General features: G+C 39.1%; 2 protein-coding genes across 2 annotated transcripts; one reads left to right on the plus strand and one right to left on the minus strand.

The window, feature by feature from the left end:
• The first annotated feature begins 14429 nt into the window (after positions 1-14429).
• On the plus strand, positions 14430-45246 carry LOC115220820 (solute carrier family 25 member 40). The gene is made up of 9 exons (XM_029790986.2): positions 14430-15093; positions 29584-29759; positions 32591-32658; positions 37166-37293; positions 37485-37658; positions 38334-38443; positions 39889-39967; positions 41822-41905; positions 43129-45246. Exons 1-9 carry the CDS (start codon positions 14988-14990, stop codon positions 43251-43253), a joined length of 1050 nt encoding a protein of 349 aa, XP_029646846.1. The 5' UTR covers positions 14430-14987; the 3' UTR covers positions 43254-45246.
• Positions 45247-49548: 4302 nt separating this feature from the next.
• LOC115220917 (GATA zinc finger domain-containing protein 1) lies at positions 49549-56783 on the minus strand. The gene is made up of 4 exons (XM_029791117.2): positions 56336-56783; positions 55405-55467; positions 50931-51114; positions 49549-49866 (listed from the first exon to the last, which is right to left on the minus strand). The coding sequence occupies exons 1-4, from the start codon at positions 56639-56641 to the stop codon at positions 49598-49600; spliced, it is 822 nt and encodes a 273-aa protein (XP_029646977.1). The 5' UTR covers positions 56642-56783; the 3' UTR covers positions 49549-49597.
• Between the last annotated feature and the right edge of the window lie 12008 nt (positions 56784-68791).

Below are 68791 nucleotides of genomic sequence, written 5' to 3' on the forward strand. Positions count from 1 at the left end.
TCAGACGATGCAAGCTTATCGTTTGGGATGAATGCACGATGGCCCACAGACGTGCTCTTGAGGCACTAGATAGATCTCTCAGAGACATCAAACACTCTTCAGCTCCCATGGGAGGCATAGCACTTCTTTCAGGGGACTTCCGACAAACACTTCCTGTTTCTCCCAAAGGGACTACAGCTGATGCAGTAAGTGCGTGTCTTAAGTCATCCAGATTGTGGCCACTGGTGAAGACTCTCAAACTTCACACCAATATGCGTTCTCATATGCAACGTGATATCACATTAGCAGCATTTTCTCACACCCTCCTTGCACTTGGCGAAGGCAAAATACTAGGGGATGGAAATGGTAATATTGCCATTGATTCCATTTGTACCATTGTTAAAACGCCTTCTGATCTCAGAGATGCAGTGTTCCCAGATCTACAAGCTAATTATCAGAATATGGATTGGATTGGCCAAAGGGCTATTCTGGCCCCGAGGAATAAAAGTGTTCACCATATTAATGATGAAATGCTAAAACTCATTCCTGGGGATGTCTATGTATATATGTCTATCGATACAACTCCTGACCCAGAGGATGTCATCAACTATCCAATAGAGGTACTCAATTCCTTTGAGCCCCCCGGACTACCACCACACATTCTCAAACTTAAAGTTGGTGCCCCTATAATGCTCATTAGAAATTTGGTTCCCCCAAAACAATGCAATGGCACACGTTTCATCGTTAAGTCCTTATCTCCCAATCTGATTGAGGCCACCATTATCACAGGGTGCGGTCGAGGCAACGTTGTGCTCATACCTAGGATGCATCTTTTCCCATCAGGAGCAGACCTACCTTTCATATTTCGGAGGTCCCAGTTCCCAGTAAGGCCATGTTTCGCAATGTCAATTAACAAAGCGCAGAGTCAAACACTGTCTGTGGCGGGAATACATTTGGGAGAGCCATGTTTCTCTCATGGTCAGCTTTATGTTGCCTGCTCGCGTGTTGGCAGCAACAGTGATGCTTTCGCATTCGTTCCACAACGTAAAACAAAAATCATTGTGTACAAGGAGGTTTTATAGGATTACGTTTCATCATTTTCGAACACGTTAGTATTTCACTTACATATGACTCTCTTTTATGATGGCATTTACATTTTTAGGCATTTCATGACATTAATTCACACTTAACCAACACCTGTCCCTCGCTCACCTCTATTTCTATCCATTCATCATCAAACCACCAGCCTCATCTTCTATATCCAACGTACATGACATATCTACACTCTCACTGTTAAAGTTTACATAAGCGACAACACGATCGCAACACACACTTTGGAAACTAAGCAACAGATCATTTTGTACAACAACAAATTTAATCATAACACCCATCAATGAAAACATCTCCACCACTGTGTTGTGATTCATCTATTCAGCACCACTACAGTCTTGCCGGTCTGACATATGGTGAGTAGATGCTATTGTTCTATATTTTATAAATTACCCATATTTACTTACCCATGCTTCATTCCCCTCTTGCCTACATAGGGCATCCATTCTCTTTTAACACAGCATGAAGTTTTGTAACAGCACATCCACTGCCGTTCGTGGAAAACGAAGAGACCCTATTCACCTGCAAACGTTTTACACCGCCTTCCACGACTATCAAATTCTTACAATTATGAGAACAATAACATGGCTCTTTTCAAGGCAACCTTGCATTCAATTCTTACACCATTCTACGAGGGGTTAGGAACCCCTTTACACGGCTTTCTATACACTTACAAATACATTCATTTGCCATAAACTTATATCAATATTTGCCTGAAAAATCATCATAATTCAGTGCAATCATTAACAGTACTTTCAAGCAAGTCAACCCCGAGCATCGCCGGGCAATTCTGCTAGTATATACATATATAAGTTAGAGATAAACCACTGTTATGTAATTCAAACAATGATAGACGTAACTTATATCATATAGAAAAAGTAAAATATATGATAAAACATTTATCTAGATCACAAAAAGTACATGATAATAAATAAACAGTATACTTATTATATACTGTTTATTTATTAGTATGTACTTTTTGTGACCTAGATAAATGTTTTATCATATATTTTACTTTTTCTATATGATATAAGTTACGTCTATCATTGTTTGAATTACATAACAGTGGTTTTTCTCTAATTCATATATATTACATATTTATATTGTGAAATTTGATTTAATACTAAATTGAATTTTTACCTGTAGGTTTGGAGTTATACTTCCTATTATTATTATTATTATTATTATTATTATTATTATTATTATTATTATATATACCATCTGCAGTAAACAAATCCAAAAGAAAAAGCACACTCTAAGATGTAGAACAGTATGTATTAAAAATGAGGAAGGCCGTTTTATGGGGTTACCTTAGGTTTCCCATCCATAAAGGGTTTAGCTTTATAGTGCATCATCAGATCCCAAAATCCTTCTATTTTGAAGTCATGGGCCAACAGGTTTTTGGGATCTGACAATACACCATAAAGCTATGGACGGGAAACCTAAGGTAATCCCATAAACCAGCCTTCCCCATTTTTAATATATATTTAGGAATTTGATTATTATGGTCAGTCAGAGATTGACCATTGATTTTTCACCTATAAAGTGCTTAGCTGTATAGGTGACTTGTCAGTCAAATTGCCGCGAGCACATAGCTTCTCTAGCCTATAAGGCTGAATGCTCTGATTGGCCATAACAATCAGCTTCCTAATTACTGCTCTAATGTCTTAGAATATGCTTCTTTTTCAGTTATATGAACTACTGATGATATATAGGGGTAACAACACTTTGGATCTGCTACTTAGCGCTTCTCCTGAAACAATCATTAGTGTCACTACCGAAGAACCTTTAGGTGACTCTGATCATTCCATGATCATAGCCAACTTGTCTCTGATTGGTTGTAACAAAAAACACAACCATCTTCAGACTGCCCGCTTTGACTGGAATAAAGCAAACTGGAGCTCTTATTGTACTGAGCTGCAACGCCCAAACTGGCGCGAATTTTATGCCTCTGGAGATGTGGACACTATACTCCAGAACATTCTGAATTCAATATGGGCAGCATGTGCAGCATCAGTACCACGCAAGCACAAAAAACCACCCAATAGTGCAAGTTGGGAGACTGCAGCAGTCCGACTTGCCAGGAAAGAACGCTGTAATGCTGAACAGGAATACAAATTGCACAAATCAGAGAGCAACAGGAAAAAGCGCAATAGGTCAGCCAACCACCTCAAGCAGGTGACAAAAAAGGCAGTGCTTGAATTTGAACAACGCATTGCAGCTAACCCTGACAGCAAAGTGTTCTGGAAGTATGTGCACTCAAAGCAGAGACCCCACTCTCCAGTTGGTCCCCTTCGCAATTCCCACACAGGACAGATTACTGGCAATCCCGAAGAATGTGCAGAAATCATTGCTGGATGCTATGCCGGCATCTTTACTGTCGAAGACCAAAATGTTCCATCTTCATCACCACTGACATCGAACTCTATATCTACTATGCAATTTACACCAGCAATGCTGCAACGTCACCTTAAGAATAAACGCAATTATGCCTCTCCTGGTCTCGATGGTGTTACATACCTACTTCTCAAACGCGGTGGGTACTTTCTTCTAAGCCAACTTTCTCTATTCTTCCAATTCTGTCTTGACAATGGTGTTACTCCAGAACAGTGGAAAACTGCCAGCGTCATCCCTCTGTTCAAAAAAGGCGACCGCACAGCGCCTGTCAACTATCGCCCCGTCAGTCTTACTAGCTGCATCGCCAAACTGATGGAATCCTGTATCAGAGAAACCCTCTGGAACTTCTGGAAGTCTCACAGCCTCATCCAGCCATCACAATTCGGATTTATTCCTAACTCCAGCTGCTGTAATCAACTCATCGAGTTTCTTGAGGATGTTACCCAAATCACTGATCGCGGATCCTGGGTGGATGTTGTTTACCTGGACTTTGCTAAGGCTTTTAACTCTGTGCCACACAAAAGACTTATGGTGAAGCTTTCTGCGTTGGGTGTAAGAGACGAACTCTATAACTGGTTGAAGTCCTTTATTTTCAGCCGAAAAGAGGTTGTCACAGTTCTAGGAGAGCACTCTTCGCCCTATGAGATGACATCTAGTGTACCACAGGGATCTGTTCTTGGTCCCCTTTTATTTGTTGCATATGTTAATGACATAGATGCCAACTTAAAGAATGCCACAGTGCTAAAATATGCAGATGGCATCAAGCTGTACCTCGAAATAAAGAGGTCAAATCCTGTACTCTATAGATCTCTATTGCAAGCAGACCTGGACACAATGCAGCAGTGGATCATGGACTGGCAACTCAAGGTGGCTGTGGACAAATGTACCACCATGCATTTTGGGAGGAGAAACCCAGCGTCCACCTACTCCCTCCACAACACTAGTCTCAAAAAGTCTTCATGTGAACGTGACCTGGGTGTCATTGTCGACAGTGATTTGCGTTGGACAAAACACATCGCTGAAATTGTCAAAAAGGCTGAGGGTGTCTTGGCATCACTCACCAAATCCTTTGTGAGCCGCTCTCCGGCTGTCTATCTGCGGCTTTATATAGCTATGGTAAGACCTCACCTGGAATTTGCATCACCGGTCTGGAACCCCTATCTTGCCCAGGATATCAATCGTCTGGAAGCTGTTCAGCGATGTGCTACCAAAAGAATACCCTCCATCAGGCATTTGCCATATCCTGAACGCCTTACTTCCCTGGGCATGGACACATTGAAACTCCGACGTCTGGCAGCTGACTTGGCAGACACCCATAAAATTATCAACCATCGTACAAACAATAACTCTGAGCACCTTTTCAAACTCCACCCATCTAACACCCGTGGACATATTTACAAAGTCAGAAAACAGCACAGCTCCCATGACTTCAGGAAACATTTTTTCATGCTGAGAGTTGCTGAAGCATGGAACAAACTGCCGGCATCAGTTGTTAGTTGTCGGAGCACTGCATCCTTCAAAACTTCCATGCTTTCTGAGATTCGCCAACACTACACCTGATTTTCTCCCCTCCATACACACACAGGCATGTATCTGACTCATACATTGTTCGCTTTCCAGACATTTTTACATTACTACATATGCTTTATACACACTTTTGACAAGTTGTGGTACACCTGAGCACTGTATACAATAATTTCATTATTATTATTATTATTATACATATACATAGATATCATCATCATCATCATCATTGTTTTCCATGCTAGCATGGGTTGGACGTTTCAACTGGGGTCTGGGAAGCCAGGAGGCTGCACCAGGCTCCAGTCTGATCTGGCAGTGTTTCTACAGCAGGGTGCCCTTCCTAACGCCAACCACTCTGTGAGTGCAGTGGGTGCTTTTTACGTGCCACCGGCACAAGTATCACAACTACAATTTCCATTTGATTTTTGATGTTGATGTACTTGACTCAATAGGTCTCCTCAAGTACAGCAGGTCGCCCCACGATCCGAGGTAAGCACAGCAGGCCTTACTGTGATCTGAGGTACTTTGAATGGGCTAGGGCTGGTTGTATGTAGCTGGTGTAGGATACAGCCATGAACTCACTTTATTTGTCGGGTCTTCACAGTCACGGCATATCTCCTTTCACTCTGATCATCATCATCATCATCATCATCATTATCATCATCATCATCATCATCTTCACCATCATCATCTTCACCATCATCATCACCATCATCATCATCACCATCATCATCATCATCATCATCATCATCATCATCATCATCATCATCATCATCATCATCTTCACCATCATCATCATCATCATCATCATCATCATCATCATCATCATCATCACCATCATCACCATCATCATCATCATCATCATCATCATCATTATCATCACCATCATCATCATCATCATCATCATCATCATCATCATCACCACCATCATCATCATCATCATCATCATCATCATCATCATCACACCATCATCATCATCATCATCATCACCATCATCATCATCATCACCATCATCATCATCATCACCATCATCATCACCATCATCATCATCTTCACCATCATCATCACCATCATCATCATCATCATCATCATCATCATCATCATCCGTCCTTTTTCCATGTTGGTATGTGTTTGATGGTTCGACAGGAGCTGCTAAGGCCAGGAATTACACCAGGCTCCATTGTTTGTTCTGGCAGGATTTCTTTGGTTGGATGCCCTTCATAACACCAACCACTTTACAGAGTGTTCTGGGTGCCCTTTACGCAGCATCAGTACCAGTGCTTTTTACATTGTACCATCACCTGTGCATTTTACATGTCACTATTGCCACTGCTTTTTACATGGAGCCAGCACAGGTATCGATTCTGCTGTGGTGGGCGAGTCTTCTTGAGTACAGCAAGGCATCAGAACTCTCAGTCCTTTGTCATTATACTAATGTGTGTGTGTGTGTGTCTGTGCATGTGTGTCTGTGTGTGTGTTTGTGTGTGTGTGTGTGTGATTGTGTGTGTGTGTGATTGTGTGTGCGTGTGTGTGTTTGTGTATGTGTACAAGTGTTTGTTTGTTTGTGTGTGTGTATGTGTGTGTGTTTGTGTGTGTGCCCAAATGAAAAGGAACAGTACTCAATGCATAAAATAAATGCGACATTTTAAAGCCTAGCCAGGCTCATGGGCCCGGTTTCCATGGTGTATGTGTTCCCCAGCTGGACGGGATGCCAGTCTATCGCAGCGTTACTTGTTTTTGCCAGCTGAGTGGACTGGAGCAACGTAAAGTGAAATGTTTTGCTCAAGAACACAACGCGTCGCCTGGTCCAGGAATCGAAACTCCAATCTTGCGATCATGATGCTGACACCCTAACCACTAAGTCACGCGCCTCCTCACTCAATGCATAAAGTAGAGTTAATATATCAGTAACGACAGTGAAAGAATTGGATGTTTCCATAGTTATTTATTCTGAGTTTCATATTGCAACTTCTTCAAAACAAATTTACTTCCTTATTTGAAAGCTGCTGTTGATATAGATATTTGATGAAAGCAAGGCTGACAAAAAAAAAAAAAATTAATATTCCAATACTTGAATAGATAAATCAATGTATGTGATGGTTGAATAAGTTTCTGAGTGTAGATAAAAGACAGAATGAAAGTAGAGGGGAAAACTTCAAAGAGAAATTAGAATTGTATGTAGAGATAGAATTTTACAATATAAATAAAGCCCCAAGAGCATGCATTACAGAGAATGGAGCGGATGGGGGGGGGGAGAAGGAGTGAGAAAAGTGAGGAAGAGTGAGGTAGTGAAGTAGAAAAAGAAAGGAAGAAAAGAAAGACAAAACAGAAAGTGAAAGAAAAAAGAAGGAAGAGAGAGAAAGAAAGAGGGTAAAAAGCGATATAATAGGAAATGCGACAATTTAGTTGTATCATAGAGCATCAACAACACTGGAACACACACACACATCTATATATATATATATATATAATTGAAGAGGCGGTGAGCTGGCAGAAACGTTAGCACGCCGGGCAAAATGTGTAGCCATATTTTGTCTGCTGTTACGTTACTGTTACTCAGTTCAAATTCCGCCGAGGTCGACTTTACCTTTCATCCTTTCGGGGTCGATAAATTAAGTACCAGTTACACACTAGGGTCGATATAGTCGACTTAATCCGTTTGTCTGTCCTTGTTTGTCCTCTCTGTGTTTAGCCCCTTGTGGGTAGTAAAGAAATATATATATATATATATATAATTGAACGTACTGAATGTATGTGATTTGCTTGTTCACCAGTAGGCTGCGAAAGTAGCGTGGTGGAGACGACTCTCTTAAAGTACTTGAACTGAATTGGAGGGGAACTGAATCACCAGACCATGACTACATACAAATGGTGTAAAAACCATTTGCTGGTATGCCCTGACAATACAGGTGTAAGAATAAATTCTAGCATGAATTCAAATATGAATTGGAGGCAAGTTCACCTCCAATTCAGTCCTTGAGTGGGATTTGGGGTGAGTTGTGTCACCTGTCTATGACTTTCAGGCATTTTAATACCCAGTGCTTTGAGAGAGTTATCTCACAGTCTACCAGCAAACAAGTGGATGTGTGTGTGTGTGTGATAATGTTTACAACACTAGCACTGGTTCTAATTCATATTTGAACATACATACATACATACATACACACACACACACATACATCAATCAATCAATAAATCAATCAATCAGAGGGTGTTACCACTAGAATAAGAATAACCTGGGCAAAGTTTAGAAACCTTCTACCCCTACTGGTGACAAAGGGTCTCTTGCTCAGAGTGAAAAGTAGATTGTACGATGCATGTGTGCGAACTGCCATGCTTCACAGCAGTGAAACATGGGCCGTGACTGTGGAGGACATGCATAGACTTGAAAGAAATGAAGCTAGCATGATCCGCTGGATGTGTAATGTCAGTGTGCACACACGACAGAGTGTGAGCACCCTGAGAGAAATTTTGGACATAAGAAGCATTGCATGTGGTGTGCAAGAGAGACATTTGCACTGGTATGGTCATGTACTGCGGATGGTTGAGGAGAGATGTGTGAAGAAGTGCCACTCCCAAACAGTTGAAGGTATCCGGGGTAGAGGTAGACCCAGGAAGACATGGGATGAGGTGGTAAAGTATGACCTTCAAACGGGCCTCTCAGAGGCAATGGTGAAAGACCAAGACCTCTGGAGATATGCTGTGACCCGACAAATAAAGTGAGTCCATGACGTATCCTACACCAGCTTCACATAACCAGCTCCAGCCCATTCAAAGTACCTTGGATCGTAGGATGACTTGCTGTGCTTACCTTGGATTGTAGGGTGACCTGCTGTGCTTGAGGAGACCTATTGAGTCAAGTACATCAAGTCAAGCACCCACTACACTACTCAAGTACATTGAGTCAAGCACCCACTACACTAACAGAGTGGTTGGCGTTAGGAAGGGCATCCAGCTGTAGAAACACTACCAGATCAGACTGGAGCCTGGTGCAGCCTCCTGGCTTCCAACCCATCCTAGCATAGAAAACAGACTTTAAATGATGATGATGATATATACATATATTTATTATTAAACATTCTATGTATACATATCTACGTATGTGTGTATGTATGTGTATATATATATATATATAAAATATTTTATGTATACATATATATGTACGTACACACAAATATATACATATTAATTGATGGATTCAAACAAGACCTAACTTGACTACACAACAAGGAAAAGAAAACAGGTATGCTAACGCAGTTACTTTCTCTTTTTGCATTTCTCCCTTGCCATATCCTGATATGATTTTTTGCTAACAGGACCTGGTCTTAACTGAAGAAAGTCCACAGAGCATTCTGCTGGTAGATGTTTCCTTCATCAATAATTATATAATACAGTTCTTTTTATTTATGCTCCATAACAAGTAAGGTTTTGGCTTATTACTGTCTTTTTAAGTACAATATAATGTTTCTGTTTCCAATGGTAGTGTGTCATATATATGGATGGAAGCACTCTGTCGGTTGCGACGACGAGGGTTCCGGTTGATCCGAATCAACGGAACAGCCTGCTCGTGAAATTAACGTGTAAGTGGCTGAGCACTCCACAGACATGTGTACCCTTAACGTAGTTCTCGGGAATATTCAGCATGACACAGAGAGTGACAAGGCCGGCCCTTTGAAATACAGGTACAACAGAAACAGGAAGTAAGAGTGAGAAAAAGTTGTGGTGAAAGAGTACAGCAGGGATCACCACCATCCCCTGCCGGAGCCTCGTGGAGCTTTTAGGTGTTTTTGCTCAATAAACACTCACAACGCCCGGTCTGGGAATCGAAACCGCGATCCTATGACCGCGAGTCCACTGCCCTAACCACTGGGCCATTGCACCTCCACTGTCATATATATTTACATGTATACACTGTGTAACACGATTTTTGTCCTTGGGTAGCAACTCTTATTTCCTATTTGCTTACCCGCTCACCCCTAGAAAGTGTGAAAAATGGCTAATATTTCATTCAAATTTTACTTTTCTTACATTTATTCAAACCCTAAAGAATCAGTCTCAACACATGGCTATGATGCTCCCCCACTACTCCTGCTCATGATCAGAGATACACATATTGTCAGCCACCAAGCGACATGGTCAAGTGGCTATGGTCAAGTAATTGACAAGCAAATCTGTGGTAATGAGCAGGATATTTGCTATAATGATATTTCTGCTTCAGCAATTCAGCACTGGATCTGTCTGAAATGTGATAGAAAATAAGTTAGTTTCAAAACATTGATGTCCAGATCACAAAAGCAAAGTATAAAGGGAATAATAGCGATTCCCTTTGATTTTTAGATAGAAGCAAATAAAAAATAGGAGGTGCAATGGCATGGTGTTTAGGGCAGTGGACTCGTGGTCAGAGGATCACGGTTTCAATTCCCAGACTGGGTGTTGTGTGTTTATTGAGCGAAAACACCTAAAAGCCCCACGAGGCTCCGGCAGGAGCTGGTGGCCACTCCTGTTGTATTCTTTCGCCCCAACTTTCTCTCACTCTCTCTTCCTGTTTCTTGAGTAACGCTGCGATGGACTGGCATCCCGTCCAGCTGGGGGGAACACATATGCCATAGAAACTGGGAAACCAGGCCTATGAGCCTGGCTAGGCTTGAAAAGGGTGCATAAATAAATAAATAAATAGATAAGAAATAACACTTACTGATCAGACAAAAAAAAAGAAAAAAATTGTTACACAGTGTTTCTGCTTGCTAGAAATGGCAGCCAAAGTTCCAGTGTTATTCTTAATTGAAAGTTTCCAAATTTCAACACTACATAAAAATAAGTTTGTATAATATTTTGATTAATAATCAGCATGTGCCTTGTATCTATTAGTATTTATATAATATTTTATAATTTATATGTGTATTATATTTATTCTATTCTAATTAGATTTTAAATAGTAATTTTAAACTGTCTTGGAGTCTGATTTATTTCAAATCTAATTACATTAGCTAGATAAATTTCAAAACCAACAATATCAATTAAGCTCCATCTTTACAATACTACTTGTTTTCTGTTTCCAAAATGAATTATATCTCCTTTATATACAGTATTTTAACATGTATAAGGAACCTGCATGTATAAGGAATCCCCTAATTTTGGGGGCTTAAAATTTGGAAAAAAGTTTTTGTAAAGGATTATAATACTATCCATGTATAAGAAACTCCCATATTTTTTAAAGCTAATTTTTGACAAAAAAGGGTTCCTTATACATGTTAAAATATGGTAATTCCAACCCCATCTACTTTTATTTTATATTTGTAAATCTCTTCACGATACCAAATACAATAGTTTTCCATATTACAACAGTATTATGTCATCACTATGACATTTTAGATTCTTTAAAGAGATCTAAGGTTACATAAGTCTAAAGGTAACCTTAGTCTTATATAATTTACATACTTAATGTGTTACATTATACAACACTTTGGACTCATTCCAACCTATATTTAGCTGTGTAGAGGCACATGGCCTAGTGGTTAGAGCAGTGGACTCGCGGTCAAGGGATCGTGGGTTCAAATCTCAGACTGGGCAATGTGTGTGTTTATGAGCAAAACACCTAAGCTCCACACGGCTCCGGCAGAAGGTAACTTCTTCTGACTCTTTCGCCACAACTTTCTCTCACTCTTTCCTCCTGCATCTTGCAGCTCACTTGTGACGGACCGGCATCCCGTCCAGGTGGGGAACCTACACGCCAAGAAACCGGGAAAACCGGCCCTTATGAGCCAGGCATAGCTCGAGAAGGAACAAACATATTTAGCTGTGGAAGACTTATAATTGTTATTCAAATTTTAAGAAAAGCTTGGATTTACAAATCATGTTCATGGTAATGATTGGCCAAACAGTGTTTCTTCTGCTCTTTATATTCTGTGTTCAAATCCCAGTGGGGTCAGCTTAGCCTTTCATCCTTTCAGGGTCGATATAATAAGTACCAGTGAAGTACTTGGGTCAATGTGATCAACTATTTTACCACCCCCAAAATTTCAGGCCTTGTGTCTATAGTAGAAAGGGTTATTATTATTGTTGTTGTTAGGGTGCCCAGCTGGCAGAATCGTTAGCATACTGGACGAAATGCTTATCGGTATTTCACCCGTTGCTATGTTCAGAGTTCAAATTCCACTGAGGTCAACTTTGCCTTTCATCCTTTCTGGGTCAGTAAAATCAGTACCAGTGAAAGACTGGGGTAGATGTAATCAACTAGTCCCCTCCCCAAAATTTCAGGCCTTGTGTCTATAGTAGAAAGGGTTATTATTATTGTTGTTGTTAGGGTGCCCAGCTGGCAGAATCGTTAGCATACTGGACGAAATGCTTATCGGTATTTCACCCGTTGCTATGTTCAGAGTTCAAATTCCACTGAGGTCAACTTTGCCTTTCATCCTTTCTGGGTCAGTAAAATCAGTACCAGTGAAAGACTGGGGTAGATGTAATCAACTAGTCCCCTCCCCAAAATTTCAGGCCTTGTACCTATACTCTTTTACTTGTTTCAGTCATGTGACTGTGGCCATGCTGGAGCACCGCCTTTAGTTGAGCAAATCGACCCCAGGACTTATTCTTTGTAAGCCTTGTACTTACTCTATCGGTCTCTTTTGCCGAACTGCTAAGTTACGGGGATGTAAACACACCAGCATCGGAGGACAAACACAGACACACTTACATATTTACGACGGGCTTCTTTCAGTTTCCGTCTACCAAATCCACTCACAAGGTTTTGGTCGGCCCGAGGCTATAGTAGAAGACACTTGCCCAAGGTGCCACGCAGTGGGACTGAACCCGGAACCATGTGGTTAGTAAGCAAGCTACTTACCACACAGCCGCTCCTTTGCCTATAGTCTATTTTGTTTGTTCCCTTCATGCTAACAGCTGAACTAGACTATAGAAATCGTATTATATGCATTATATCTTACATCACAATAGATTGGTTAAAGGTTTTTCTAACAAGTCAAACACTGGTTTACTGCATTTCTGACAACGAGAATAATTAGAGAGTCTGTAACTGGTTGCAGAACAAACATCTCAAGGGACTTCGAGTTTTGTCTGTATTTTTCGCCGATGTTTATGATCTTTGTAGATATTCATCGCTGAAAAAACACACTACACTATTTATATGGCAAGACTTCCTTTTGTACCCCACCAAAAGCACCCCTTTTTATAATTCATTTTTTTTTTCTACACAAACCCCCATTCTCGGCTATGGAGAATACGAATCTGCAAAAAACTGGCATTTTAAAATTCCCCCCCCCCTCCCGCCAATTTCTTTATTTTAAACTTTTTTCAGAATTTTTTTTTTCAAAATATGCAGAAAAATACAGAGATTATGATTCTGAAAAAAATTCCAAAAATTTTTCTACTTCGGGTTAGGGTTGGGGTTTTAGGGTTAGGGTTACGGAAAAAAGTGAAAAAATGAAGAATTTGGGGTGGGGGTAGGGGCAGAAATGACAAAATTCCGATTTTTGGCAATTTTCCGGAATCTCCGTATCCGAAAACGTGGGTTTTTGGAAAAAAAAATTTGCGAGAAAATGGGGGAGGGGGAGGAAGTCTTCCCCATATATATATATCTTTATATATAAAATAGAAGTTGTGTGTCTGTCTCCTACGATTTAAATTCCTAACTACTCCCATATTTTGCAGTGCAGTTTAACCAAAAGCGGGTATCTTATAATCATGATTCATATCGAGCCCTTCTGGGTATTAGCGCGCGTCTACGATGAGTCTACGATTTTAAAAATAATTTACCCCCATTTTTTTCCATTTTAATGCATTTTTTCGCTATTATATAAGGGAAGTAACTCTCTAAAAATGTCTACGATGAGTCAACGATTTAAAAAAAAATTTACCATAATTTTTTTTCCATTTTTAATGCATTTTTTTTGCTATAACTCTCTAAAAATGCTTATATAGTTATTTCCCTTACAAACCCGAACAACGCCGGGCGATACTGCTAGTATATATATATATATATATGGCTAAACTGGCAAAATGACCATTCCTAAATACAACAATATATATACTATTATAAAATTACTGTAACTTTTATAATACCACTACAGCTGTTATCAAACCAACAAGCCTCTGTGTGGTCGCTCGACCTGTTGGAATGAACAATTAAATCTCTCTCAAACCTTACTTTGTCATCTTCGTAAAAGAAGGTTACACTAGATGATGCAATGAGAAGAATATCTTTGCATGTGCCTACGTGACAGGGCCAGCCTAGCATTAAGCAAAAATAGACAAAAGAAGAAACGGAAAAAGAAACAACGAAAAGAAAAAAGACAACAAAACTCGGTGAAAACAAAATTAGTTTCGTATTCCGTTTCTTCTACAAATATAATTTTTTTTTAAACCCTTTCTTTTCTTTCCCCAAAACACTTCAAAAATTTTTTTTTCCACTTTAGAAATAAGCATAAGCGATAAGAATATTTCTATTAACCTACACAGAAAAAAAAAAAAAGGAAAAAGAAAGCTGATAACACTTGGCTTGGTCTATGTTACACATGTGCGATGTGCTTTTGCGAGGCCAGGCGAAGTCTGCTGAGGTTGTTCGCATGGCTTCCCGGGTGAAATCATACATCCGGCGTTAATTCACCTTGTCGCAAACATGTAGAACCACACATTAGACACCACGACAAGTATACAAGCACACTTTATGCATATTTATCCGGTACTCCCCACAAATTTTACATCTGTCTTTCAGATGGTCGAAAATGAATTACTTTTAACAAATCAGTATTTTAATTGCATCAATGACTAAAAACAGTAACAAGAAAACGGTGCATTAAACATGCAGATTAACTAGACACTTTAATTTTTATTTCTCAATCAAGCATAGCTATACGAGCTGGTGTTTGCATCCTACTTCTATCTGCCCTCCATTGCGAATAACAATAACAGAAAAAAGAAGAACTGATAAATAACATCGTAACGAGGAACTCGTATAGGGTGGAATGATGGTTATGCAACAAGCTGGTGATAACGGAATGACCAGCAAGATAACAGCTGTCCAACAAATGTTTTCGTCATGCTCTGGTGCCCTGGTTACCTCGATAACAAGTAATTATCAAACTCTTTTTTCTCTCTCTTTCCATTCTCTGTTGTAATTTAAGTAACCGAGGCAAAGTTGACCTCGGCAAGATTCGAACTCGGAACGTTACGGACCGTAAACTTAATACCGCAAGGCATTTCGTCTCATGCCTTATCGATTCTGTCAACCACTGCCCTGACATAATAATAATAGAGTGTATTCCAATATATATAAATGTGTTTAGTTGTTGTTTAGCCCCCAGGTCAATCATTATCGAGAAAACCTATTATGACCAGGGGTATTCCAGCCGTGACACTCCCATTTTTTATTCAGTTACCCTGTATCTAGGACCGACTGCATTATCTAAACTGTTCTGTTCAATTAAACAAAAAAAAAATTATAATACGTAGAAGCTCCCCATTGTTTGGAATATTCATAATGTTAGACATGTGTTCGCAACGATTTTTTTAAGCAGTGATTGTGGTCCGTATTTATTATATAAAGACGGGAAGGTTGTCGGGAATCTAAAGGAATTGGTAGTGGCTTCCCTCGGCAACAAATCAATCCGATTGCCTTGAGGGGACAAACGAATTTCACCTTTCGGACACTTGTGTCCTTCTTTGAAAAAAAGAGAATATAGAAGTGTTATTGCATAAGTTGCTAAATTACGACCGTAATTTCGTTCATTGAACTTGTCTACGATTTCGTTTATATTATGTAAGCACTGTTGATGCTTTAACATTCTATAATGTTTGACCCCCTAACCTTTCGTTTATTCTAACCGTTAACAAAATTAACTCTACCTCATCATATACTGCCTAATTCGATATATTTTGTCTACATCTGTCGTGCTAATCTCGTGTATAGACTCCACGTGCTAAAACTATTAAAATTAGGGCGACGTAACATAGCAACTTTCCTGTCCAGTTTACATACATCTCAAGCTAACGAAGGAGTGTCGTCGTCTAGGTGGTGGTCAAGCTATTTACTAGAAATAGCAGTCAGATTTCCCTCAAATGACAACCTCCCGTCTTTCAAAAAAAAAGGGGGGGGGGGGTGTAAATTGGATTATGTTATATTAGATATACTTGGGATCTATTTAAAATTTTTTAGTTACCTAGAAATTATGTTACAAACTGCCGTTCAAACCGAAAAGATCCTATACTTGTAATCTAGCCGAGAGATTTGAACTCAGAACTGGTGGGCAGAGTGGTCTCAATACAATAAGGTAACATACCAGCACGATGTATTTACGAAATTGTTAGAGGTGTTCGACAAAATACTGAGATTTGTCCCCTTTTTTTTACAATACGAGTGCTCTGTCAGTTGTGGCAAACTTGTTTGTGTTTAACTTACAAGGTAATGTTTTGCGAATGGGGCAAAACAAACTGAATAAAGCTACAGGCATACCTCGCATTACGGCCACCTCAGGTTACAGTAATTCTGAAGTATGACCATTAATTTCGGTATACGGCTTATAATTTCCCTATTACAGAAATTAACAATTTAAAACTGCACTTTCTTCTTAGTTTAGTGACCACATGCGTTTTATTAAACGATTTGGAAAACTACCGACACATTACACATATACATAATACATACATGTATAGATATAACTGTACCACTTAGATACAGAGGTCCCGATGCATTTACGTAACCCTAAACCTAACTGACCATAACCTTAACTCTAACGAGTGTGCACTGTAAAAACATATCGTTACGTAGATGCATCGGGACCTCTGTATTTTAGCAGTACCGATATAACCACATCGTTCCGGGTTCAGTGCCACTACGTGACACCTTAGGCAAGTGTCTTCTGCTATAGCCTCAGGCCGACCAAAGCCTTAGGTGGATCTGGTAGACGGAAACTGAAAGAAGCCCAACGTGTATATATATATATATATATATATATATATATATATATATATATATATATATATATACATACATACAAACACTCACACACGCGCGTGTGTGTGTGTGTGTATTTGGTGTATTTGTCCCCCATCACCGTTTGGCAACCATTTCTTAGTGTGTTTACGTCCTTGTAACTTAGCGGTTCGGCAAAAGTACCTGAGAGAATAAGTACTAGGCTTAGAAAATAAGTCTTGGGGTCAATACATTCAACTAAAAATCTTACGATGATGATACAAGTAAAAAAAGGATAAGATATATATATATATATATGCATACTAGCACTATGATCCGGCAACGCCGGGTCATATACAGCTGCGTGCGTGCTCACATATACGCGAGTACTGTCCAAATCTCCGACCAATCACATACAGCTAGCTGCCATTCAATTGGCGTATCAAGTTTCAGGCATATTGATTGGGTTTTGGATAGAAAATTCACAAAAAAGTCACTTCTATTGATTTTTTAATGGCTTTGCGGGGTGACTGGGGAAATGTAAAGATTTGGACGGTTTTGAATGACCATAGAAAGTGTGAGACCTCTAACTGAAAAATTGTGGATTTGTATAAAGGATACAAACACACAGACAGACATTTTGCCGTTTATATATATATATAGAGATATTTAGCATGTCGGGCGAAATGCGTAGCCATATTTCATCTGCTGTTACGTTCTGAATTCAAATTCTGCTGAGGTCGACTTTGCCTTTCATCCTTTCGGGGTCGATAAATTAAGTACCAGTTACGCACTGGAGTCGATGTAATAGACTTAATCCGTTTGTCTGTCCTTGTTTGTCCCCTCTGTGTTTATCACCTTGTGGGTAGTAAAGAAATATTTTGGGAGGAATTGATTTCTCTAAAATAATAGGTATATATATAAAAATCTGTAGTTTATATTCATATAAAGGAAGAAGGAAATGGAGATTGTGAAGTTAATAAGAATTTATTATCAACAGCAAATTGAGCAGTATCCCTTACAGATGTTTCAGTTATACACAGTGAATTGATTAAATAATAAGTTTGTATTCCTCCTCGAGGAATGTAAAGATGCAGGCTGGAAAGTGAAGCATTTTCCAATCGAAGTCGGATGTAGAGGATTCATTGGACAGTGTGAGATAACTGTTGTTATCGTTAGGCCTAACTCATTGTAAAGTAAATACCAGCATGACCAATGTCCAAACTACAGTGGAAAAGGCTAGCCACTGGATTTGGTTGAAAAGAGATGACGAGCAATGGCTAGAAGAATATTGAGCTTTATTTGATAACCAGTTGATCTAGCGAGTGGGGCCTCATATCAGTGAGGGGGTGCAAGCGATGGCTAGAAGAATATTGAGCTTTATTTGATAACCAGTTGATCTAGCGAGCGGGGCCTCATATCAGTGAGGGGGTGCAAGCGATGGCTAGAAGAATATTGAGCTTTATTTGGTAACCAGTTGATCTAGCGAGCGGGGCCTCATATCAGTGAGGGGGTGCAAGCGATGGCTAGAAGAATATTGAGCTTTATTTGATAACCAGTTGATCTAGCGAGCGGGGCCTCATATCAGTGAGGGGGTGCAAGCGATGGCTAGAAGAATATTGAGCTTTATTTGATAACCAGTTGATCTAGCAAGCGGGGCTTCATATCAGTGAATTGGGGCTGGTGCGCATTGATGCCGTTGAGAGGTAGGCCCTGAAATGGCGCGCATTCTCTTCTGATGACCCCATACACTCGCTGGCTTCTGATATGTGGAGCTCTCGACTGGTAGCACTTGTATGTGCAAGTTGTTTGCAAAACATCGTTTCTGAGCATAATATCTTCAGAGGGAACAATAGATATACCCTTAAGTGTTTTATATGTTTATTTATGGATTCATTATAGCCGACTGAATGATACTATTTATGATTTGTACTTTTGTGTGTTCAGGTGAGGGGTTTACAGGTTGGTTGGAGGTAAGATAGAGTAGGTAAATAGAATTATAGTAAAAGAAGAATGAGTTAAATAGAGATAGTCGAGGGAATTTCAATATAAATAAGGTAAGGATATAAAGTACATTTATAAGTTGTAAATATATATATATATATATATATATATATATATATATATATATACACACACACACAAAGAGAGAGGGAGAGGTGGGGTACAATTATTTGCAATTATTGCATCATATTTAGGAGTGAAACTTGGTCAGCGTAGTTGTTGAAGTTGAGAGAGTTTGGAACATAGTCAGGTAACAGGTACTTTAACCTGATTATAATTGAGGTCACTAATAGAATACCTGGATAAATTTTGGTGTTAAACAATCAATATTCATTTCTCTGTTGGATTCCATCTCCAATATCTAATTCGATAATTTTCAATTTTCGTGTGTTATGTGCAATAGAAGCAGCATTTCATTAAAGTTGCCATCTTTTTTTGCCATATTTATTGTAAATACGTTGTTGAAAGGCAAATTTACTGCAGTATTCATCCAGAAATAACATCTCTTATGGATATGACATGTTTAAAAACAATATATATCGAAGGGAGACAAAAATCATTCCAACAGCAATTAGCGAGAATGCCAGATGTATTTCAGCTTCAACAGTTAGCTTAACCCTTTGGTGTTCACATTATTCTTCCAAAGTTCATGCTTTTTTATCCATATTGCCTTGAACTAATCATTCATTATCTTGTAGCTTTGAGATTTTGATGAGGTAGCTGTTAATTTTTAAGACAATATTGTAGGGTTGGTGTGAGAGACCAGATCTGGCCGGTTTGAACATAAAACAGGCAGAGTACTTTTGGCCGGATATGGCCAGTTTAAATGCTAAAGGGTTAAATGAGATTTGTCTTCACAGAAAAATGGTGAAAAACATTTAGCTGTATTGCATATTGTTTTGCCTACCTGCCACATAGATGGCTATTTTAATTTGATACTGCTTCCATTGCATATAAAGGATTTTACTCAACCTGGCTGCTATGTGCTATACCAATGTGGCTGTCTGCAATTATATACCGATGCCATTGATAAGGCCCAACATGGCCAAAATGCATCTAGCATTCTTGTTAACTGTTACTAGAATGCTTTTCTTCTCCCTCACATATACATATATATATGATGGACTCTCCTGTCAAAGACGATGTATGAGCATTCAGCTTTTGCCGAACACCCTGCACAAATGATATCTATCTATCTATCTGTGTGTGTGGACTCTCCCGTCATTAGACGACATATAAGGGTTTGGTAATTTCTTGCACACGATTTGTTTACAGTGATCAAATGTTTGTGTACACATAAGCTCACTCTCTCTCTACCAAATCGACATTACCTGTACAGGTGCACCATGTGCCACATGTCAGGTGATGAAATGATTGTAGAACAATGTGAAATGAAGTGCTTTGCTCAAGAACACAGCGCCCGGTCTGGGAATCGAACCCACGATCTCCCAATCGTGAGTGCAACACCCTAACCACTAAACCATATGCCTATATATATATATATATGTATGTACTGTATCAGTCATTTGACTGCAGCCATGCTGGGACACCACCTTGAAGGGTTTTAGTTGAACAAATCAACCCCAGAACTTTTTTTTTTAGCCTAGTACTTATTCTTTCGGTCTCTTTACAGGGATGTAAACACAGCAACACTGGTTGTCAAGTGGTGGTGGGGTACAGATGCAGACACATAGATATACATATATGTATATGTATATATATATATATATATATGACAAGCTTCTTTCAGTTTCTGTCTGCCAAATCCACTCACAAGGCTTTCATTAGCCTGAGGCTATGTCATGCAATGGTACTGAACCTGGAACCATGTGGTTGAGAAGCAAGCTTCTTACTTACACAGCCATCATGTACATGAGATATCTTTGGATGAATACCACAGTAAATTTGCCTTTCAATGATGTATTTACTTTAAGTATGATACATAGTTGTGTGTATTTCACAGAATATTTGATATGGATGAACTGCTTCTTTGGCAATAATACTCTTTTACAATTATCATGTGATAAGACAAGAGGACACAAATACACACATACACATTCATATTCGATGAATGAACATTATGTAACTTCAAGGTGCTTCACAGCTGTTCACTATTATTTCTTTTCAGGTACTTTTCTACCTGTCTCTTAAAAGTTCATTTCTAAAAATTCACCAAGAGAAACTGGGAAAAAAATTCATACGGTTTCAACAGTCGAAGCAACTGATCATAATCACTCCTCTATACACAAACTCCAAAGAAGCAGAAATGCCTGTGCTTTTAGGAAGGTCATTCCCTTATCTGTACGAATGGAGTTTATAGGGTGGTTATGGAGAGTTTGTAGGTGATTAATATTATCACTATAAGATAAGGCGGTGAACTGACTGCAGACTGCTTAGTGGCAATTTGTCCATCTTTATACATTCAAATTCTGCTAAGGTTAACTTTGCCTTTCATCCTTTTGGAGGTTGATAAAATATTTATCAGTTGTGCTCTGGGATTGATGTAATCAACTTCCTGCAAAATTTCAGGCCATGTGTGTATAGTAGAAAGGAATATTATCATTATAAGATAGTGAAATGGAAAAGAAGGCATGAAGCAATAAGAGTATAAAAAAAAAAAATAAAAGCCACCAGATATAGTGTCATTTGTAAGATAATTGTAGAATCCCACGTACAGGCATCAGTATGTACATAAAATAAAGTAAGACAAGTATACAAATGAACTGTATACTAGTACATCATCATCATCGTTTAGCGTCCGCTTTCCATGCTGGCATGCATTGGACGGTTCAACTGGGGTCTGGGAAGCCAGAAGGCTGCACCAAGCCCAGTCTGATCTGGCAATGTTTCTACAGCTGGATGCCCTTCCTAACGCCAACCACTCCGTGAGTGTAGTGAGTGCTTTTTACGTGCCAGACGAGGCTGGCAAACGGCCATGATCGGATGGTGCTTTTTACGTGCCACTGGCACATGAATACATAACAAAGAATACACATGCATATAATATGTATCAATTCACATATGAGTAAATATAAATATACACTCACATATATATTAATGTACATATATATATATACATACATTTATATACATATACATACGCATGTACATGTAGGCATTCACATGCAAGTATATATTTGAAAACGCATACATATACATAAATATATATATATGTGAGACATCTAAATAAAAACTGAATGGAAATTGTAGTTATGATACCCGTGCCAGTGGCATGTAAAGAGCACCATCCGAATGTGGCTGATGCCAGTGCTGCCTCGACTGGTATCTGTGTCAGTGACACATAAAAAGCACCAACTGATCATGGCCGTTTGCCAGCCCCCTCTGGCCCCTGTGCTGGTGGCACGTAAAAAAGCATCCACTACACTCACGGAGTGGTTGACATTAGGAAGGGCATCCAGCTGTAGAAACACTGCCAGATCAGACTGGGGCCTGGCGCAGCCTCCTGGATTCTCAGCCCCTGGTCGAACTGTCCAACCCATGCTAGCATGGAAAACGGACGTTAAACGATGATGATGATATCAAGCAATGAGAATGAGTCTTCAACACTGCATTGGTAGATGATTCTTTATTTGTTGATTTGAGGGAAGACTAGCTGTGTAGACTTTGTGGAGAAACTGGCACACATCTTGTCAGTGCTGGATAGCACTTTCTCAAGGAAGATACAAGTGGCGCAATGATAGAGTGCTTGCAACACTTGCTCACACTCTGGAGCAGAAAAGGCTCAAGAAACCTCATCATCAGAGGAAAGCAACAACTGCATTTAAGTTTGTGAAATAGAGAGAGAGGCCAGTAAAGTTGACAAAAACAACACATAGCTTACTGCATGGATCCCAATAATGGGATATGAAAGTGGACCTAGGAGAGGGACTGCAGTTTTCCCAGGTCGTCCATACAACCCTGAGGCCTGACATGGTTCTGTGGTCTGAAACGACTAAGAATGGTCCTAATTGAGCTCAGTCCTGTGGGAAGAGGTTTGTGATGAGGCCCATGAACGGAAGTGTGCCAAATGTGAGAGTCTTCTGCAGGATGGCAGGTATGGTTTTCCCAGTCAAAGTTGGCTGTATGGGATTCCCTGCTCAGTCAGCATGGAAGATGCTTACAGCCATTGGAATGAGAGGGAAGATGTGAAGGGTGGCTGTGCACAGGATGAGAGAGGCAGCTGAAAGAGCCTCTTGTTTGCTTTGGAGCAAGAGCGAGGAGTTAAGCTGGAAGCCAGGAGGAGGTGAGGAGCAGTGACTTGGCCACCTCTGCACACACACACACACACACACACATTTATACATAGTCTTTTATTATCTATGCTGGAGTGTTACATATGTTTTTAATCCTATGGTTTAATCATATTTTCATACTTTTATATTATTTTTTTTACTTTATGCTTCTACTTCACTATATTTGGTTACCCTAATGTTTTTTAAATATTTAACACATCTAATCATATGTTATAAAAAGTTTTTGTAACTGCAAAATTATTCATCAATTCACTCTATTAATTACTAGTTCATGATTTTCAACCCATCCTACGCATTCTTTTATCTAATTCTCGTAATCAAGTCTGACCATTGTTTACCTAAATATTAACAGACACGAATTACTTATTGATGTTAATTTATATGTATGTGTATATGTTGTAGATGTATTTAGATGCATATGTATATGCATATTGAAATATATATATATATGTATGCATATATGAACTTGTATGAAGTAGTATGTGTTTGGCTATGTTTATTTACAGAGGGTGTAAATGTATGTATGCATTTGTATATTTGCATATGTGTTATGATCAATAAATATCTGGTCTGTTGCCATAGTAATGAAACTAAAGCATGCAGAGTGAAGCCACCTGGCATAGATTCACCTTGAACTCTGCTGTGCATGCACACTAAGTTGTAGCATTCTAACTCACTTCTGCTGTTTACAACAATGCTTGGAAGGAAGGTGTGTAGCGTGTGATATTGCACTGACTTTGACAGAACAAGTTGCGCTGAGAATCTGCATCAAGTTTAGTCAAAAACTTGACAACATCTGCTCAGAGGCCTATGCAAAGTTTTCAATAAGTTTTCATTGTTCTTGACACAATCAAGGCGGTCTTGTGCAACTGAAACCCGAGTGTCTTTTTGGTCATCTGAAAGTAGTTTTGGCACAAACTTGGCAGACACATGTCTCGTACCCAAAATTTCTTAGCATGGCAGTGCTACAGTGGAGCATTACTTATTCAAGACAAGCTCTACAAGTACAGTTGTGTCAGCTGATGAATGTACTCGAGACGCACTTAGGGCAATAAAACCATCCTTCATGCTATTGTTCAGTGCTCCCACATTAGCATCTTGTGTCAAACAGCTGCTGTCACTTGAAGAGCAATGTGTCACCTCCCTTTGGCAGGGAAGAATGGTTAGTCTTTCTCTGTTATGTGATTATGGCAGAAGAAATGGTGTGGTAGACTTGTCTGAAAGGTTTAAAAACAGGTGTTTTCCTTTCTGGCCTAACTCACATCAACAAGGTGCCACGCAGTGGGACTGAACCCCGAACTATGAGGTTCGTAAGCAAGTTACTTACCACACAGCCACTCTTACGCCTGAAAGTTTAAAACAAAAAATATAAATGATGATAATACTAGGTTGAGATCTGTTTGTCTTTATGAAAGAAAAGTATTTCTAAGGTCAGCTATAAGTGCTTTTTATTTAAGTAATCTATCTCAGTTGACCTGTCTTATCTTATTATCTGTTCTGATTGACACAGAATGCAAACTCCAGTTTCACTTAATGTTTTTTGATTTATTTAACTATGTCACCTAATAGGTTTGCAATGTTCTTCGTTGGAAAATAATTGGCTGCTTTTATTCCATAGCATTTATTGTGTGGCATCAAATAGGCAATCATAGTAACATCATCATCATCATTGTTTAACGCCCGTTTTCCATGCTAGCACGGGTCTGGGAAGCCAGGAGGCTGTACCAGGCTCCAGTCTATTGGATTGAATTCCTTGCAGAATTTATTTGGCTCTCTTTGCTCTGATTTCAAATACTATCTAGGTCAGCTCTGCCTTTTATCCTTTCAGGATCAACAAAAGGAGTTATAGTCCAGGGCAGTGGATCAATGGAATGTTAGGTCATTGTTTTGGCTTTGTGCATCTTGAGACCAAATCCTGACTTTTGTTACTGGAAGAAACTGGGTCCCTTTGGGGTTGTGTAAATACGGGGATAAACTGGGGCAGTCCTGTATCACGCAAAGATTTTATTTAATGTAACCACATCAGAACTACAAATAAACGTCAGTGTTTGAGGAAATTAGTAGTGAGTAGTGTTAATAAAATTAATAAAGTTTGATGATATAAATAACTCAACATGTCATGGGAATTGAATTTTTAATGTTAGAAATTGGACCTTCTTTGGAGACAAAAAAAATGTAAATTGGTTTCAATAGGTGTGGGCATGGCTGTGTGTTAAGAAGCTTGCTTTACAACCATATGGTTTTGGGTTCAATCCCACTGCGTGGTATCTTGGGCAAATGTCTTTGACTGTAGTCTTGGGCTGACTCAATACTTTTGAGTGAATTGGTAGATAGAAACTGTTATTGTGTGTATGACAGTGGTGTTGGTTTATTTATGTCATCATAACTTAGTGGATTGACAAAAGAGACTGACAGAGTAAGTACCAACTTAAAAAACATGTACTGGGATCAATTTGTTCATCTAAACCCTTAAAAAGGTTTAACCAGTGCCTAGCATGGCTGCAGTCCAATGAGTGAAACAAGTAAAAAAGGCAAAAAAGTTTATAAAGAACAATTCCATTTTTGTCTGTGAACATGGCTCTCTCTCTCCTGCCTAAGATATTTAAAATTCATGTCTGCCTACAGCATATGTATTGATTCAAATGTATACATTGCAAATATGTAATATAAGTACATACAAAGCACTTGTTAGCAGTGACTGTGGTAGTATTGCGTAATTAATGTTTTGTTAGCTTAAGTTTCTGCTTCTAACATAAACTTATTAAAGAAAGCAACTGGAAATAGGTTGCTGCTAGATTTATTATTGTACCATTCACAATGCTTTGCAGCATTTCTTCTGGCAAAGTTCAAATGTCGCCAAGGTCAACTTTGCCTTTAATCCTCTTGGAGTTGATGAAATAAATAACAGTTAATCACTTGGGTCAGATAACAGTTACTCTTTTACTTGTTTCAGTCATTTGACTGCGGCCATGCTGGAGCACCACCTTTAGTCCAGCAAATCGATCCCAGGACTTATTCTTTGTAAGCCGAGTACTTATTCTATCGGTCTCTTTTGCCGAACCGCTAAGTTACGGGGACGTAAACACACCAGCATCGGTTGTCAAGCGATGTTGGGCGGACAAACACACACACACACATGCACACACATATATATATATACATATATACGACGGGCTTCTTTCAGTTTCCGTCTACCAAATCCACTCACAAGGCTTTGGTCGGCCCGAGGCTATAGTAGAAGACACTTGCCCAAGGTGCCACGCAGTGGGACTGAACCCGGAACCATGTGGTTGGTAAGCAAGCTACTTACTACACAGCCACTCCAACGCCTGCAAAATTTTTAATTAGATCTTTTGTAATTTCTGGAAGAGATTTGAAATCACCACTTACGTGTTGTAGTACTACTTAACAACACTCATACCTACTGGGCCATCGAAGCAGCAACACGTTTAATCACGTGGGCCAAATAACCGTTAATCACTAGTCCCTTTCTTCAAAATTTTCAGGCCTTGTGTTCATGGTAGAAAGGATTATTATTGTTATCGCTGTTGTTGTTATTACAGGCAGTGAGCATGCCAGGTAAAATGCTTAGCAGCATTTTGTCTGTATTTACATTCTGAGTTCAAATTCCACTGGGGTTGACTTTGCTTTTCAGCCTTTCGGGCTCGATAAAGTAAGTACCAGTCGAGTATTGAGGTCAATGTAATCATCTTATCTTCTCCTGTGAATTTGCTGGCCTTCTGCCAAAATCTGAAATTATTATTATTATTATTATTATTATTGCTAAGGTGGCAGATTGGCAGAATCATTAGCCTGTAGGACAAAAATGCTCAGCAGCATTTCACCTGCCTTTATGTTCTGAGTTCAAAATTTGCTAAGGTCAGCTTTATCTTTCATCCTTTGAGGTTGATAAATTAAGTACCAGTCAAGCACTTGGGTCGATGTAATCAACTAACCCACTTCTCAAAAATTTCAGGCCTATGCCTCTAGTAGAAAAGATTATTCGCCGAGGTCGACTTTGCCTTTCATCCTTTCGGGATTGAAAGTACCAGTTAAGTACCAGTTACGCACTGGGGTCGATGTAATCGACTTAATCCGTTTGTCTGTCCTTGTTTGTCCCCTCTATGTTTAGCCCCTTGTGGGCTATATAGAAATATATTATTATCACATTTATTATTATAGGTGGTACATCCTCCTTTGGAATCTGTAGAGAATTAACAAAGTCCTCAATGGAACCCTGAGGAACAAGATGTTACTCAGTCTCACATTATTGTTATATGAACCAACAACATGCAGCTTTTCTAGAATGCTCGAGGAAGTGATTAATGTTAGGGTGTGTGTTGGTATTGAGTTTAAACGGAATCTGCATATATTTTACTGATATTCGTATATACACACACACACATCTCTTCATATCTGTATTAATATACATATGAATGGGTGTGGTGTATTAATGTGTTTATACTGATTTATGTGTGTGTGTGTGTATATATGTATATGTGTGTGTATATATATATATGTATATATATATGTGCATGTATGTATTAAATGTGTAAATATGTATGAATGTAAATGTATATGTTTTTATGAGTGAACTCATAAAACAAAAAGGCACTCAACATATTTAGTAGGAATGACATATATTATGATTTAAAACAGGTTTGATTTGTCTTTTTGCGAATTTAGGTTCCACAGGCTTCTTAAAGAAACCTTGTTGCATGCGAGATAAGGCGGCGAGCTGGCAGAAACATTTGCATGCCAGGTGAAATGCTTAGCTGTATTTCGTCTGCCGTTACGCTCTGAGTTCAAATTCCGCCAAGGTCAACTTTGCCTTTCATCCTTTTGGGGTTGATAAATTAAGTACCAGTTACACACTGGGGTCGATATAATCGACTTAATGCCCTTGTTTGTCCCTCTATGTTTAGCCCCTTGTGGGCAATAAAGAAATAAGAAACCTCATTGCATGGAGCCAACTCAAACTATTTTAAATTATCATTTCTACTATAGGCACAAGGCCTGAAATTGTGGGGGAGGGGGATTAGTTGCTTACATCGACTCCAGTGCATAACTGGTACTTAATTTATTGACCCCGGAAGGATGCTCATGCGTACATATACATACACATTATGTCTGTCACTTGGAATTGAGGATGGTTCATTAATATGTACCATGCTTTTACTAACTGTTTTAAGTAGCTATCTAGCCACTGGCAGACATAAGTACACTTGCTATTTGCTGAGACATATTGGCAGTTGTCTAACAGAGGGAGTCTCAATGGGATCATTTGATCTTCTAGAAATAGCATTCAAATCTCCTTCAAATTTCACTTTGCCATCTGAAAATATAGTATAGATTCATGGTTAATTATAGTTTTACATACACTATGTTTAACCCTTTAACATTCAAATTACTTCGTTAAATCTGGTGCTTATTTACCCTTTTACTTGTTTCAGTCATTTGACTGTGGCCATGCTGGAGCCCTGCCTTTAGTCGAGCAAATCGATCCCAGGACTTATTCTTTCTAAGCCTAGTACTTATTCTATCGGTTTCTTTTGCCGAACCGCTAAGTTACAGGGACGTAAATACATCAGCATCGGTTGTCAGGCGATGTTGGGGGGGACAAACACAAACACACAAACATATACACACACATACATACATGTGTGTGTATATATATATATATATATATACATCAGCATCGGTTGTCAAGCGATGTTGGGGGAACAAACACAAATGTTTGTGTGTTTGTGTTTGTCCCCCCAACATCGCTTGACAACCGATGCTGATGTGTATATATATATATATATATATATATACGACAGGCTTCTTTCAGTTTTGGTCTACCAAATCCACTCACAAGGCTTTGGTTGGCCCGAGGCTATAGTAGAAGACACTTGCCCAAGGTGCCACGCAGTGGGAATGAACCTGGAACCATGTGGTTAGTAAGCAAGCTACTTACCACACAGCCACAATATTTATTCACATTGTTTTGAATTAATCCTGTATTGTCAGTTAGTTGTCAGATTTCTATGAGGTAACTGTTAATTTTTAGAATGATATTGTAGGGGTGGTGTGAGAGGCCAGATCTGGCCAGTTTGAACAGGTAGAATATTTTGGCTGGGTGTGGCTGGTTTAAATGCTAAAGGGTTGAAAACAAACCTGATTTTTGTGGCTGTAACATTTTTGACCATAGGGCTGTTGGATCGGCACTGACCAGGAGCTAATCAACAACAAGAGAGAGAGAGAGAGAGAGGGCAGAGGGAGGGAGAGAGAGAGAGAGAGTCATATAGACGTGATACCAAGTTCCCAGAATCTTTAGCTCTCTGTCTTGCGCCCTGTATTTCTTGCAGACATATCAAATTTTTGTCTTACCGTTTCCGTCTTTATTTCCAGTGACACCACTAGATGTTGTGAAAATTCGGTTACAGAGTCAAAGGCAGCCCTTGAGCCGAGGGCAACAGTTCATATACTGCAACGGACTCATGGAGCACATGTGTACGTGTACCAATGGAATTAATGGTAAACCAATGCCATGGTTCTCCAAACCAGGACATTTTTCTGGAACAATAGTAAGTTAAGATTTCTCATTTCCATCTTCAGTTTCATCATCATTATGTCTGGGGTTTTTTTTTCCCATACTGGCATATGTGTTGGACCAGTTCTGTGCCTTACCATGTATTATGGTCCATAAAGAAAATGATCAAACTTTATTGTTGTATATGTCATATTGTTATACATTTCATTCATTGTTCGACTGTGGTCGAGACAGTGGAATTTACTATGTTGTGCCAGATTTTACGGTCCATCATAGCATTATGGAGGTCCTGTTGCCTGATGCCTGTATCCCTGGAGATTACATCAGGGTAGGAGAGTGTGCGCCCTCTGGTATCGCGAGCAGATGGCTTCCAGATAGCTCTGCGTTTTAGAAGTTTGCTATTCAACCATATGGCTTTGGCTTCAGTCTAACTGCACGCACACACACACTCACACACACTCACACTCACACACACTCACACACTCACACACACTCACACACACTCACACACACTCACACACACTCACACACACTCACACACACTCACACACTCACTCACACTCACTCACACACTCACACACTCACACCACACACACACTCACACACACACACACACACTCACACACACACACACACACACACACACTCACACACACACACACACACTCACACACACACTCACACACACACACTCACACACACTCACACACACACACACTCACACACACACACACACAACACACACACACACACACCACCACACACACACACACACACACACACTCACACACACACACACACACCACACCACACACACACACACTCACACACACACTCACACTCACACACACACACTCACCACACACACACACACACCACACACACACACACACACACACACAAGGTTTATCTGGAGCTACAGTAGAAGACAGTTGTCTAATGTGCCACATAGTAGAATTGAACCTTGCACTATGTGGTTTCAAAGCTAAATTCCTAACTGCACAGCCATGCTTATGCCTGTACTTGCTGAGAGAAAAAAATGCTGTAAATTGACGGTAGAAGATACTAACTGTAGAAGATAACCAAGGAAGATTAACCCTTTAGCGTTCACATTATTCTGTCAAAATTAATCCTTTTGTATCCACATTGTTTTGAACTAATCATGCATTATCTTGTAGCTATGAGATTTTGATGAGGTTGCTGTTAATTTTTAAAACGATATTGTAGGGTTGGTGTGAGAGACCAGATCTGGCCAGTTTGAACATAAAACAGGCAGAATACTTTTGGCCGGATATGGCCGGTTTAAATGCTAAAGGGTTAACCCTTTCGTTACCAAACCGCCCAAAGCCGCCCGAAAAAAATTTTGGTTAATGTGACCAAACCGCCCAGAGCCGCCCGAATTTACCTATTCATATTTAAATGAGAATATCAGAGCAAATCTCTTTAGTACATTCGTGAAAACACGTATTATATTTCGTAAACAGTTCAACTACAGTTTTGTACAACAATCGAAGTGTAATTTTAATTCCGTGAATTTTGGGAGATTTTTTTCCGAAATTTGTTCCTATTGTGTTTTCAAAATTTGTAATTCTGACAAAAAATGGATACGAATTTCATTATATCAAGCAGCGAGTCAGAATTCGAAGGATTTTCTACTGAAGACCTTCATAAATCTAACTCTATGACTGAAAAAAAAAAGCATGTGGTATTTGATAATGAATCTGATGTTTCATTTTCCGAAAGTGAAAACAGTGAATCCGAGAGCTCCAACAGCGATAAAGAAAATGAATTGGCACCTGAATGGAGTGAAAATTTAAAAACTGTTTCTTTCGGTGATTTTTCTGAAGAAACTGGACCAAGCCACAGACTTTCCCAGAAGAGTATTTCTTTTTACTTTTTCGAATGAGCCCATTTGAACTCATTACGGCGAAAACGAACTGTTACGCTAAACGTAAACAAAGCGAAAGAAATGATAGTTTGTGGTTTCCCATAACCTTAAATGAAATTAAGACTATTTTGCCATAAATATTATTATGGGTATCAGAAAGTTACCCAGAATAACAAATTCTATCGTAAAATTTTGTTGTATACCCAATTGAATATTAGCTAATAATCCATTTTCTATAGCGATGTTTGATCAAAATTTTAATAATTTTATATTTTGTTGAATTTACCTGTATCTACCTGCAATTAGAGTCACTTTGTGACAAAAATTATAGTATAGAATTGGTTGAGAATATTTCATTAAATTATCTTCCAAAAATCAGATTAATATATCGATAAATAAAAAAGTTATAGTTGTTTAATGAAACCAGACTAAATTTATGATTACGTTAGAAATTAATTGAAACACATAAGGGGTGTAATTTGGTCAGAAATATAGTAACGAAAGGGTTAAGGAAGAAATTGTTTAGAACATAAGGACCCACAATTCTTGGATACATTTAGAGATACTGTAATACAGACTCATTTAGTCTTATATTGATCTTAAATCAATGGTTCATCAGTCATCATCATCATCGTTTAATGTCTACCTTCCATGCTAGAATGGGTGGGATGGTTTCACAAGAGCTGGCCAGGTAGAAGCCTGCACCAAACTTCTGTGAATGTTTTGGCAGGGTTTTTACAGCTGGATGCCCTTCCAAGCGCCAACCACTTTACAGTGTGGACCGAGTGCTTTTAAGTGGCATCTGCATTGACAGGGTCACCAAGTACCTTGCAAGACAAAAAAAAAAAAATTAATTCTTATTTTGATTACGTTACATTTGTTCCTGTCTGTGGTATTTTTTCATTTCATATCAGAAATATGAAGCCATGTAACTTAATACCAGATTGCTTAGAAATTATTTGTAAATTTTCTTCTAGGATGCCTTCATCAAAATAACACGTACAGAAGGACTCCGTTCCCTATGGAGTGGTCTTCCCCCGACTCTGTAGGTATTGTTTTTGTTTATTACATCATCAGCATTTCTCTTTCTTCATCTATCTCACACCCATAATTCTGGATTCTTCACTTCTCTTCCCTGCTGTTAATTCACATCTAAGACCGAGATCTGCTTTCCCTTGTGATTTCTAATGAATTTCAGCTTGCATCTGTCACTAAAGAATTTACAGTGGCCAGTTATTACATGTACATGCCGTGGGTTTGGAGTTTCTTTTGACATTGATGTCTTTCAGTAGCATGTCTTTGTCAAGTATTTAATCTGGACTGCTTGTGTTTCTGATACAGACATAAACATCTGAGATCACAACCAAAAGAAGATTACTAAGCTGGTTAGCAAAAATCATCTGTTCCGCCTAAAAGAAGACATTAATTTTGTTTCCATTTTAGTTGGAGAATTGTTCTCTGTGAACGAAAATGTCAGTATCCATAAGGTCGCTCGGCTAGGAAGATTCCAAGCGAACCCAACCTCAGATACTAGACCACGCCCAATAAGGGTAATCTTTTCTTCCGATCAGGAGGCTTCAGACGCATGCCTGGGAGGACCCCAATATGGGTTTTCGCGAGGAATACTCACTGAGAGAGAGAATTCGCCGGAGAAACCTAATATCCGAACTAAAGATGAGGAAACAAATGGGAGAGAAGGGTTTACACATCCAAGATGGACAAATAATCAAGTCCTACCTCTGGTCGCATGCTGTAGTGCTGACAGGGAAAGTGAAGTGAGGGCAAATCGAAGTGAAGTTGATACCCCCGTCAACGATGCTATCTCTGATACCCCTTATTCTGCTTGTTCCCCAACTCCCGCCCCTCAAACTTCACAGCTCAGCATCGTCTATACCAACTCGTGCTCCTTATTCCCAAAGTTCAGCGAACTATTTACACTGGCCATACGTGACTCCCCTGATGTGATAGCTATCACCGAGACTTGGCTGACTCCAGCAGTAAAGGACTCAGAAATCCACCTACAGGGCTACGTCCTTTTCAGATGTGACAGAGAAAAAGGCGAGGTGGAGGTGTTGCTGTGTATGTCAAATCTGAGCACAAACCGTCCAGCGGTATTCTACCCACTAATGCTCAACCTACACAAAATTCGATGCCGTCTATTGCAAGCTGAGCCTATCCGGGTTTTGCCTGCTCGTGTTAGCTGTCCACAGGCCACCTCTTGCCGACCCCCAGGATGATGCTCATTTACTCAAAGTGATAAGATTCGTTTCAGCTTTGCATGACTGTTTGGTACTAGGAGACTTCAACGCTCCCACGATCGATTGGCCCGCATCAATTTGTACAACATCTTCCCGGTTCGGCCAGGCCCTTCTTGACGTGGCTGAAGATTGTTTTCTATCGCAACATGTTGAATATCCGACAAGGCATCGGTCTGGGCAGCAGCCATCTATGCTGGATCTGGTATTCTCCCGCTATCCAAGATCAGTGTCAGACGTATCTGTATGCGCCCCTCAAGAGTGACCATGCGGTCCTGAAGTTCGTCATGCACACAACTTTTTCTACGCCCACGACTACTTCGCTGCCACGTAGAGTCTTCTCTGCAATTAATCTTGAAATTCTAACCGAGGCTTCCGCGCTTCTGGACTGGCGATCCCTGATGACGTTGTCCTCAGTTGACGAACTATGGTCATCCCTCAAAGCATATGTAATCTGGTTGACTGACCAGGCAGTTCCCGTTGGGCTTCCCAAGAAGAAACACAAGCCCTGGGTGACGAAGAAGGTTAAACGAGAACGTTGACTCAGAGATATTGCTTGGGCTGAATTCAAAAATCTGGATTCGACTGCAGCTTTTGAGGTGTACAAAACTCAACAAGACCGAGCCGTGAAAATTGAAAAGGAAGAACACTTCAGTTATGAATACAAAATCGCAGCAAATGCCACTAGCAATCCAAAAACCTTCTTTGCCCATGTCCAACGGAATTCCCGCTTGAACAACCAGATTGTAACGTTGGTAGACTCAACAGGCATATCGATTGAGGACCCTTATCAACAGAGTCAATTATTTGCCGAGGCTTTTTCAACTATTTTCAAACAAGATGATGGTCGTGAACCCCCTCCATTTGATAGATCGGTACCTCCAATGCCTAGATTGGTCATCACGCGGGACGAAGTCAAACGTGTTATTCAAGGCCTCGATGTCAACAAGGGTCATGGCCCTGACGGCATTCACCCACGGGTTATCAAAGCGTTGGCTCCTGTCATCTGCGAGCCCTTAACACGTCTATTCAATATGTCATTGGCGACGGGTGTTATACCTGCGGACTGAAGAACAGCGATAATCTGCCCAATTTTCAAGAAAGGGAGCCGCGAAGACCCGCTTAACTACCGACCGGTTTCTCTTACATCAATAATCAGCAAGATGTTCGAAACCATCCTTAAGAAAAGTATGATGCTCCACCTCCAAAACACAGCCTCTATCTCTGATTCCCAACACAGCTTCGTGCCGAAGAGATCATGCTTGACCAACTTACTGGTAATGGAAGAATTGGTGACGTGCATCCTCGATGATAGTGATGCTATTGACATCGTTTTATTGGACTTTGCCAAAGCTTTTGACTCGGTAAACCACCGCCTATTACTTGTCAAGCTTCAAGCATATAGTTTCCATCCGGATATTGTACGATGGGTTGGTGCCTTCCTCTCAGATCGCTCCTTCCAAGTCCAAGTTAATGGTTCGCGGTCCGACGTCTCCAGTGCGAGCAGTGGCGTGCCTCAAGGTTCAGTGCTTGGGCCCTTATTGTTCTTAGTTTTCATAAATGACTTGCCCGACGACCTCACGCAACACACCCTTCTATTTGCCGACAATATCAAACTGGTCGCTCCTCGCGGTGATATAGAGGATCTTCGTTGATGCCTCCACCAAATTTGGAAGTGGTCTAACGAATGGGACCTGTGTCTGAACGTGTCAAAGTGCTGTCATCTGCCTGTTGGCTCTCCTCCTGCAACTCAACTTGATTTTGAGCCGGGTCGTCTGCTGCTGGAGAGGACCGATCAAGTAAAGGACCTGGGTATCTTGGTGGATTCCTCCTTTTCGCCTTCGGCCCAGTGCGTCCATGCTGCCAACAAAGCACGCGGAATTCTGTTCTAGATTCGACGGTCATTCGGAATGCTCACAGCAGCCATATTCCTACCACTCTATGTCACGCTGGTGAGACCCATATTGGAGTATGGGATTCAAGCCTCTTCTCCTTATCTCCTCAAAGACATACATCATCTCGAAAGAGTCCCGAAGGTGGCTACCCGCATGGTTCATGGTCTCAAAAATTTGTCCTATGAAGAAAGGCTGAGGACGCTCGACCTTTATTCTCTTGAAAAACGCCGCCGCCGTGGTGATCTCATTCTCGCCCACAACATCATAAGCGGAAAGTGTAACCTCTTGAAGGAGCTGTTCTTCACTCCTGCTCCAGAGTGTCGGCTGCGGGGTCATTCCGAAAAGCTCTACCTGCGACGATTTCATCCCAATCGAAGGAGAGGAGCTTTCTCCGTCCGGGTTGCGGATCCGTGGAACAAGCTGCCAGACGAGATGGTGAAGATGCCAACGACCGCTTTGTTCAAAGCCTCCCTTGACCTCAAGTGGCCTGAACTCTTTACATGAACACCACCCTGTACTTAACTCCATGTCCCCCTACATGGCCTTGCTATTTGCTTTTGAGCCAAATTAACTAACTAACTAACTAACTAACTAACAATTCTCCTACCTTCACTGTGAGTCCTTGCCTTCTCTACAAGGCTCCTGCTTTTGCTGCGAGGCCCCTGCCTTTGCTGTGAGGCCCCTGCTTTTGCTGCAAGGTCCCTACCTTTGCTGCAAGGCCCTGGCCTTTGCTGTGAGGTCCCTGGTTTCACTGCGAGGTCCCTGCCTTCGCTCCGAGGTCCCTGCCTTCGCTGCGAGACCCCCTGCTTTTGCTGCGAGACCCCCTGCTTTCACTGCGAGGCCCCTGCTTTCGCTGCGAGGCCCCTGCTTTCGCTGCGAGGCCCCTGCTTTTGCTGCGAGGCCCCTGCCTTTGCTGTGAGCCCCTCTGCCTACACTGCGAGCCCCCTGCCTTCTCTGTGGCTCCTCTGTCCTGCTGTACCAAATCACTCTTCATTCATGTAAACCATTTCACTCTACTCTTCTCGCTTTATGATTTATTACCACACAACATAACAGGTACACTATATTTCATGTAACCTCATCTACCTCATAATTCCACTCACTTTTTCAACTTATTTATGCTAACTTACTCTTAATCATACTCATGCTCACACTCATACTCAGTCACTCATTCACACTCACCTATTTTATCTCACAATCTTACTCTCAATCTTTTATAGCTTCATTCATTCATTCTCTGCTCTCTCTCTCAGTTTCAGTCACTCACTCTCATCCCCACTTTCATTCTTTTACTCTATCTCACTCACCCTTTCACTCTGACACTTAGTCATTTGTTCAATACCCTGTTCCTTCATCTTTTAAAGTTCACTATTGATGTTGTTCCTGTTATTCGTGTTTCCAGAGTGATGGCTGTACCTGCTACAGTTATATACTTCACATCTTATGAACAGCTAAAGTCATTATTAAAACACAAACCCTGGGACCATAATGATCTCTGGAAACCTATGGTTGCTGGAATGGTTGCCAGAGGTAAGCAAAACGAAAACCTTATTAATTTCTTCTTCTTCTTCACCTTTTCCTCCTCCTCCTCCCATATCACTACCAACATTACTAACATCACTTGATACCACTGAAACTATAATCCAACACCGTTACCAACTCCACCACTACTCCCTCCACCATAATTATACTAATGGTTTTGTCGTTCTTTTCTTTCTCAGTTTGGGCTGCAACTGTGATAAGTCCCTTGGAACTAGTACGAACCCAACTCCAGTCTTCGAATTTCAGTTATTCCATGATTGGAGGGTTTATCAAAAATGAAGTTTCTCAAAGCGGTCTTGCTTCCTTATGGCGAGGATTAGGGCCCACATTATTCAGAGATGTTCCATTTTCAGGTCAGTTTGGTTTTCTTTTGTTTTTAAATTTCTCATTGAACTCACAGATTCTCTTCTTATCACTTTTTTACTTTGTGGTGGCTAAATTATCAGTATGTAGATAAATAAATATTTATTAGTCAGTTGTTTCAGATTGTTTAAGAGTGAAGAGTGTGTTTGATGTAAAAAAAAAAAATTGGTTTGGCTGTGTGGTTAAGAAAGGTAGTGCCCCAGCATGGCCACAGTCTAAAGACCAAGAAAAAAGATTGATTGAGGTGCAGGAGTGGCTGTGTGGTAAGTAGCTTGCTAACTAACCACATGGTTCCGGGTTCAGTCCCACTGCGTGGCATCTTGGGCAAGTGTCTTCTGCTATAGCCCCGGGCCGACCAATGCCTTGTGAGTGGATTTGGTAGACGGAAACTGAAAGAAGCCTGTCGTATATATGTATATATATATGTATATATATATATATGTATATATATATATATTATATATATATATAATATATATATATATATATATTTGTGTGTGTGTGTGTTTGTGTGTCTGCGATTTGCTCGACTAAAGGTGGTGCTCCAGCATGGCCGCAGTCAAATGACTGAAACAAGTAAAAGAGTAAAGAGTAAAGAGAGATTATAAATCGTTTCATATAGGTTTCATTGATGTTAAAGTCAATATCTTGTCTCATCGTTTCAGGTATATACTGGTTTGGTTATGAAGCAATCAAGGCAAGAATTCTGATGAAAAAAATGTCCACCGATATTGAATTTCACGAAACTTTAATATCAGGAGCCACTGCTGGTTCTGTAAGTATGACTGACTGTTATATACATTGTTATAAGCATTATTTTGGTATTTGAATTAAGAATAATCAAGCATGTTGACATCCCATGTAGAACTTGATGTCCAGAAGGTTTTACATGTACCTTATAAATATACTCCCAGTGATCTACAGAGTTTGCTTGAATTGTCTTCAACTCTTGCTTTAAGCTGATTCACTTTATCAGGAGTAGAAGTGAAATTTCAATGTGGTTTAGGTGTGTGAGCATGGCTTGAGTAGTAGGCACAGGCATAACTTGAGTGGTTACCGGTGGTCAGTAGGATGCTTGATCAATCTTGCTTGGGTCACATGGCTGCTTTTTTTGTTATTTGTATCTGCTTTTCTCTCTCTCTCTCTCTCTCTCTCTCTATATATATATATATATATATATATATTATATTATATTATACACACACACACATATCATCATCATTGTTTAACGTCCGTTTTCCATGCTAGCATGGGTTGGACGGTTCGACCGGGGTCTGGGAAGCCAGAAGGCTGCATCAGGCCCAGTTTGATTTGGCAGTGTTTCTACAGCTGGATGCCCTTCCTAATGCCAACCACTCCGTGAGTGTAGTCGGTGCTTTTTACATGCCACCGGCACAGGGGCCAGAGGAGGCTAGCAAACGACCATGATTGGTTGGTGCTTTTTATGTATCACTGACACGGACGCCAGTCAGGCAGCGCTGGCATCAGCCACGTTCGCATGGTGCTATTTGCGTTCCACCGGCACAGGTATCACAACTACAATATCCATTTGACTTTTATTTCTTATTTTTATTTTTTTTTTAATATAACGAAGTGTATTTGTGTATAAGTACGTGTAGTATGTATATGTTATATTTATATCCTGTCAAGCCTGTATTTACACTCCTGACTCCCTCCTTATATACCTGTTAATTACCTTCCCTTTTTTCATCTTTACTTAAGAATCAGATACCAGTTTGCAACTGGAAGGGCATCCAGCTGTAAAATACAATTTCAATTATAATTACAAAGTTTTCTAGTCTGGAATCCAACCTAAAGCTCAGGATGAATGCTACATTGGAAATACCTTATCTTTTGACCCTCGCAGGACCATTGTATATATATATATAATAAAGTAGTTGGATCCAAAAAATTGACTGTCAAAATGTACAAAATTTTTCTGTTTCTCTTGGTGAATTCATTATGACAATTGACCTTTAAGAGACAGGTAGAAGGAACACTGGACTCTGTATAGAACCTTAAGCTTACATAATATATGGTTGGTGTGTCTTTTGAAACATATGTAGTATGTAACTACCTATTCTATTCCTTTCACCCACTCATACATATGTGTGTGTGTGTGTGTATTTCATTTTTTTTATATTCATTATACTGTTTGAGATAAATGTTTGTGAAATCGGTGACATTAAATTAAACATGAATAATGAATCTGTTTTTCAGATTGCTGCTATCTGTACGCTACCATTTGATGTCATCAAAACACATCGGCAAATCACTTTTGGTCTACACTTTCCTGGATGTAAGTTGTTTTAATTATTTAGGGTACAGTGTTAAGAAATATGTAATTGTAGAGCAACTTGGACTATAGACCCATATTGAGGGTTACATACAGCTCACTTTACGTGGAAGGACTGGCAACTATAATCATAGTGTTATTATATTAATATGATTTATTTTAGATTTCATTTTTTGTTGTGTAAGTATGGCTGCAGTTACAGGTGTGGTTAAGAAGTTTACATTTTTATCTCATGAGTTCTTTGTTGTTTCAATTGTTTTTACAGCTGGATGTCTTCCCTAGTGTTAATCATTCAGCTTTGAAGTGTGGAATGGTACAGTCAGAGTTGTAGACATTGCTCTATGACACATCATAACTGCTCTAGTAACCATGTCAGTCTGTGGCTGTCACAGGTTAATACTAAGGTCATTGAACTGCAGAAAAAAAAGAAAGAAAAAAATCTAAAATATTTAAGGATTATTCTTTTATTCTTTTTATTCCTTTAGATTCTTTAGATTGCCTCATTTCTGAGGTGCTATCTTAGATTGCCACATTTCTGAGGTACTATCTTAGATTGCCACATTTCTGAGGTACTATCTTAGATTGCCACATTTCTGAGGTACTATCTTAGATTGCCACATTTCTGAGGTACTATCTTAGATTGCCACATTTCTGAGGTAGTATCTTGAAGGGTTCTTAATCAATAATATTGACTCTTATACTTATTTTTGAGTGATCCTTCCTAAGTCATATCAACTCATAGGACCAGTTTCCTGGTTTCTATAGTGTATACATTCCCCATATGGATTGGACACTGGTCTGCTGCAGAATTGCCCATTTATGCCAGCTGAGTGGACTGGAGCAACATGAAATGAAGTGTTTTACTCAAGAACACAACACATGGCCCGGTCCAGGAATTGAAACTGCAATCTTATGATCACAAGGCCAACACTCTGTCTGCTAAGCCATGTGCCACCACATCCTTTTTATCCTTTTACTTATCGAAGTTTGTTTGCTTAACTACTAAGTTATAGGACATAAACACAAGCACACACACATACCCCCCCCCCACATATATTATAGGATGAGCTTCGGCACAGTTTCTATCCATCAGTTCTATCTACAAAGCATTGGTTAATCTAAGTCTGTAGTAGGATACAGTTACCTAAAATGCCATGATTATGCAACCACCTACATAATAATCCTTTCTATCATAAACACAAGGCCTGAAATTTTTGGGTGGGAGGTAACAAGTCAACTACATCGACCCCAGTGCTCGACTGGTACTTAATTTATTGTATAGATATCATTAAATACTGAAATATAGTAACAGTCTATTTCTATAAGGGCATATTCTAGCTATTAGCAAAAATTGAAATCACAAAAATTGATTTCCTACAAGAATTTGGTTTCTACATGTCCCACCTTAGTAATGCCACTGATGACCATTAACCAAATCTGTTGTTACATATTTTAGACTTTAGCATCGCCTTACTGGCACATGTGCCAGTGGCACGTGCAAAGCAACATTCGAGCGTGGTCATTGCCAGTGCCGCCGGACTGGCTCCCGTGCAGGTAGCATGTAAAAAACACCTTTTGAGCGTTGTCGTTACCAGAACTGCCTAACTGGCCCTCGTGCCGGTGGCATGTAAAAGCACCCACTACACTCTCAGAGTGGTTGGCATTAGGAAGGGCATCCAGCTGTAGAAACTCTGCCAGATCAGACTGGAGCCTGGTGCAGCCTTCTGGTTCGCCAGTCCTCAGTCAAACCGTCCAACCCATGCCAGCATGGAAAGCAGACGTTAAACAATGATGATGATGATTGGTGTTTTTTTGTATATTTTCTAAAGCTATCCATTTTGTCTCTTGTTCTTCTAGGTCCTAAAACTAACGTGTCTTCATCTACGTGGTCTTTGATAAAACAGCTTTACAGGAGTCAAGGATTTCAGTCATTATTTGCAGGTAAGCACATTCTAGCAAACAGTTTACTGAAATTATAAACAAGGGCTTTGGGCTTCTGTTAGAACCATTTGTCTGGGTTGCCTTTGACTGATGACACAATGATGCCAAGACACCATTTTGGCCCAGTCTCTTGCACTAATGAATATACTCTCATTGTAGAAGAGTTCTTGGATCTTTTTGGTTTGAACGGCAGTTTTTAACATAATTTCTAGGTAACTAAAAAATTTTAAACTTCGTATACTGGTAGAATGTGTTTATAAAACGTCTTTTTCTCTTGCCTTTATTAAGAAAATTCTATAGTTTGTAAGATATTTGTTGTTTTTTTTCTTCAATTTCTGCAATTTCAACCAATCAATGAGCATCTATTGAGTTAAAAAGCATTCTGTGCCGTATGAATATGTCCCTCGTTTAAGAAACAGATTGGGTTTATTTACATTCCTGAAGAAAAAAAAGATACCCTTCTCCCCACCCCTAACCTTATCTAACCCTAACACGAAAAGAGATTGAAATGCAATAGATCGATTCTAGGGTCATAATTATGTGTGACAATTTCATATGACACCACTAGAAAAAACCGCCGTTCAAACCGAAAAGATCCGAGTTCTTCTGTGATGAAACAGAGCATGAATATGGTAAGCATATTCATGCTCAAATCTGCTGAAACATACAAATAAAAATACAAGCCATTTTTGCTGTTTACCCTGTGTATATAACGATTTATCTTTTTTTTTTTTATTTTGTATTTAGTCTATAAATGCCTTGAAGTTTCTTATTTTTTCCCTTTCCATTTGATGTTTTTTTTTGCTCCATCTTCCTTGAAGTGCTTCTGGAAATGTAGACATTACCTCGGAACAATGGTCATTATTGGTAAAATCATTACAGAAGTAATAGTATTTTCTTTCAGTTTTTTATATTCTGGGTTCAAATCTTGCTGAGATCAGATTTGCTTTCCAGCTTTTTCCAAGTTGATGAAATGAAGTTCCAGCCAAATATCATGGGTTAATTGAATCAACTCTACTCATCCCCCACATTCCTTCTGATATTGATTTTATCTTTCTGTCCCATGAAGTCGATGAACAAGGTACTGGTTTTATTTGTAGTAAGGCCAATTCAAATTACTATATCCTTCCATTACAAATGTGTGGCCTCATGTCAATGTAAGTAATTAGCATTATGCTTTTATTTTATTTTATTAATTATTATATTTTTATTCTTTTGTCTAGGATTGGTGCCACGCCTTGTGAAAGTTGCTCCTGCTTGTGCAATAATGATTAGTTCTTATGAGTATAGCAAGAAAATATTCCTTAAGCGGAATGAAAAATTGTCTAAAAACTACAAAGCTTCCTGATAAAATAACTCTACCTAATCAAAATATTTTATAGCAAGAAAGAAATAATTTAGAAAAATTTAAGGACCCCACAGTTTATGGAAATTCACTCGTCTTTGGGTGCTCTGCAAGTGAAAAAAAGTTGTTAAGAGGATTTTAAAATTTGCATCTTTGAATTATTTATTTTATAGTAAAATTAAACTATCTTTTCTTTTTTTAATTTAGTATTGAAAAATTTTGGGGTAAAATTTCAACATTTCATGTTTATTGGATGGATTTAATACTGATAGGAAATATAAATAAGTTCTCTCTTTTTACAGTTTGCCTATATAATCAAAGCAAAAATTTTCCTTCCAAATACCAACTCTACTTGTGATATATATTTGAGGAATTGTTAATCAGTGCCGTATTTGAAGGATGTTTGAGTTTCCTTGTCTACAACTAGAGATCTTTGTAGGTAGAAGACAACTACTTGAAACTCTTTATGAACAGCAAACATGAAAATTAAGAAATGCATTTAAAATCTTTTTATGATGTTAATGAGTTCTTTAAGCTAAGTTTTATTTCTATATAATTTACATTACTGATTTTGGGAATCATTTATCTTCAGGTAGGAGGAAATTTGGAAATGGGTGTGAATGCTGATGGATAGTCTTCGGGTATGATCTTTGAATAACAGGAAAATGTTGACAGACAAAAATTTTTCTTGAATATAGTCTTGTGCGAATGAGTATGTGCGAAACGAATCTAATGCTTCAGTATTGAGTGTAGACTTCATGTTTATGTAACACCTCCTGACCTTGATAGTAATTAGCAGTTCCCTTCAGCTTCAATCAAACCATCTTGATACACAGAATATAATCACTGCACACACCTAATTCACTGGCAGCAGGATAATCCTATTTTTAAACTGATGATAACGATCACATTGAACAGTGTTTTTCAATAAAGACAAATATATGTTTCTAATAGTAATCTGTAAAGATTATTATTATTATTATTATAGTTGCATTAGCAAATGCTGTTGAATTTTTGGATATTGACTCTTGTGGTTTCTTCAGTAGAAGTTTTATGTTGAGATTTGAGTTGAAATGGCCGAATAGCATCAACTGGAATTGACTTGAGATGTGAAACTTCTGGGGAGAACTTGGCCATGGGGACTGTGTCTCAGGTAAATTTGGTAGAGCAACTTGCATTCCATTCAGAATATGGTTCCATGTTGAACAGCTGTTCTATCTGAAGTGATATGGATTCGTAGCTTATACCACAAATTTTGTTTTTCTTTTTTCAAAAATTGAAATTTAAACAACCTTATGTACCCATCTTGTTTTGAAAGAAAGAAAAAAAAATGTATTTTTTTAAATAAGTTCTTCATATTAAAACTTTCTTTTGTGTTTATTGTTTTTCAAATTGTCCATCTTCTCAGAGGTGGTCAGTTTGGTTGATTGCTTGAGATTACTTGGTCATCATTACAGCAAACATTGGGTAGCACCTATGTAAGTCAAGTAAGCTTTGTGGTCTCTGGTAAAATGGTAAAGACCCCCTTCAGTCATGAATGACCATGGGATAGTACTTAGAAAAGTCTCATCCAAGGTACAAGTCTGGGCAAGGTTGTTTGTGGAAGACTAGCAGTTGCCCATGCATATCAGCCTTCCCTCTCCACGCCACCGATATTATCAAAGGGAAAGGCAAAGGCTGATACAGCTTGGCACCTGTGACATCGCAGCTCATTTCTACAGCTGAGTGAACTGGAGCAACATGAAATAAAGTGTCTTGCTCAAGAACACAACCCACTGCCCAGTCCAGGAATCGAACTCATTATCTCGTGATTGTGAGCTTGATACTCTAACACTTTGTCATGTGCCTTCAAAACTCTATACATTTGGTCCCTTAGTAGTATCTCATCACCACTGGTAGACAACACTACAGTTTTGTCTGGTCAAATAAAGGGTCAGTTCACTAGTGATAAGTGGCAGTGCAAAATAAAAGGGTGAGTGGGGAGCAGCATTGTAACCGAACCTTATTGACATGAAATAAAGAGATGATGTGAAGTGTTGGGGTGGGGGTGGGGAAGATTGTTCAGTGACAAGGGTGGAGATCCAAGGTAGAGAGAATAATGAACAAGGGTGGGTTGATGGCCAATAGGAAATGATGTTCAATAGTGGTATGGGATGATATTGAAAATGTAAGGTGGGTGACATTGGGGTGGTGGTTCCAAAGAGATGGGAAAGTAGGACCACCAAAGTATTGGGGATGAAATATGTGCATCTTGAATACAAGTAAATTCACTGCCATCAATTCACCACAAGAGAGTTCACTGCTATCAATTCTCTGGGAAGAAAGTTTACCAAGAAAATATATCTGTAGTATCTCATCGTTAATAGTTTCCTTGTGATGAACATTCCTTAAAATGAACTTTCCTTTTGGTGAATTGATGATGGTGAACTGATGATGGTGAACTTACTGCACATGGTGCATCTCTGCTCTTATACAATTATAATTACAGCAGCTGAGCTAGTGCTATAGTTAGAAGGGTGGTTGGAAGTTGGTTTGTGGGGACAGCTTGAATGTAAGGGTATAGACAAAGCAATATGTTTTTAGGACCTCAGTTTTGCTGCAGTAGATGTGTTCTTGAATATAGTGTATTGCCAGTCAATTTCTTTATTAACCATGAGGTTGAGAAAAAGAGGGGACGATACGAGGATAGACAAAACAAACGTTGGGGTCAGGGTATTGAATGAGACAAAACGTATGAATAAACAAACAATTAAAATATATACAATTAATTGAGAATGAGTGATTTACAAAACATGAAGTGGAGGACGCGGTCGACCCCGCAAGCCACATACACTGAAGACTTTGCTTTCTCCTTTTTATATTCTTGTTTAAACAGATTCTGTATTGCCAGTCATTTCAATCCTCTGCCATCTCTTCTGTGAAGCTCAACATCCTGTGGTCAATCTTCACTATTTCATTCCATGTCTTCCTGGGGTCCCCTTCTTCCACAGCTCTTATCGACATTTAGTGGTCGACACTTCTTTGTGCAGCTATCCTCATCCATATGCATCACATGACCATACCAGTGCAGGCTCCCCTCTTTTTCTACATCTAATATCTCTTATGCCCAGTTCTTTCTTAAAATATTTACACCCCGTCCCACATTGCACATTCAGCGGAGCATGCTGGTTTCATTTCTTCCAAGCCTTTGCACTTTGTCATGTATGCATACTGACACACGTCCAGTAGAGCATGCTAGCTTCATTTTCCTTTTTAGTCTTTGCATCTCCTCTACATTCACAAGCCATGTTTCACTACCATGTAGCATCATTGTTTGTACACGAGCATCATACAGTCTGCTTTTCTCTCTGCGAGAAAATCCTTTTGCTACTGACAGAGGTAATAACTCTGAACAAGTCTACCAGATAGATGGAAGAGCATTGTAGAAAATGAAGGAGAGTATATTTTAGATTAAAAAAGAACTTTGTTTATCTTAATTTTGAAAAATAAAAGAAGTAAAAAAAAATTGCGTTATTTATGGGATGACCCAATGCATATCTGCAATATTAACTCTTTTAACAATAAAGTTATCAAATGTAATGCTTAGATATTCACATTGTTTTGAATTGATCATGCAGTCTTGTAGCTTTGGATGTAATTGGTTTATTTTTAGAATGACATTGTAGGGTAGGTGTGAGAGGTCAGATCCATCATAAAGCATGTGGTATGACCAGTTCAAATGCTAAAAGGGTCAACATAATGAATTGAAAGAGGAAGCCTCTTTATTGTGATGGCCTGCTTGAAATAGCAGCCAAATTTTCCTCACGGACATCATCATCCTAGATGCATTAAATATAAATAAAAGACGGATATTCATGGCTGGTATGTCTTTGAGCATTGGTCTCCTCAATCAGGGCTGACCTGGGGCTAAACAACAGTTTAATAAAATTCTGGTGGATTCTTCCTTCTCACCTTCGGCCCAGTGTGTCCATGCTGCCAACAAAGCACGCGGAGTTCTGTTTTTGATTCAATGGTCATTCGGAATGCTCACAGCAGCCATATTCCTACCGCTCTATGTCACGCTGGTGAGACCCATATTGGAGTACGGGATTCAAGCCTCTTCTCCTTATCTCCTCAAAGACATACATCATCTCGAAAGAGTCCAGAAGCTGGCTACCCGCATGGTTCTTGGTCTCAAGCATTTGTCTTACGAAGAAAGGCTGAAGACGCTCGACCTTTATTCTCTAGAAAAACGCCGCCGCCGTGGTGATCTCATTCTTGCTCACAACATGATAAGCGGAAAGTGTAACCTCTCGAAGGAGCTGTTCTTCACTCCTGCTCCAGAGCGTCGGCTGTGGGGTCACTCCGAAAAGCTCTATCTGCGACGATTTCATCTCAATCGAAGGAGAGGGGCTTTCTCCGTCCGGATTGCGGATCTGTGGAATAAGCTGCCGGACGAGATAGTGAAGATGCCGACGACTGCTCAGGTCAAAGTCTCTCTTGACCAGAAATGGTCTGAACTCTTTGCCTGAAACACCCTCCCTGTACATAACTCCATGTCCCCCAACATGGCTTTGCTTTTTGAGCCAAAAAATTAAGTTAACTTAACATATATGTATATGTATTTCTGTTGGTTTCAGAAATTTACTCAGTTCTTCAACTAACAAAACTCTTCTGTTCTGTGTATTTAAAAATAATAATAATAATGAAATTATTGTATACAGTGCTCAGGTGCACCACAAAATGTCAAAAGTGCATATAAAGCATATGCAGTAATGTACTAATGTCTGGAAAGCGAACAGTGTATGAGTCAGATACATGCTTGCGTGTGTATGAAGGGGAGAAAATCAGGTGTAGTGTTGGCAAATCTCAGGAAGCATGGAAGTTTTGAAGGATGCAGTGCTCCGACAACTAACAAGTTTGTTCCATACTTCAGCAACTCTTAGCGTGAAAAAATGTTTTTTCTATATAAGTTATTAACCATTCCAGATGCGTGTACCCTTAACATAATTCTCAGGCAGAATCAATGTGGCCAGGTATCTAGGTTGGATCTTTAACTTTTTACATGCAAAATTAAGTTTCATTATTATTCCAGTAATGATATTAAATATCTACCAAAAGATATAATTGGTATTTTCTGCAAGTCACATTGCCTCATCTCAAAAAAATATAATTTCAAACATGACATTCCTCAACAAAAGACAGGTATTTAAAACTGCTTTCTGCAGTTGAGGGTAATGAAATTTTGAGTGGATATATCTGATTTCCACAATAAAAAGGTTAAGATAAATGCACATTCCATCCAACAAGCTTCTACTATGTTTTCATAGACCTCAGTTCATTCACAAGGCATGGGTCAACTAAACTGTGGAATTGAATCCGAGATCTTGTGATTGCAAAGTAAATTTCTAAACCATATAGTTATCAAAAATACACTTTTTGGCATAGTTTGATAGAGGGAAAGGCAACAGTGAGTATCTAACATTTTGGACAGAGTCCTTTACCAGGGTAAGAAAGGTAGCAAACTGGTAGAATTGTTAGCATGTTGGACAAAACGCTTGGTGGCATTTCATCTGTTCTTACGTTTGAGTTCAAATTCTGTTGATGTCAACTTTGCATTTCATCTTTTGGAGTTGATAAAATAAGTACCTGTTGAACACTGGGGTTGATGTAATCGACTTACACCCTCTGTGCCAAAATTGTTGGCCTTCAGCCATAATTTGAAACCAATATATATATATCTATATATATATATATATATGTAGGTCCCGGGTTGAGTCGGGGTTAACCACAGTAAATAAGGTACTCAATACATAGCAGAGTAAATTAATTTATTTTATAGAAGGAGCTTCTACAGGACTAGAACTGTTTTATTCAAATGAAATCATCAGGAGCTTCCTGATGATTTCATTTGAATGAAACAGTTCTAGTCCTGTAGAAGCTCCTTCTATAAAATAAAAAATATATATATATATACGAATAAGGATAAGATCGTTATTTAAAATAACGATCTTTTCAGGTGACCAGCATGGGAATAAAAACCTCAAAGGTAATAATTTTTAAAATTATAATTAAGGGTATCTGTGGTTTCAGAGTCAAGTTTTGGCTGCTATTTCCAGCGTGCTGGTATCTCTTAGATACCCTTGAGAAGTATACATGATACATGGTTATGTGACATGGACCTTGGTTGATTTCTGTTTGTAGAGGTTAATCATTTGAATAAAAATAATCTCATTAGTAACCTGTTTCATGCATTCACACATTCTAGCAACATGTAAAAGAAAAGAAATAAAAAAAGAAAAGAAAAGAAACTCAGGAATTTTACTAAAAATTAAAATGAAAAGAATTCTTTATTTCTACATAATAATCTAATTGGTTTCTTTCTCTTTGTCTGTGTGTTTGTCTTTTTTATCGGGTTTCAACTTCTCGGTCTTTTTGGGACAGTGTTTAGTGCCGAATATCTCATCTTTCGATGGCACAATGCGAATGCAAGGTTGGAAAGGGCTCCAGACGTAGCTGAGTTCAGGGGTGTTCGTCATGCAAGGGTACGGCTGCTTGAAGCACTTGTAATAATCAGATGGGGCGTGGCATACAAATTCCATAAACTCCAACTTGCGTGGCAAATCTTCTTCTGGTCCTGCAATGGAACATGAAGAGAACATAAATTAACAAGAGTACCAGAAGACTTCAAAGACCAGAAGCAAACCAATTTACAAAAATTCAAAAACCAAAAGCAAACTAATCTATAAAATTGTTGGAGTTATCTCCCTTATTTGTTTTCATTCTTGCTAAATAAAAATGTTATATGCAACAGTATCAGTAATAGAAGGCAGCGAGCTGGCAGAAACGTTAACACGCAGGGCGAAGTGCGTAGCGGTATTTCGTCTGCCGCTACGTTCCGAGTTCAAATTCCGCCGAGGTCGACTTTGCCTGTCATCCTTTCGGGGTTGATAAATTAAGTACCAGTTACACACTGGGGTTGATATAATCGACTTAATCCGTTTGTCTGTCCTAGTTTGTCCTCTCCGTGTTTAGCCCCTTGTGGGTAGTAAAGAAATAGGTATTTCGTCTCCCCTCTGTGTTTAGCCCCTTGTGGGTAGTAAAGAAATCAGTATCAGTAATAGATTAAAACAGCCTTCTAGATTTAATGAAAATAGATTGCAAAGAAGCAAATTTACTGTCAATTCAGTCCTCAATCTAAGCTGTTGCAAAGCCCTTAAGGGTCTAATTCCACAGTGAAACTAAATACTTATGGATACAGCTCCATATATCAGATAATTATTTGTTCATAAACCAGACTGTATAGTGAATAGGTGTGTGTATTGTAACTAGGTTAACAAATTCATGCTTTAAGTACATTATTTATATAATTTACATTTGACGGATATTTGTCCTCATCTTGTTTGTTGTTAACACAACGTTTCAGCTGATATACCCTCCAGCCTTCTTCAGGTGTCTTGGGGAAATTTCGAACCTGGGTTCTCATTCCTAAGGTATTTCCCCAGGACACCTGAAGAAGGTTGGAGGGTATATCAGCTGAAATGTTGCGTTAACAACAAATAAGATGAGGACAAATATCTGTCAAATGTAAATAATTCCTCATCCCTTAAATATAGAACTCTTTCATGCTTTAAAGTTTCATAGTCATGCTGATACATGTAAGTTCATAAAAGGATACATAAATAAAAAGGAATTACTTACCTAAGATATATGTGCTGGGATCAAAGCGATTTTTGGGGCTCGACTGTGTAGGAAGCAGCCAGGAAATAACTGCACTCTTTTCATTGTACTGATCTTGTAACAAACCTCGTAATTGTGCATAGTATACAGACTGTCCATCGTCATCAAGGAGGGAAACTATATCTCCGACCTGATAGTACAAACCCTAGGGAATTGAGAAATTGAAAAAAAATTAGACATAAGAAATTACTGTCAAATAATACTTAGAGTTAGGTGAGTAGATAGAGCACTGGTCAGTTGGGCCGAAAAGCCACTCATACCTTGTCTGTGCAAATTACCTGTGATTAGAAGCAGAGCAGAAAGGTTTCGTTCCTTTTAGCATTCATAGCCGCTGCCAGCCTCCCCTGGCACCTGTGCCGTTGGCACGTAAAAAGCACCCACTACACTCACAGAGTGGTTGGCATTAGGAAGGGCATCCAGCTGTAGAAACACTGCCAGATTAGACAGGAGTCTGGTGCAGCCTCCTGGCTTCCCAGACCACGATTGAACCGTCCAACCCATGCTAGCATGGAAAACGGACGTTAAACGATGATGATGATGATGATCAGACAGGCACCCATTGGTTTTAAGAGACCATGTATTTGTGCCTGGAGAATTTGAGTCAGCTGATGGCAGTGCAGCATCTGCTGTGGCTGTACAGGCCCACATGGGAATGGTAGACTCACATGTAGCGACTGCATTTGAAGCAACTCTCCACTGGTGCTACTGACTTTTCTTTTCTTCAAGCGTGCTTTCGTTGGTGGCAAGTTCCAGTTTTTCTTCCCCTCACTCCATTCCCTTGCATAGTATTTGTCTCCAGTGTTGGCAATTGTTTGCAACCTCCTCCCATCTCAAGGGATCCATCACAAGAGCTTGAGGATGACCCCATTTTCTTTCCAAGGACATCTTCAAGAGAGAAATGAATTCAATAGATCTGGACGTCCTGAAACGGAAGGAGGTTGCAACATGGAAAATGGATGTTATATAATAATAATGAAATTATTGTATACAGTGTTCAGGTGCACCACAACTTGTCAAAAGTGCGTATAAAGCATATGCAGTAATGTACAAATGTCTGGAAAGCGAACAGTGTATGAGTCAGATATATGCTTGCGTGTGTATGGAGGGGAGAAAATCAGGTGTAGTGTTGGCGAATCTCAGGAAGCATGGAAGTTTTGAAGGATGCAGTGCTCCGACAACTAACAACTGATGCCGGCAGTTTGTTCCATGCTTCAGAAACTCTTAGCGTAAAAAAATGTCTCCGAAAGTCATGGGAGCTGTGCTGTTTTCTGACTTTGTAAACATGTCCACGGGTGGAGTTTGAAAGGGTGCTCAGAGTTATTGTTAGTAAGATGGTTAATAATTTTATGGGTGTCTGCCAAGTCAGCTGCCAGACGTCAGAGTTTCAATGTATCCATGCCCAGGGAAGTAAGGCATTCAGAATATGGCAAATACCTGATGGAGGGTATTCTCTTGGTTGCACGTCGCTGAACGGTTTCCAGACGTTTAATATCCTGGGCAAGATAGGGGTTCCAGACCAGTGATGCAAATTCCAGGTGAGGTCGCACCATAGCTATATAAAGCCACAGATAGATAGCCGGAGAGTGGCTCACAAAGGACTTGGTGAGTGATGCCAAGACACCCTCAGCCTTCCTTGTTGATAATATGTGTGTGTTTGTCCCCCACCACCACTTGACAATTGGTGTTGGTTCGTTTACATTCCTATAACTTAGAGGTTCAGCCAAAGACACTGCTAGAATAAGTAACGAGGCTGTATACCAGAATGGCTGCAGTCCAAAGACCAAAATGCATAAAACAATAAAAAAGTGAAAAAAAACAAAAAAAGACTGGTTCTATTGATCTGTGTTAATGTTGTACAGTCTGCTTAACATGTATCATCTTCCCTAATGATGTGCTATGTTGAGGGAGAGGCCAGGTATTGGAGACATCAGACGATTTATGCAGGAGGAGAGAGATGACTCTGTTGCTATACTCACATCATCATGAAATTCATCCCAGACAGTCTATGAGGAATACTTTAAATATAACAAAGAATTTAGTAAAATAACTTAGTTATCATTCAGCTGGTGTTAGGAACATAAATTGAGATTTGCCAACACTACACCTGATTTTCTCTCCTCCATACACACGCAAGAATGTATCTGACTCATACATTGTTCACTTCCCAGACATTTGTGCATTACTGCATATGCTTTATATGCACTTTTGACAAGTTGTGGTGCACCTGAGCACTGTATACAAGAATTTCATTATTATTATATAACATCCATTCTAAAATCTACCAAATTTGAAAATAAAAACTGGCTTATACTCCTTATTTCATTAATGATTGAAATTCATCCAAGACAGTCTGTGAGGAATAGCCCATATATTCTAGTTCTGTGTCTCTGATTTTAGATAGATCCCATTCTAAAATCATCATTTAATGTCAGTTTTCTATGCTGGCATGAGTTGGATGGTTTGTCAGGAGTTGGCAAGGCTAGAAGCTGCACCAGGCTCCACTGTCCGTTTTGGTTTGGTTTCTACAACTGGATACTCTTCCTAATACCAGCCATTTTATAGTGTTTTGGATGCTTTTTACATGGCATCAGCACCAGTGCTTTTTATGGGGCACCAACACCAGTGTTTTTTAAGTGGCACTACCACAGGCGTTCAATTGCTGCAAGCTGACTGTGGAATGCAAATGTGACAGAGGTAAAAACACATGGAGAGATTTGGTGAAGTGATATCTCAGGATGGTTGGACTTCTAGATGAGGTGTATATAATTCAGTAGAGGGCCAATGTATTTTATGGCAAACCTGTTAAACTCATACCAAGAAAGAGAAACAGAGGCAGAGGAGAAGGAGGCAATGGTGAAGGTGAGATCACTAGCTGCAGGTAATTAAAAAAGAAAGCATGTTAACCCTTTCAATACCAACCCGGCTGAAACTGGCTCTGGCTCTACATACAAATCTACCCTAAAGTCCAACCCCTCCTCAAAGTGGTAGGGTGGTGTAAATGACCAGTGTCAGAGCTATGCTGTCAGGAACTTCAGGTGGATTGGTCTGGCACCGAGCGGCTTCGAGGTAGTTCTATCCCTGCGTCTGTGGAGACTCCGTGGCAAACAGTGTGTCCTGTCACTCGGGATATGCATGTGGGATGTCGGGGACCACTTGTAAATTCAATATTCCCACAAAACTTCTATGAATCCTATGGAACCGTGAATGGCTCGCTATCTCCAATGACCTCGCACAGGACCGTTGAGCATGGACCACCATGGTTCGTGATGCTGTCAGGACCAGAGAAGAAGCTGGTTCAACCCGCCCAGGGTGAACGCCGTCACAAGTAGAAGTAAGTAGTACATACAAATGTCTTGTTTTCATAAGTTTTGAATTTAAATCTTCCACCAAACCTTAGTCACAATTTATGTTCCTAACACTAGCTGAATGATAACTAAGGCAGTGAGCTGGCAGAATCGTTATTTTGTCTGCTGCTACGTTCTGAGTTCAAATTCCGCCAAGGTTGACTTTGCCTTTCATCCTTTCGGGGTTGATTAAATAAGTACCAGTTATGCACTGGGGTCGATATAATCGACTTAATCCGTTTGTCTGTCCTTGTTTGTCCCCTCTGTGTTTAGCCCCTTGTGGGTGGTAAAGAAATAGATAACTAAGTGATTTTACTAAATTTTTTGTTATGATTAAAGTAACTGAAAGAAACCCAGAGCATCTCAAAATAAATACAGTAACGAAAGGGTTAAACATACTAACATCATATAGAGATAGAAAGAGGATCTTTCAACTTTCACTTGTTTCAGTCATTGGACCACAGCCATGCTGGGGCACAGCATTGAAGGGTTTTAGTCAAACAAATTAACTTTGATACTTATGTATATTTTTAAGTCTGGTACTTATTCTACTGGTCTCTTTTGCTGAACTGTTGAGTTACAGGGATGTAAACAAACCAACACCACTTATCAAGCAGCATGGAAGTGACAAACAGACACAAAGACATATTTAAAAAAACAAATTCTATTATAAACAGTTCTGCCATGTTAGCATGGGTGTGAAAGGTTTGCAAATTTGAACAATTGCCGGTGGCACATAAAATGCACCATCCAATTGTGGCCGTTGCCAGCCTCGTCTGGCCCCATGCCGGTGGCACATAAAAAGTATATCTAGATATACTTTTCAACCAATGTTACCTCCAAGAACACATTCGGCGTCTCCATTTTCTATATATTGAGGATAAGTTTGTCCAAAGCAAGCCAATGAATGACCTGGAAAAGTCTGGGCCACAACCTTTTCACCTCAAACTAAATTATGTGTGTGTGTTTGTGTGTGTAGTTTTCTGTGTGGCTGGGTCTTGTCTAATGTAGGCAGCTTTTCATATTCAATCGTGTTGAATCCTGGAATCTTTTTGGACTGGCTTTTAAAAGTAATGAAAGGTTCAACTTACATTGTAGAAAACACTGTCCCCTGACACAATGGTGGATACAGCTGTTGGTGCTTTGATTGGATGCTGGAAGATTACAGAAGATCAAAGACATTAGTCAATTCAAAACGTAAATATATATATATACACTACATAACACAAATATACATAGACCGTACATTATAGATCCATACACACACACACCACGCATGTATCAGGCGAACATAGACATCACATTATACAGACATATACGGTGTCATATCACTGGTAAAATAACGGGAAAGCTGCTTCGTGGCTCTCTTTCAAATACCATTCTATCGTCTTAAAAAAAAGGGGGACATATTAGATGGTGTGATCCTAGATACACTGTGTGTTGGAAAACAAACATGATAAAATGGCTACGTTTAGAATGTCTTTCGATCGTGCGTCTGGTTGATCAGAGTTGAGGTGGAGCTAAACGATAGGAGCTTCGGGGCTGACTTACTTCTTCCTCAGACAATATGTAAACCTAAAACAACCAATACATAACATTTATAATACGCTTCAATCATTACACGAAAATGAAGAACAACCGGAAAGAGTCTGTCTCTTGCTCAAATAAACACTTCAGCTACCTGCAAAAGCCATCACCGTAAGCCAGCGGTGGCAATCTCTGAAATAGTTGGTCTCTTCGCTCTTTCTAGAAATAACATTTAAATCTATTTTAAATCATATGATAGTATTTAAAAGAAAAAAGGACACCGAATGATATAGTTCTAGAAAAGTGATGTCACACAGAAGAAAAGGGTAGCATGATTACGACAACTTCTTGTATGCTTGATCAAGGCTAATCTCCCGGTGTTAAACATCAACCACAACACGAATAAAGATAGCACAGTGATCACAATCTACAATAACGACAATAACAACATCATTAGAAGCAATCATGCAAACCAAATGCAAAAACAAAACAGACCGTTTTCTTAAAAATATTTCGTCGACTTTTGCCTTTGGTCCCGAGCGATTTCGATGTTGTCTGTATCCGATTTTTGGTCGGACGAATACGGGAACTTTTCCTAAGGACTGGTCCTGCAGATGAGGAATGAGAAGTAGAGTTTTTACTAGAATTGGCCGCGCTGCCGGCGGAACCGTCTGGGTTGTCTTTGTTGCAGGACTTGACACCACAAGAATTACAAAGGATTTCTCCTTGGCTTCCTTTGCGCCACATTGTCGAAGATGTCGACTTACAAGAAGTACACACAGGCTTCATCCCGAATGGCATATTGTTTTGATTACAAATTGTCTATTTATTAACTTAAATACAACTCGACGTTTGTAGATGACATTTCAGCAGCATATTCTCTCAGACTGTGGAACAACAATGAAAAGAGCGCAATCAGGGGAAACGATACTCCGGCTTAGAAACCAGTGTTACTTCCCCTTGCTTACAAATCGCATTTCACTCGTCAACAAGGAAACATGACCACTCGATCCACTAGAAATAGCAGCCAAATCACCTCCCAAACTGCATCCTTCCATTTTAAAGGAAAAATACATTGAATAATGTAACCTCGAGTATGTTCGATCAGGGCTGACTTGCAGTTAAAAGCAACAACCGTATTTATTAGAATGATGAGAATGCTTAGCACCAAGTTAAATCCGATGGAGTAAACTCCAAGTTAACCGCCTTAGAGTAACTCTGTAATTAAAGTCACTCCATGCGTGACTTCATCCTTTTTCTTTTGATTTTTTACCACATTTAAAGTGGCTTTGTTTACAGTCTCAAGTGTTTCGTTTCTTGGATCTTTTCGGTTTGAACGGCAGTTTTTTTCTAGCGGTGTCATATGAAATTGTCACCCATAAAAGCATATCTCTAAAATTGTCAAGAAGGCCGAGGGTGTCTTGGCATCACTCAGCAAGACTTTTGTTAGCCGCTCTCCAGCCATCTATTTAAAACTGTATACAGCTATGGTACGACCACACTTGGAATTCGCATCATCAGTTTGGAATCCCTATCTTGCTCAGAACATTGACCTCCTGGAATCTGTCCAGAGACGTGCAACCAAACGCATACCCTCCATCAGACACCTGTTGTTGTTATATATATATAATGTATTGAGTATTAAAGGAAGTAGTGAGTACTTAGTATGAAAGATTAAGAAAATGAGAGAGACTGAAACAACGTGTTAACGATACAAGATACTTTATTCGACTGCCGTTGTTGTACAAGTTAATTGTTTTGGCGGGAAACAAAGTGAAAGTCCTTTTATCAAGGGAGACAATGGGCGACGTTGATTGTTCATGTTTGTTGTGATGATTATATAACATCTTCCTTTTTTTTTTTTTTTTTTTTTTTTATATCATCTGTATCTACAGGGAATAATTATTCGTCGTCCACTTTTTGTGGTTTTATTATTTTGTAGTGTTGAATTCTGTAGTTGTGCTGTTTTTGTTTTTTCATGCGTGTTTGTTGACTTTGGAAATATATTTTCATAATCTAATTCTTCTGTTATGCGAACGTGTTCGTTTGTTTTAAGAATATGTTGTCTATTTCGTTTGACTGTATTTCCTTCCTCTGTTATTACTAAGTATGAACGAGGTTGCTCTAGTTTTTTAATTATTTTGCCCCTTCTAAACCAATTGTTGTTAAACTTAATTCTAACCGTGTCGTGTGGTTTTAACTCTGGGAGTTCTGTTGTAATGTTTGATTTCTTCTTTTCGTGAGGCCTGATACCAATTTTGTCGTGTAGTATGTTTGGGAGATTTGTTCGCAATGTTCTATTCATTATTTGATTTGCAGGGGATGGTGCACCATTTTGTAATTTAGTCGTGCGTAATGCTAAGAGCGCTAACTGAGGTTCTTCGTCACTTTTGAATGCCTTTTTTAGCGTCTTTTTTATTGTCTGTATATTCTCTCAACCATGCCATTCGCTTGATGATAATGCGGGCTTGTCTTCGTGTGATGAAAATGCCAATTTTTTGCAAATTTTTGAATTCAGCCGAATTGAATTCTGGACCGTTGTCACTTACAACTGTTTGCGGAATTCCGAATTTAGCAAAAGTTTCTTTTAATTTTTTGATTACGGTTTTTGACTGGCAATCATTTATTTCGTGTAGATCAAAAAATCTTGTTGTATAGTCAATAATTGTGACATACGAATTTCCAGACAGGTGAAATACGTCTGTACCCACTTTGGTCCATGGTGTAGTAGGTATTTCATGATTTATTAGTGGTTCGGCTGCTTGTTGATTTTTGTAGTCAATGCAGTATGAGCATGTGTTAATCATGTCTTTGATTTGAGCGTTAATGCCGGGCCAGTATATACATTCCTTCGCTCTCTCTATGCATTTTTCGATACCCATGTGTCCGGTATGTATTTCCTGTAGAGCTTCTCTACGTAATGACTTAGGTACAATTATTCTTGAACCTTTTAGAACGAGACCATTGACGATTGATATTTCATCACGAACGGATACGAATGGTTTGATGTTTATTGGTATTTTGTCTTTTGGGGGCCATTCTGTTCTTGTATATGTGACGAGTGTCTGTAGAGACGGGTCGTCTGCAGTGGCTTCTTTATACTCTTTTAATTTAGTGTCGGTTATGGGGTAATTTTTTATTACTGCATGAATGTGCGATTTCATATCTTCGTCTGATATCTGGAGTATTTTGCTCAAGGTATGCACGTGATAGGGTATCTGCAACAATTGATTCTTTACCAGGTATGTGGTTTAGGTCAAAATCATATCTTTGTAATGTTAGTAGAAATCTTTGGATTCTGGGGGGCATTTAGTGATCGATTTTTTGAATATTTGCTTCAACGGTTATGGTCATTTTCGATTCTGAAATGAGTTCCGTATATAACTGATGAAATTTCTTGCATGCGAAAACTATACTGAGAGCTTCGCTCTCTATCGGACAGTAGTTTTGTTCCGCTTGAGTTGTTGCACGAGATGCAAACGAAACAGGTAGCCATCTTTCGTTGTGTTTCTGCTCAAGTATCGCTCCGAGCCCATGCTTACTAGCATCTGTAGTTATTTTTATTGGTAGATCTGGATCATAAAATTGTAGCACTGGTTTTCTGGTAATCATTTCTTTTAGCTTTTTATTGCTTCGATTTGTGGTTGTCGAATGACCATAACGTGTCACTCTGTAGAAGCTGGCGCAATGGTGCTGTGACTTCGGAGTAATTAGATAAAAATTTACATAGGTAATTTGTCATACCTAGGAATCTTTGTAATTCTTTTTTACTTGTTGGCAGTGGCATGTGAATGATTGTACCTTGGTTGGATCTTGTTTTATCCCTTCGCTGGTTAATATATGCCCAAGGTACTTGATTTGATTTGAGATACACTTTGATTTATTTAACTTTAATCCGTGCTTTCGGATTCGATCGAAAACTTGTTGTAGTCTATTTGTGTGTTCTTCTAAAGTGTTGGACCAGATTATGATGTCATCCTGTGAATTTCTTGCTCCTTCTATGCCCTCTATTATTTTTGAAATTTCTTTTTGGAAAACTTCACTGGCGCTGTGAATTCCAAAGGGTAGTCGTGTGAAGCGATACCTTCCAAAAGGTGTGTTGAACGTTAAAAGATGGGAGCTTTCTTCGTCAACTGGAATTTGCCAGTATCCATTAGATGCATCGAGTTTTGAAAAATATTTAGGGTTATGCATTTGTGCAAAAATGTCCTCCGCTGTAGGGAGTTTGAAATGTTGCCTTTTTATGGCTTTGTTTAGATTCTTGGGGTCTAAACAGAGTCGGAGTTTTCCGTTGGCTTTTTCAACGATGACTAGGGAATTTACCCAGTCTGTAGGTTCACTAACAGGTTTTATGATATCTAATTCTGTCATTCTTTTTAATTCTTTGTTGAGTTTTTCTTTTATAGAAAAAGGAACCGATCTTGGTGGATGAATTACAGGAGTTATTTGTGGATCCACTGTGATATGATGTGTTATTGACAAAGTGCCGATTTCTCCGAAACAGTCTTCATATTTTCTAATATGTCGTTTGTGTTCGACGAATTTATTTTTGAAATTCTCTGAATCAGGTTCAGATCTTTAGCTGTCTTTGCATCTATAACTGCGTGCGAGTTTGTTTTTGCAACAATGAATTTTATTTGCTTTGATAATTCTTTGTATTTAATGACTGCTGTGCATTTTCCTAGCACTTTTATAGCTGTGTTATTATAAGCTGATAATCGAGTTGAAGTTTTTTGCAGTTGTGGTTTTGGAATTATATTTCTATATTCTCTGAATGGCAGTACGGTTACGTCTGCTCCTGTATCTATTTTGAATGTTACATTCGAGTTGTTCACTTTTAGTTCGACCGTCCAAATGTCTTTTGGAGTCTTGAACTTTTCGATTTTGTGCACGCGGGAATTATTTGCAGTGATCATTTCGAGTGCATGTGTATCGTCATCTGATTCATCGTCGGTATGTATCTCTACTTTATGTACAAATTTTCTTGATTTGCACATTTTTGCATAGTGTCCTTGTTCTTGCATTTTTCACATGTCTTGTGAAATGCTGGGCATTTATTTCTTTTGTGATTATAACCACAATAGTGACAGTTAGTGACGTAGTGTTGACTTGGCGCTTGAAACTTCGCGGGCTTTCTGTCACTTCCGCCTTGTTCGTTTTGATGTCTGGATTGCATATGGCGGGTTATTTGGTTTTGGCGCCTTTTCTGTCGTGTTGACTATATACCCTCGAGATTTCGTTATCTCTTGTTTCGGATGTGGCATTTAGCATCCTTGATTGGAGTCGTGTTTGCTCTGCACTCTGACCTGCTTGAATTGTTTTTTGTAGGTCTAAATTTGGTTTTCTCAATAATCTTTCTCTTAATCTCATGTCTCTGATTCCACATATCAGAATATATTTTGGTGAGACTGTCTGTGAGGTTGCCGAATTCGCACTGTTGTGCCTTTTGGCGCAACTCTACTACGTACTCATCGAATTTTTGATGTTCCGCTTGTCCACATGTGAAGAATTTGTGTCTTAGGAAAGTTATGTTTTTCCTGGGTTCACAATATGCATCGAATTTTTCGATTACTGTCTGAAGGTTCATTTCTTCGTCGGGTGAATCGAAATCCAGTGTGGAATGGATATCTCGGCCTTTAGAACCGATGCAAGTTAAAAACATTGAAGTTTTTACTTTGTCTGGCTTCATGTCACTTTCTGTTGCTATCAAAAAGAGATTGAATTTTTTTTCCACTTTTTCCATGCTGCGGCTAGATTTTCCTGATTAAAGTCTAGGTCTTTTGGATGCGGTAAATTTTCCATTTCGTCTTTGAAGTATGATTTCAACTTCTTTTTTTCCTTTGGTTTCTGTATTTTGGGTTCTTTTAGTATTCTGACACCATGTTGTTGTATATATATATAATGTATTGAGTATTAAAGGAAGTAGTGAGTACTTAGTATGAAAGATTAAGAAAATGAGAGAGACTGAAACAACGTGTTAACGATACAAGATACTTTATTCGACTGCCGTTGTTGTACAAGTTAATTGTTTTGGCGGGAAACAAAGTGAAAGTCCTTTTATCAAGGGAGACAATGGGCGACGTTGATTGTTCATGTTTGTTGTGATGATTATATAACAACACCTACCATATTCTGAGCGCCTTGTTTCCCTGGGCATGGATTCACTGAAGCTCCGGCGTCTAGCGACGGACTTGGTAAACACCCACAAGGTTATCAACCACCTCACCAACAACAACACTGAACACCTTTTTGATCTCCATGTGTCTAACACACGTGGACATGCCTACAAAGTCAGAAAACAGCACAGCTCCCATGACTTTCGGAAACATTTTTCACGCTCAGGGTTGCTGAAGCGTGGAATAAACTGCCTGCATCAGTTGTGACTGCCATGACACTGCATCCTTTAAGGCCCTCATGCTTCCCGAAATCCGTCGAAACTACACCTGATTATATATACACTTTAGATGAGTTGTAGTGCACCTGAGCACTGTACACAATTATTATTATTATTATTATAATTATGACCCTAGTATCGATCTATTGTATTTCAATCTGTTTTAGGGTTAGGGTTAGTTAGGGTTAGGGTTAGAGTTAGGGAGGGGGGAGAGGGTATCTTTTTTTCTTCACAATGTAAATAAACCCAATCTGTTTCTTAAACGAGGGACATATTCATACGGCACAGAATGTTTTTTTACCTCAATGGACGTCATTGATTGGTTGAAATTGCAGAAATTGAAGAAAAAAACAACAACGATTATCTTACAAACTATAGAATTTTCTCAATAAAGCCAAGAGAAAAAGATGTTTTATAAACACATTCTACGAGTATACGAAGTTTAAAAGTGTTTAGTTCCCTAGAAATTATGTTAAAAACTGCCGTTCAAACCGAAAACATCCCGTTTCTTTCCTTTTAAGAGGGCGATGTTATTATTTAATGAAGGTTATTTCTAGCGGGGCGAGTGACCACGTAAATTGTTTGCATCGTTAAGACGTGTAACTGCCGGTCCAGTCATCAACACTTTACAATTCGTTATCGCTGTGATTCCTTAAAAAAAAGAAAAGGGAAGGGGGAAAAAAAGCCCTCAAGGTTGTGGGTTGACAGGATTCAAACACTGGAGTGTCGAACAGATGCCTCGCGTTATTTTGTTATGGCTTTTCACATTCTAAATTGTGAGGTAGACCTTGCGCTGAAGATGCAGACCAACACAGTAGCGTAGCTAGGGAAGGGCGAGGGTGGACAACGCTTTTATGGGGGAAGCACTCACGGGTCTGTCGCATAGGCATCCACTGAGTGGATGTGGGACTCAAGGGCTGACCCGGGCGGTATACACCCGAGTTATGTCACTGGACCGGGGACAATTTTGTCATTCATATTTGGGATCTTTTCGGTTTGAACGGCAGTTTTTAACATAATTTCTAGGTAACTAAAAAATTTTAAACTTCGTATACTGGTAGAATGTGTTTATAAAACATCTTTTTCTCTTGGCGTTATTGAGAAAATTCTATAGTTTGTAAGATATTTGTTGTTTTTTTCTTCAATTTCTGCAATTTCAACCAATCAGTGACGTCTATTGAGGTGAAAACATTCTGTGCCGTATGAAAATGTCCCTCGTTTAAGAAACAGATTGGGTTTATTTACATTTGTGAAGAAAAAAAGATACCCTTCCCCCCACCCCTAACCCTAACCCTAAAAGAGATTGAAATGCAATAGATCGATTCTAGGGTCATAATTATGGGTGACAATTTCATATGACACCGCTAGAAAAAAACTGCCGTTCAAACCGAAAAGATCCCATATTTGTGGTGTCAAATAAAATAAAATATCTATCAAGTACAGTATTTTGGGATAATATTCCTCTTATACAACCCGAGATGTGAATGGAATTACAACCAATAATGTACAAACATTCAATATTCCAGTTAATCTATATATATAAAACTGCAGTTGTGTGAGTGTCTGTCCCCTTCGATTTAGATTCCTAACTACTCTACTTCCCACATTTGGCGGTGCAGTTTAACCAAATTCGGGTATCTTATAGTCGTGATTCATATCGAGTCCGTCTGGGTATTAGCGCGCGTCTACGATGAGTCTACGATTTTAAAAATCATTTAACAACATCATTTTTTATTATTTTAATGCATATTTTTTCGTGTGTCGATGGCGGCAGAGTTGGCGTCCATGCTCACATCTGCCCCTGTGTTGCTTCTCCCCCTTCTTCCTCCCTCCCTCGTGAAGCTGTGGGGAAGGGAGTGTAAGGAAATCAACGTCGTATGCGTTGTCAAGGAGACCAGCGTTCTTTTAGAACAACGACTTCATGGCTTGAAGTCGCCAAAAACAGAATCGCTAAAAAAGCTGAAACAGATCCACAAAAACTCAATTACCGCCCTTACCGCCACACAGGGCAAGGTTTCCTGTGGCAAACAATTTGCTACTCCCACATTTTGCGATGCAGTTTAACCAAAACGGGTATCTTATAGTCGTGATTCATTCGATCGAGCTTCTGGGTATTAGCGCGCGTCTACGATGAGTCAACGATTTAAAAAAAAATTTACCATCATTTTTTATTCCATTTTAATGCATTTTTCGCTATTATATAAGGGAAGTAACTCTCTAAAAATGTGTACGATGAGTCAACGATTTAAAAAAAAATTACCATAATTTTTAATTCCATTTTTAATGCATTTTTTGCTATTTTTTTGCTATAACTCACTAAAAATGCTTATATAGTTATAGTTATTTTGTGCAACACTAAAACATTCGTTGTGCAAATTGTTTGCACAGGAAACCTGCCCTGTGTGGCGGTAATTGCCGTTTTTGTGGATCTGTTTCAGCTTTTTTAGCGATTTCTTTTTGGCGACTTCAAGCCATTAAGTCGTTGTTCTAAAAGAACGCTGGTCTCCTTGACAACGCATTACGACGTTGATTTCTTACACTCCCTTCCCCACAGCTTCACGAGAGAGGGAAGAAGGGGGAGAAGCAACACAGATGCGGCATTAGCGTGGACGCCAACTCCGCCGCCATCGACAACGAAAAATTGCATTAAAATGGAATAAAAAATGATGTTTTTAATTATTTTTAAAATCGTAGACTCATTGTAGACGCGCGCTAATACCCAGACGGGCTCGATATGAATCACGACTATAAGATACCCGAATTTGGTTAAACTGCACTGCAAAATGTGGGAGTAGTTAGGAATCTAAATCGAAGGACAGACACTCACACAACTACAGTTTTATATATATAGGCTAGCAGTATCGCCCGGCGTTGCTCGGGTTTGTAAGGGAAATAACTATATAAGCATTTTAGAGAGTTATATCCAAAATTAGCAAAAAAAATGCATTAAAAATGGAAAAAAATTAATGGGGTAAATTTTTTTTAAAACGTTGACTCATCGTAGACAATTTTAGAGAGTTACTTCACTTATATAATATCGAAAAAATGTATTAAAATGGATAAAAATGATGGTAAATTTTTTTTCAATCGTAGACTCATCGTAGACGCGCGCTAATACCCAGAAGGTCTCGATATGAATCACGACTATAAGATACCCGGTTTTGGTTAAACTACACCCCAAAATGTGGGAGTAGTTAGGGATCTAAATCGTAGGAGACAGACACACAACTTGACTTTTATATATAAAGATGAACAATATAATGCATCTAATAATAATAATAATAATAATAATAATAATAATAATAATAACGATAATGATAATAACGATAATAATAATTGATTCATTCGTTTGGATATACATGCAAATATGCATGTACATTTAAGTGTAGGTGAATTTATTTATGTATATATATGTATATGTATATATATGTAAAAGTATGTATATATGTGTGTGTATTTATATTTATAACTCAACCGTATGTAGTTTGTAAAATCTCTGACGAAGCCTTGAGAAACACCCAAGTACCTCAATTTCATCTACTAATTACTTCAGTCCACTGGAAAGATAAAGGTACCATGAGGTATTTTTACCTCTTGGCTGAACCAGCGTGTAAGATATTCTCCCAATTTCTATTGCTGTATGTTATATATTTTAATAATTACTGGATCTTTATATATTTTATATATATTATACACGTAAAGCATATGTTATACATGTATGTATATTATAATTATCATTTTAGTAATAAATAAATAATTGACATAATATGTCTAAAAGTTGATGAATACCACTTATTGATCCCCTCCATTTACTTATTGCTCTAACATACAAAATATATAAATATATATATATATATATATATATATATAGGCGCAGGAGTGGCTGTGTGGTTCCGGGTTCAGTCCCACTTGGGCAGGTGTCTTCTACTATAGCCTCGGGCCGACCAAAGCCTTGTGAGTGGATTTGGTAGACGAAAACTGAGAGAAGCCCGTCGTATATATATATATATATATATATATATATGTGTGTGTGTGTGTGTGTGTGTGTGTGTGTATGTGTGGTGTGTGTGCGTGTATGTTTGTGTGTCTGTGTTTGTCCCCTTAGCATTACTTGACAACCGATGTTGGTGTGTTTATGTCCCCGTCACATAGCGGTTCGGCAAAAAAAGACCGATAGAATAAGTACTGGGCTTACAAAGAATAGGTCCCGGTGTCGAGTTGCTCGATTAAAGGCGGTGCTCCAGCATAGCCGCAGTCAAATGACTGAAACAAGTAAAAGAGTAAAAGAGAGAGAGAGGTATATATATATACTAGCAGTATCGCCCGGCGTTGCTCGGGTTTGTAAGGGAAATAACTATATAAGCATTTTTAGAGAGTTACTTCCCTTATAAATTCGGGCTTTCTTAGCCATTTTTGTTTTGGTGTCTTCAAGCCATGAAGTCGTTGTTCTAAAAGAACGCTGGTTTCCTTCACACATACGCATTCGACTTTGATTTCTTTACACTCCCTTCCCCACAGCTTCACGAGGAGGGAAGGGGGAGAAGCAAACAGGTGCAGTTAGCGTGGACGCCAACTCCTCCGCCATCGACATACGATGCATTTTATGCATAAAAATGGAATAAAAAATTATGTTAATTATTTTTAAAATCGTAGACTCATCGTTGACGCGCGCTAATAGTCAGACGGCTCGATATGAATCACGACTATAAGATCCCGAATTTGGTTAAACGCACCGCAAAACTCACACAACTAGAGTTTTATATATATAGATATCTATATATAAAACTCTAGTTGTGTGAGTGTCTGTCCCCTTCGATTTAGATTCCTAATCCTCCCACATTTTTGCGGTGCAGTTTAACAAATTCGGGTATCTTATAGTCGTGATTCTATCGAGCCCGTCTGACTATTAGCGCGCGTCAACGATGAGTCTACGATTTTAAAAATAATTTAACATAATTTTTTATTCCATTTTAATGCAAAAATGCATCGTGTGTCGATGGCGGTGGAGTTGGCGTCCACGCTCACAGCTGCACCTGTTTGCTTCTCCCCTTCCCTCCCTCGTGAAGCTGTGGGGAAGGGAGTGTAAAGAAATCAACGTCGTAATGCGTTGTGGAAACCAGCGTTCTTTTAGAACACGACTTCATGGCTTGAAGACACCAAAACAAAAATGGCTAAGAAAGCCCGAATTTATAAGGAAGTAACTCTCTGAAAATGCTTATATAGTTATTTCCCTTACACCCGAGCAACGCCGGGCGATACTGCTAGTATATAATATAATATAAATATATATGGGCAACAGACACGAACACACATACACACACGCATACATGTTCATAAACAGAAATGAATGGAAAAAATGTTAAATTTGTAGATTAAGTCGCACGATTTTCACTAAAGTATATATACTATGATTTTAATTTATAGTGTCTTTCAAAAACAAAAAACAAAACATTTTACATTTTATTTTTTTATCAACGTCATAACTTACTCTCTCTCTCCCTCCCCTCCCCCTCTCTCTCCCTCTTCCCCCGCTCTCTCCTTCTCTCTGTCTTTCTCTCCCTCCGCCCTCTCTCTCCTTCTCTCTGTCTCTGTCTGTCTGTCTCTCTCTCTCTCCTCTCATCGGTCGTGTTATTCTTTGCTCCGCAGTGAAAGATTATTTTTGTGCTAAAAATTGTGAAAATTTGCTGTTTTGGTAGTCGAGACCACTTCTTTTCTGCTGTTGCAGCAGAGTTTTGCTGTTCTTTCCCCCTTGAAACAAGGGGGAAGCGGCAAAAGACATGAATTTGCCACCAATTTTTTCCGAGTCGGAGGAAAACTTTGAAAATTTGTGTGAAGGCATGAAGGCGAATATGTGGGAGGAGGAAGGTAAAAGTAAAGAGGCGAATATGTGGGAGGAGGAAGGTAAAAGTATAGAGGCGTCTCACGCGCGCGTTACAAAAGCAGACGACAAGATGTCTAGCGAGGCTACTAAGCAAGAGGAAAAGTCAAAAATAAATTTTGCGAGTGCAGCAATTCGCCCCTGTGAAAATATAGTTATTAACAAAGAAGAATTGAAGAAATACCAAGGTTTACTAAAAAAAGGTGATAATGTGAAGTTGCTCCCTCCCAGTGAATTAATTTACGCGACGGAGAGAAAGACTGTAATATACAAAACATATGTCAAAAATAAAAAAATCAACTTTGTACCGAGGGAAGCGATAGAAAAATGCTTGAGGCCAGACAAAAGAACATGCTGCCTTACCTTCCACTTAGAAGCTACTCAGCGTAAGGAAAGGCAGCATGTTCTTTTGTCTATCTCCTTAACTTCTTGGAGATTTCAGACAAAATTATACTAATGTGTCCATCTGTTTTAATTTAATTAAATTCTGTCTTTGTGCAGCTGAGGATTGTTTGCTCTGCATTTAAATTGATGTAATGGTTGCATTGTTTAATTAAATGGAGTTGCGTGAAACGATCGTACTGCATTACCTCTGGATATCCTTGTTGCTTATTTTGATTCTAATCACCTTGTTTTGAAATTGTATGGATAATACCGTACTAAATCCTGGTGCCTCAAC

Source organism: Octopus sinensis, linkage group LG17 (assembly GCF_006345805.1).
Source record: "Octopus sinensis linkage group LG17, ASM634580v1, whole genome shotgun sequence".
Taxonomy (NCBI): domain Eukaryota; kingdom Metazoa; phylum Mollusca; class Cephalopoda; order Octopoda; family Octopodidae; genus Octopus; species Octopus sinensis.

Coding starts and splice junctions, on each gene's coding strand:
- LOC115220820 (XM_029790986.2), top strand. CDS start 14,988: ATGATGGTTATGCAACAAGCTGGTGATAACGGAATGACCAGCAAGATA. Junction 37,294..37,484: donor TGCTGGAATGGTTGCCAGAG/GTAAGCAAAACG, acceptor TTTCTTTCTCAG/TTTGGGCTGCAACTGTGATA. Junction 39,968..41,821: donor TGGTCTACACTTTCCTGGAT/GTAAGTTGTTTT, acceptor TTGTTCTTCTAG/GTCCTAAAACTAACGTGTCT.
- LOC115220917 (XM_029791117.2), bottom strand. CDS start 56,641: ATGCCATTCGGGATGAAGCCTGTGTGTACTTCTTGTAAGTCGACATCT. Junction 55,468..56,335: donor GAAATATTTTTAAGAAAACG/GTCTGTTTTGTT, acceptor GTAATCTTCCAG/CATCCAATCAAAGCACCAAC. Junction 49,867..50,930: donor TCCCAGCACATATATCTTAG/GTAAGTAATTCC, acceptor GTTCCATTGCAG/GACCAGAAGAAGATTTGCCA.